We start from the raw sequence: 64,947 nt of genomic DNA, 5'->3' as shown, positions 1-64,947 counted from the left end.
CTTCTCCTGAAAATGCAAAATGATTATTACTCTACACACATAAGATAGGTTTAACATAAAATGTAAAGCTGAAATTTATGGTCTCTGTTATATAATAAAATAATCAATTGAATAATGCAATGCAATCAACTTTATAATAATTCATTCATATTTTCTTTCTTTAACATGTTACCTGGATTTTGCGATGTAATTTCATGCAATGCACTGACTGCATGCTGTCTCTTTAATTTGCTGATATCAGGAATGTCTTTATAAATATCTCCAAATCCATCGCTGCCATGAAATTTAAACTCCCTGGCAATTTTAGCATTCTCCACATCGAGAATAGGAGACGTAGTTCCTTTAAAGACAGGTATCTAGAAGAATACATTACGATGCCTTTAATACAATGAATACGCCGAATGCAAATAATTCATATAGTAGGAAAATGAGAGTTACATCGAGTGCATCGCATGCCTCCAGTGTTCTGAATACATTAATGACGACGTTATCAACCGATGTATTTCCAGACACACAAGTGATGGCCATGATTTTTATTTTCTTAGTTTTATGAGCGGCAATGAGTATAATTAAAGCCACTGCATCATCAGTCCCCGCATCACAATCAATGATTACTTTCCTTAGTTCCATATTTTCCTACTGACAAAACATCTATTAATGGTTTGTTTTCCTTTGAGGTAATTCACAATTGGTTTTCATATGCAAAACATTTCCTTCTCTGTCAATTATCAATTTTCATTATTTTCCTCAAAGAGACCTGTAATAAACTTTAAAGATTGAATTGCAATTCCTGGACCTGGATTTTAAAACCCTCATTGGTCCATTTGTAAAAGCCATTTTGATTGGTTATTTTTCTGCATAATTTTAATCAATTATATTATGTATTTGTTTTCAACAAAATTATTTTAGATATCTATGACAAGTTAATACATCATTTTTATATATGATTCTAAACGGTTCATTATAATATAACTAGGCCGAATAAATTAGCATATTTGGATTCCACAACTCGAGTTAACCGAAGTTTAACTGGCTTATATCACGGTTCAACCTGCGAAATCTAACTGCTTTATGCCCAGGTTTAACCTGCTGTAAACCAGCTAACCGAAGTTTAACTGGTTTATACGACGGTTCAGCTTGCTATAAACCAATTAAACTCCGGTTAACTTGAATTGTGGAACCGGGCTTAAATGGAAGGTCGATTAATTTGTTACGTTGGAACAGAAATACACAACTCTTGAAAATTCGCTAACCTCAGGTTAGACGTGAAAGTAGCTGCATGTGTCTACAGTCACGGATGTCCCCAAGTGACCGGACGGAGTACACAAATGTCAAGTCTTGAAGTGAAGAATATGATTTGAACGACTCGGAGTTTCCTCGTCGCCGAAACTGTTGAAACGACGCGATGGACGAGGCGAAGTTCCTGAAGAGGTTAGTTTCGTCCGCGGAGAAACGTTCGACTGGCGTGGTTTCCTTCTTCATGCCTTTCTTAAGTTTACCTCACCAACGGAGAGGGACAACCCGTTATTACCTACGAGTAGTGACGCATAACATTAAATCGATCGACTTACGTTCTTTTTTCGTTCTTATACATACAGGAAGGTGCGATCTGGAACCTTGGATGTCCATCCGACGGAAAAAGCTTTGGTCGTCAACTACGATGTCGAAGCTCTCATCTTGGGAGAATTGGGTGATCCGATGTTGGGCGATAGAAAGGTACATATATGTTGACTCATGTGCACCTCTTAATATTACTTTAAACTGGCAGAGCGATGACATGCTCTACAATAATAAGATATTTAAGATTTATTTTTTAAATATTATGTACATACATATATGTAAAAATATACGATCAATGAATTATTTTCTAGGAATGTCAGAAAATCATCCGATTGAAGAGTTTAAATGCAGATACAAATGTTGCTCTGTTGGCGAGGGAAGTTATGGAGAAGTGTAGTCTCATACACGAGTCAAAATTGCCAGAAGTGGAACAGCTGATCTATTACTTGCAGACTAGAAGAACACCGAATGAAAATGGTATGATTATCTTTGACAAACATGTTATTTTAAAAAGACAGCGGTTTCTTGAATGTGGTGATGTATTAAAAGTAATTTCCTGCTTTTATTTTTCTAGCTGGTGAGGGTAATTCTCAGCTACCAAGACCGATGTCCTCCTGCTGTGGAAACTCAGAAAACAGTGACACAGAGCGTGCCGTTATCAGTAATATCGATGGATATATTGAACTCCTATACGAAGAGATTTCTGATAAAATAAAAGGCTCTTCAATGATTTTACAACTAGCCCGAGTACCAGATAATCTGCTTGAATTGACAAAAAATGGTGAGAAGCAAATTGTTTTTACATAGTCGTATCACTGCAAACATTACGAATTAAAAAAAAAAAAAAAACTAGAATTTAAAAGTGTATTCTTAATGTGAAGGAAAACTGAATTGTACGTTTTTTTTCTCTTACCAAAATTTTTAACTGGTGAATTTTTACAGAATCACTGTTGAGTGCATTGGCAAGAGTTCTAAGAGAAGATTGGAGACGCAGCATCGAACTCTCCACAAATATAATTTACATTTTCTTCTGCTTTTCAACATATAGACAATTTCATAACATTGTGCTTGAATATCGAGTAAGTGCTCCTTACGTGTGGATATAATATTTGTTCTATATGTACACAGCTGTTAATGTGCTTTTTAAGGTATTTACTTTACTAAAAAAAATATTTTACCGTAGATTGGCTCTTTATGCATGGACATAATAGACTTCGAACTTCACCGTTATGACCAGTGGAAAGACGATATGGAAAAAAGAAAGCAGCATTACGAAGATATTACAGGATTCGCATTATCCCTAATCACGAATGGAAGCAAGTCTGATAAGAAAGTTAAAATTAACGAAGACGTCTGGTCCACGGAAAACCCTTTAGATCTGGAAATTAAAAGGAATTCTGTTGAGATGCCCATAAATCTCCCTGAAAGCGATTTAAAAAAAATTAAGGAAGAACTTGAAAAAATCAGAAAGAAGTTCAAAAGTTTAACTAAAAAGCAAGAACAATTGCTGAGAGGCAAGTTTTAATTTCAATATCGATCACTTATTCGTATTCTAATCTTATTTGAATGTATCTTACCTTGAAAGTGCAATAATGGCTTTATTATACGCTTTTTCAGTCGCATTCTATCTGCTACTAAATATCGCAGAAAATACAGAAGTGGAGCGTAAGATGCGAAAAAAAAATGTGATCGGTATGCTGATCAAGTCTTTAGACAGAACAAATAGTGATCTTCTGATTTTGGTGGTTACATTCCTGAAGAAACTCTCCATTTTCCGGGAAAATAAAGATGTAATGGTATGTTATAACATTAATAACTGTTTATATGAACTTGGTACTTTATGACATTAATAACTGTTTATATGAACTTAAAACTGCTATTGAATTACAGTTATTACGTTTTTTATATCACCGTGCTGCAAAGTGACCATTTATTCGAGTTCTTTAATTTATACATTTTTTAATGTTTTCTATTATAGGCTGAAGGAAACATTATCGAGAAGCTACCTCGGCTCCTTCAAAACAGTAACTCCGACCTGATTTTCAGCACTTTACGGCTACTTTTTAATCTCTCTTTTGATCCAAAACTCAGAGGGAAAATGATCAGAGTTGGATTGCTACCGAAATTGGTAAAATTACTCAGTCAAGGTAAAATGATATTTAATAACATAATAATTGTTCAAATAGTGACGATAATTAGCACGTAATTTGATCATATTTTGCAGGTGACAGCAAATATGAAACGACTATCTTAGGACTTTTGTATCACTTAAGTATAGATGACAAAGTGAAGCCTATGTTCGCGAATACTGATTGTATTCCCATGGTACGGTAAAAAAAAATATTAAATAAACTTAATGCTCACATTTTTTTGTACCGATCATATCTGGAGTAAAGTCCTGATGCCATTACCTAACTTCTAATTTTGATTTTTTCCAGTAGTTTACTAGAAATGTGATTACGTGATGTTGACTTATAAAATAGTAATTATACTTTTCCTTGGGTTAAATCAATTTTCTATTTTTTGTTCCCACGAAAAATTGTTTGACATAAAAATTATTCTGAAGGTAACTTTCCTTATTATATGGTGCCATTAATCGAGTTTAACTTCCTTTCAGGTGACCGATATGATTCTGGAGTCAAAAGATGACCAGCTAAAGCCGGAATTAATAGCGCTATGTATAAATCTAGCGGTAAACAGTAGAAACGCTCAGTCAATGGTGGAGAATAATCGTTTACAAGGTCTTGTACAAAAGGCATTTCAATGTCAGAATTCTCTTATCATGAAAATGATTAGGAACATCTCGCAGCACACTACCACCAGAGAAAATTTAGTGGTACTTAACAAAAGATCTTATTCGCTGCTTCATACTTCATTTGGAAAATGGTTATTTTCAATTGTTTGTTTATGTATACCATTTTGCCTTATTCTAGCACATAAACAAACATTAAATTGAAAGCTAATTTTAAACTGCTGTATAATATTCAGAATAGCCTACTAAGATGTGTTATACTTTTAATTCATTAGGAATTCGTGGGGGATTTTGCAAAAGCTCTCACTAAGTCAGATTCCGAAGACTTTGTCTTGGAGGTGGTCGGTGTACTAGGAAATTTGGTCATGCCTGATCTCGATTACTCTCAAATCCTCCAACGATGTAATCTTGTACCTTGGATCAGAAACAATTTGGTTCCTGGGAAAGCACAGGACGACTTAGTCTTGGAAGTTGTTATTTTTCTGGGAACCGCTGCTTGTGACGAAGACTGTGCAAGATTGTTGTGCAAAGCAGATATTCTCCTGTCTCTTATCGAATTATTGAAAGGTACGTTACAAATTGTATTGTAACCGAAGCAATAACGAGCAATTGTAATACAAACAAGTGAACATTTATTAGAACAATTTAATCTATCGGACAAGAATTTTATATTACTTTAATTGCATGTATTTCGAACATAAGGTTAGGTTGCATAATGTAAATTAATCCTTTAACGTTTAACCAGCAAAACAAGAAGATGACGAGATGGTGCTGCAAATAATCTACGTATTCTACCAAATTGCTAAACACGACTCAACGAGAGATTATCTGATTCGCGAGACTAGTAATGGTAAAAATCGAATTTGACTATAATACCTATTCCAACGGAACGTATCTGAATATTATTAATCAATTAAACAATTAATCAAGCAAAAAAAACTAGTAGAACAATGTCCTTTTGTTTTACTTACAGAGGCTCCTGGATATCTGATCGACCTGATGCACGACAAAAACCCAGCGATTAGAAGAGTATGCGATGCTTGCTTAGATATCATCGCAGTAAGTATAACGTATTTCCACATCGATCAAAATATTTACTCATTTTCATAAGCATGACAAATTCACTATGATTAAGTTAGATTACATGGCTCTAAAGATTTCTTATTTAAAAAGATACGCTGCACATAATTATAACGTCATTTAACACGAACTACAAGACTGCGTTATATAAATCTCAATGAGATTGCGAACTATTTTGAAAAAACTCATCCGTTCCAGCAAGGTACATATTATAAATAAGCTCGTAAACAATTTTCAGATGTGCGACGAAGATTGGGCTGCGAGAATTAAGGTAGAAAAATTCCGTTCGCATAATCAGCAGTGGCTCGAAATGGTCGAAACTGTGACCCTGGATCCTTCTACCCATTTAATTCCGGACGAAGACGACAGTCTGTCTCCATTTCTAAGCGGAGATCTACTGAAGCATACCATGCTTTTTCCGTCCAGTAAGGATATCATTTACATAATCAAACAGATATTATTATGCATTGGGTAACGTAACATCTTGTCATGTTTTTCGTTGTATAACCTTGCTTTGTTAAGGCATGACTGACCGTGCTCCAATAAAACTAATGTAATTAAAGGAACGAAAAACTCTTCCATACCTGTTTCAGGTAAGACCGACGATGGGGATCTTCTAGCCAGAAATTCCTCAGAATCTTCGGAAAATCCAAGCCGGCCAGTTAGTCGGTAAGAGCGTCAATATGTACTCCTGATATTTTATTTTTAACCTTAAAATTAACACCGTAAGATTAAGACACTATCTACGTTAGAAAAATTCATTGCATTATGTTCAAATTCTTTTGTTGGAAGTACATTTAAATAGAAAATTACTGAAATCATTTTATTAGCTTGTGCAATGATGCTTTATTTTTCATTTACCTCGTATAAAAGTCAGATTTATCACTGTCAATTACTTTTACATGTCTACGTTGTTTCAGGTACAGCAGAGATTTTGAAGATCTTGTCGATCCAATGGTACGCTCCAAGTCTCGCATGTCCCTGGGTTCAGGATTAGACGAATACTACAGGCAATCAGCAAAGGTAAAATTAACAGAATCGGATGGATCGCACGTGCTCATATAAACGGTTGTTGGACGGGATGCAACAGTTTCGTCAAAACGGGAATTTCGTGAGCAACGACGAGAAGCCTAGACCTTGTATTATTATTTATTCATCGCAGTAAACTGCTCTAGATTATTAACCGGAGCGTTTGCCTTTCGCATTACATCGTTGTGATTATCATTGAATCTATGCATTCCAAGCATTGAAAGAACATGCAACTAGTACACTGCGGATAGTCTCAAACATTCTAACGTATATTTTATTATGATCGTAGCTTGAGAAACGATTACACAGGATGTCTACTTAATTTTAGAACTTCTGTCGACTTGAAAACCTTTTTTGGATAAAAATTTGATGGTTCTTCCACTGTTACAGAAATTTTAGAGCAGATCTGTTCAAGGTCAACATCTGCTTTGGTGTAATTCACTTTTTTGTTTTTTGATTTTAAAGGGAAAAAAAAGAGATCCTCCATCATTTACTAACCTAAAATATTTTCTCAGCCGATGAATGATAAAGGAATCTCTTTGAGATCATTATATTAAGTAGTTCAACCTGCGTAAATAGGATTACGTGTGCACGTATTGCCGTAAGGCTAATTACACAGTTTAAGAAAATGCAGCACTCTTTATGCGTTTAATAAGTAGCTTTTTCAGAGGGTGTCGAGGGAACTCGACCCCTAGGCCTGATCTCATTTTACGACATAATTAAGTTACAAACAGCTTAGAAAATGAAGACGAAATGAGAGCAATACTATAGCCGGAATACCGTTAGGTCTTTTCTTTTAACGAATATTTCTAGTCAAGACGGCACGCATTTTTAACAAGAGGAGTATCATTTTATCGTAACATTTGTTATACTCTATGTAGATTCTGTTCAATTTGTCGATTACCACTGTTATTTTCTATTTTTAACGCTATGCAGATCTTATTAAAAAAAAAAAGTGTATTAAGTACATGAACCAGAACAATTATTTCAGTGCCTAATTTTATAATGATTAAGAGATGTCTTTAAAGGAAAATTCTTAACTTATTATTTGAGCTCAAGCTTCGTCGAAGTATGTGTTTCCCATCGACTCGGAGTACAAAGGTATAGCTATTATCTCCATCTGTAAAGAAACTGTGCTCCTTCAGATCCCAACTAATGGGAGCGTCTTCGAAGCCTTGGATGTGTAAACTAACCCAAAGTAAATCTTCTCGACTCTGAAGGAACTCCTTCAAAGCGATGTAAATCTTCTGAACTTGGGCACAAGTAAAAAGTCCTGTCCACTGCAAGTACTGCACTTGACCCACTAGAGTTGACGGAGTAGGACATTGGTATGAATTCACGTAGTCACAATTCTCAACGTTCTTCCTAAAAATTATTCCTTGATCAGGGCGTAAATCGTAATACAAACAACCCGTTAATAATCTTCTCATTAAACTAATGCAGCTGTTAAATGTAAGGTATATTCACAAATCTCCGCCAACGCTGAGGATTCCAAGCCATTCGAAGAATTTCTCATGATCTGTGTCGTCATCGATGAGTGGTATTGTTATGGAGTGTTCGGCTCGTCTAATAAAACTTTGAGAGCAGAGAGAAACTACGTATCCACGCTGATGGAACCATGCAGCTATGGATGAAGGACAAACCTTTGTCTCTAAAAATATATGTGCAGTAATTGTGAAAATATTTATTACATCTGTTAATAAGAATAGATAAATGGATTTAGGGTCGATTACCTGGCGGCTCCCATGCTAATATTACATTAAAGGTTTGTTTAAATCTCTCTTTGAAACAGCGTCGAACGTGCTCGTAAAATTTCCTCCCTGGAGTGAAGTTGTCATCCTTCAGATTAATGGTCACAACTGTCGATGAGCAAATTGTGTCAGTAAAAGAAAAATGCAAAGGTTCAAGATATAAAAATTGTATAGTAACTTATCAAAAGTATCGAATGCCTCGTCAGTCATTGATTAAGACAGATAATAATGCGGAATAGTTTTATAAATGCAAATTTATTGCTTCACTTTTACAAGGCCACTTGAATTGATAATTAGTAACGGGTGGTCCAACAAGTTACAGTTTATATAATGGTTATTCTGTAGCAGTAAATTGCATTAGGCGTTATCTCGTTCTTGCATACTCAGCCTTCTTGAATGTTATTATCCACAAATGGTTTCATCAGAAATGTATGTAATTTGCATTATTCATGTTGTTACCATTAACTTATAAATAGCATTTACATTACGACGATTTATACACTATGAGAAATGTTTTTAACTATACTTAATCATATGCAGTATTGGATGCCTCTTAAAAAGTGACCTCTTTTGACTTACCATAACGCGATTTTGTCTTTCTGACAAAAAACGATGGTTTTCCCTCCAGTCCAAGTGTTTGAAAGTCATCTCTCGTCAATGATAGTATCAAGCAACCAGATGGAGTAAGTGCAAGGCAATTGTGAAGATCAATTCTATTTTCTATTGTCAATAGAGTTAAACGACCTATTGGAAAGTATAACTCGATCAGTACTAAATTTAACTATTCGTTCATGATTTTGATAGAAACTTGTAATTCTTAAATCAAAAGTAAAATAAAATTAACTCCACGATAAGAACACGTTAAATGATTATCGCATCCATTTGTATAAAGCATATACTATTAAACAGGCATCTAAATAACTAATTTAACAGTATCGGCTGTATTATTAACTCGCCTTTTTTTACAAATGCCTCTATGAATTCTTTGCTGATTAGCTCGGAAGCACGTAACCCCTTCACTTTGTAGTAATCGCTGTCATTATTGATCGAATCCAAAAGATTTCCGGGAACACTTACTGTATCGGGTAGAATCACAGATACCTAATGTCATTTCACGTGTGGTAAAAAATTAAACAAAGCTTGAAGAGAGCTATTCATTAAGCAGATTCCATGTAGAGAGTGGATCGCTGACATAACCTCAACTTACCGAATGATTAAAATAGTGCTTTGTTATTACATTAGCTACAGCTTCTAGCCGATCGTTCTGATCTTCAATCTTCTCGTAATGTCGCGGAGGCTTGAAATTCCATACTTCCGGGCACAACATTTCATAAATGAAAAATTAATCAAGGGAAATAACACTTCCATAGAGTCAACAATGCGCTTATCAATGCTTTTGCAGAGTAGCTTTAAATTTCCCGGGAAGGGTGATGGTGAGGTTATGTAGTTCGTGATGAAATTCGCGAGGGGGCGCTGAAACTCAAACGGAAAATGCATTGTGGACTTATGGGACTCCTCTCTATCTAACCCTCTTTGGTTGGCAGGTTAACGCAAAGAGTATTGTTGCCACGTAATTATGGTAATAGAATCGTTTAGGTGTTCTTTATAGTGGTCCTCCGAGACTAGGTTGTTTTTAATGTTCACGAGTCGATTATACGAGGTAACTTGAACTATCCCGCTGTTAAAAATGGGGTCCTCCCACAGTGTTGAAATTCCTGGAGGAGGGACTGAAGGCTATCACGTACTGCGTGTAAGTTCAATCTGTCAAAATGTTTGTATAAATATTCCCTACACATTTTTTACAGAGTATAAAATAACCTCCCTTGGTGTAACAGATTCAAGACGGTTCTCCGGGACAGAAGGCTGGCCTCGAGACGTTCTTTGACTTCATCGTGGCAATTGGCAACACTCGTTTGGTAAGTTACTCGGAGAAAGATTATAATTCTAGGAAGAATGTTATACAGATACTAACTACGCGTGACTTTCGCAAGGGATAGAATGTATTGTAAAAACCTTTTCACCTTCTCTTAAATGGCGTACTTTAAATGTAATTGTCTAATTTATGTTGCAGGATCAAGATAACGATACTTTGAAAGAACTGTTGAGAGCCGGAGTGAATAAAGAACTACCTATGACTGTTTACAGTAGCAAAACTCAATCTGTCAGACAAACATCCATTGTTCCAAGTGTGACTTGGGGTGGACAAGGGTTGCTCGGCGTCAGTATTAGATTTTGTTCGTTCGAAGGTGCTAACGAGAATGTCTGGCATGTTCTTGTAAGTAATGAATTAGTAATTTAGTTTAAGGGTAAGAGAGGATATTTCATTGTTCCGCTTATTCGATCGTCCAGGAAGTTCATCCTTCATCGCCTGCTGAATTAGCTGGATTACAACCTTTTACGGATTACATTATCGGAGCTGATTCTATTTTGCATGAGAGCGAAGACTTGTTCACGTTAATCGAAGCACACGAGTCTCGCCCATTGAAACTGTATGTATATAACATCAATGAAGATTCGTGTCGGGAAGTAACTATTATACCTAATAACACGTGGGGAGGTGAAGGAAGGTAAGATGTCACCATTGAGGAATGGACTTTGATCAATTTAATAGTAGAAAATAAATATAGTTTTGTTCATTTTTCAGCCTGGGATGTGGCATTGGGTATGGTTACCTCCATCGAATACCTATCAGAAACGTACCTGAAAGCAAAAAAAGTAATCCCTCTCTTGTAAGTAGGCATCGATTGCTTAATATCATGTAAAGATATTCCGGTACCTATGGAGATATCGTTATTTGATTCACCAAGACAATATCATACAATTATTACAGTGGAACGTGAAACCGTTGGCACCTCCCGAGTCATCGGTAAACGTATCGATTGCAGCTAGCACAGGAAGTTGCGTAATTTCCAATATACCACCAGGCTTTACCATTCCATCAAATTACATTACTACATCAGCCGATGGGTCTAAAAGTAAAGAGACTTCTGTGATAGTACAGCCAGTACTGAGTCCTTTGCCATCAGCTACGTCTCAACCAGACCCCATAATTGCTGGTGCTTCGACGACAACTCATTCGATGGAGCATCTATTCTCTAGCCAAGTGAAAGTTAATTTTCCTCACGGTACTTAATATTAAATATATTTACATCTCGTCATGGACTTCTAGAAGTCATAGATTAAAGTATTAACCAATGTCCAAGTTAAAACATAACTTCTTGACTTTAGGTTCGGAGCAACCCACTGGATATCAAAACGACCCCCATATTCCTGGAATGCCGATAAGTCCACCTTTGTCAGCGTTTCCAATGAACGTCAGTACATCCAGCAGTATATTCCCTGTACCCACTGTGACGGTTCCGATGCAAGGATACAATTCTATGCCAAACTCAAACATTGTTGGTACATTGGACAACGTGCCACAATCACACGTCGTCACAACTCCAATTTCATTGCCAGGAATGCCACCGATCACAGTGAGCGCTGCTTTGCCACAGAATACTTCTTTCCCACCGATCCTCCAGCAGAATCAGCTGCTAGGTCCTACTACCATCTCTTCACCTACTTCGACATCGGTCCAATAACTGAGCTTTTTAGTTCGATTCTTTTCACGGTCCAATCACGTCCATGCATCACCGATACACATCAAACATTGTGATCGTTGATATCAAGCTAATGGTTATTTAACCCAAAAAATGACGTACTTCCGTTTGGCCGCCCTGAGTATACCGATTGCAAAGCTACGGTTCTTGTAATGAAGTAGTATGATGAGATATGACGTCAATGTTCAGTTCCACAGAAAGTGATCCCAGAATCTCAGGTTTTCACCGATCTAACGACGTAAGCGCTACTTGTGGAAAACGAGGAAGCTTCAATCCAACATGACTAAAACATTTCCTACCGACGTAAATTACCTAAAATGCTTTTAATTTTGCTATTGAGGTACGCAGAGCGAAAGGTTAATCCGCTCTTGATATACAAAATGTGACGTTTTTAACGCGATAAGGACTAGAGAAACCGCTAACAGACGATAACCTTTAATTGCAAGGTTTCCTCTAGGAGGCGCTCTCGGCACTAGATTTGGAAAAATTTGAAGATCTTGGACTCCTAAAGTGGAGACGATTTTAATACATGACGTTGTTTTTCCTTATATTACTTCGTGGTTCTCGTTTTACAAAGAGTCTGACTCGTAACTTCAGGTACTTCAGTTTCACTTCGGAGCATGAAGTGTCAACGCGTGATGATCTTAATCCATTCTAATACTGTATAGGAAAGTAAGTACCACGTATTGGGATCAGAGATGAACTTTCGATTGATCAAATGCTACGCTAGTATTTACTTGTAATATATTATTGTCATACGAATGTATCATTGCCTAAAGTATTTAAAACGTGATTTCGAGACTACTCCAAGGAGAATCTTATCGACAAAACAAACCGGAGACTTACAGGCGAAGATCTTTCTGAACCATCGTCTGGACACTGAATAAGAATCGAACGTGACACCCTTTTAAGTTCTCAAACATCGTCTGCGTTGCTGATAATGTGATCAAGACGTTTGTTCGACAATTAAATGGTTTCTAAGGAAATTAGTTTAATATTCTAGGTTCCACAAACGCCGCCCGTGGAAGAGATTAATTTATCGACGTGTAAAAATGAAATGTACATGAAAAAATCTTGGAAGATAAAGTGCTTTATAATATTACATCGTAAATATTATTTATTATTTAGACGGCGATAATCGTGATTCTCTGAAATGTCTACTCAATCGATGAACTAATGTCAAATGACTCGATGTCACAAAGCGAAGCCATTGTATTGTCTGTACAAAGTTTAATTTTCCTTTGGTAGAAGACGCTATCCTTACATTCTCTTACTTTGAATACACTTTATACTCGCCATTTTACAGGGAACTTAATCATTAAACGGAATGCCAGCATCGTTACAACTTACATTTCTATTTTAATTTTTAACAGTATTAAGAAAAAGAAAAAGAATCGACCTCCTTACAGTTTTTATTTCGCCTTGCTAATGTTTGTGTATTCCTTGAGTTTGGTTAGAAGGTAGTCGTTATACACTTTGTGATCCAATGGAGTGACGGATGCAACAGTAGTCTTTAGTCTTGCCTCGTCCTGCAGCAGAAATTAAACAATTGAGGTTATAAAGGGCACCGGTGAGTCTGAATTTTCATACGTTTAATAATTTTCAAACTTACGTTAAACGTTTCCAGTTTGGTTCGCAATTTGAATATGAAACTGTTGAAGGAGGCCTCACCGAATTTCTCCATGAAGGCATCGTTGTCACTTTCCTTCAGGTTTCCGAGTTCTTGAGCTGATACACCAATTAACTTCTCACCCTCTTCATTAAATGCCGTTACCCACTGATGGCCAGTAAAATCCACTAAGTTGGACTAAAGAAATATTTCACGTTAGATACTTTAACACTCATGATAAAATTCTTCGTCGTTAAATACTTACCACTACCAACAGCCGATACTTATAGTTTGGATATTCTCTGTTGCATTTTTCACAACGATACATTCCACTGTTTTGATCAACCAACTATAAGTCAAATATTTTGAAGACTGTCATATGGATTTACTAATGAATACCTTCAGTCTTTTAGTTTAGTTAGAAATGTTACCTTTTTCTTGCACCCTTCAGTTGGACAGGATTTATAAAGAACATTTTCCAACTTGAACAGATTGACCGTAGCTTTGACAACAAAGAAACCCGGGGCTTCATCTTGCCCAATGCGCAAATCTTTTGCTTCTTTGAAAGTTAGCCATTGACCACTGAGACCTCCACCGGCTCCAGTTTTAGACAAGGATTTTGCCTCCATTTTATGTCCGGTTGAGTTATACCAGCCACGTAATCTGCAACAGTCCATAAAGGAGCAAAATGTAACGTTTCATTTGATCATCTTTTCTATTCATGAAGTCATTCATTGTACATAAATTCTCCAACTAAATTGGAATGATACATGCAATAGAATGTATTGGAATGACATTATTGTTGTTACTTAACACTAGAACTACCAAGACCAGTCAAAATGACTGGCTTCAAATGGCCCATCCTATACAAAAAAAAATCCGCCGATAGTTCTAGTGTTAATTAGGTGTACCTAAGTTTAGACATATTTATAAAGAAAATATTCACCTATGGGCTTCAGGTATGTCAGGATCAATTTGAATAACGGATGAGTTTAGTGTAGACAAATTTTTATCGCCATTGAACTCTCCGATACGGGCCCCTTTGACAGCAACGACTACATTATTTGAGCCATCGAAAGTTTCAGCTTGCGTTCCCCACAATGTAAGGGAAATCTATGGATACATAAGGTTCTTTATGCCAACGTATCTATTTCAATGTAGCAATATATCTAAGGCTGGTATGATTGCAATTACTATACTTACCATGGTATTACTTTGATCGATCAGATTAATATCCCGTTTCTTCAGTTCGCGACCTGTAGATCTTGCCGTGAGGTTTTGAACGTCACTGGTTGATGTGCAAATTCCCAACACGTCTGTAATACAAAACGCCGATAATTACACAAAAATTATTTAGATACATGTGCCGTTCCATCTGTTTTAACGTGGATTTAATTAAATTAAAGGGTACCCATAACAGCATTTTTCTCTTTCTGTTCCACACTGCTAATAGGACAAAAGTCAAACTGGATTGTTGGAATCTCCGAGTTGTCTTCTTGACAGGGAATAATTTCTGATTCACCAGTGAGTGTCATCTCGTAATCATTCTTCAAAGTATTAAATTGTTTGTTAGCTGGCTTCAGAGAACATCGCGAAACGTAATAAATTTTACCGATCTGAAATAAAAGACATGGCTTGATAGATGTTACGGATGGAACTGGATCATTGTGTAAATGATAATACGGGAAATCAGACTTGGACAGCATACCTCAATCATGTCAAAAAATTTATCACACTGATCCCTGAAGGCTGTACATCTAATTTCTCCACTTTCGTCTACAAGGTCCATGGAGAATAATTTTCCTTCGCCACGAGAATTACTCCACACTCTAATGTCCGATTTACTGGTCACTCTAACCTTAATGACCCATCTACAAAATTAACGTTCAAAGCCTTCATGTTTTAAAAAGAATTAGATTCACACGCTGCTGTTCACTTATTACCTTTAATGTGGTTAAATGAATTTCTTAGTGAATAATTGATTCATACCTGTTTTGATAAGGGCTTAGGGCAGCTATTGGCGTTGTAGAGATACCATTTGATGATGATTCCTCCACTCGATTCTTCCGAGCATTACTGACTGCTAATAAATCGAACACAATATGAACTGGCATTTTTATAATAACCGAAACGAAGCGTATCGATCTAAGACATTTAATTACAAGGACAGGAAGTATTATGTACATCATAAGTTTAAAGAATCGTAGTGTACTCACTTGATGATGGTTGTGGTGGTCGGGCTGATGGACCCTTATCCGCTTCTTGTTCTTGCTGGTTCTCATGTTGACTTGGATTTCCTATCTTACCTCCAACTTCACTTCCCGGTTTTAGCACATCTATGGCAAGTATAACCATAATGCGCCTGAAATCAGCAAAGTGTGTTTCAAATTATTTGTGTCCTACCCATTAACAAATCAGAAGACAACACTCGACAAATAATTTGTAATAATTTACAGATACTATTATGTCGCCATAATATACTCTCAAGTATAAACTTAAAAATATTTGACAATTCTAATACATTAGATTATCACTTACTTCTGTTTTTCACTGTTGACTGTGCTGATCGCGTATCTCTCAACTCTGCATATTGAAAACTCGCTCAATTCATTGTTTAAAATCATTGGGTTCAACTGCGTAGCAAGCATGGTAAACGAGTTTACTCTAACTCCGTCAGACATCAATAATCGAAACCGTGGGCCAGCATTCGAGCTGCTCACCGCCTTATGACCCTGTATAAAAACAATTTTATTTTGATTCAACTCGTACACCTTAATTTTAGAACGCCACTCAACTGTCTAACGCAAAGATTCAAGATCTAAAAGCGATAAAGATTCATGTAAAACCAAGTGAAAATCCATGTACCAGTAGTTGCAGTATCGGCTTCTCAACGTCTTCACCATTCATGATTCTCTGAAACGTAAAAGTTCATTTAATAGCGGTGACGGATAATTGCGCGGAGAATTATATATGAAGGACAAATAATAAAACGTGACAACTTACGTCTAAAGCTCCTTCTGTCAACTGCATCATTTTTCTTCAGTTATGGCACGCTAGTTAAATGTAAATCTAGTGTAAATGAAGGTATACCTCGATGATTACAACTCTACCGGCAACTTTCGACGCACTTGCCCAAACTCGCATAAACTCGCACAAAGCCGCTCGCGAAGGCGAAAAAGGCGGGTAGATGCGAATACCACTGTGTTCAAACATTTGCTGGTCTAGAAATCTTACATACATTTTCACCGGATCTTAAACATCGGATTCATAAGTAAAGAATTAATAAATCTGGCATTTAGTGCCGTTTCCATATCACATATACTACATTTACAAATCCTTTAATCGTTTCCACCGTTGAAGCATGGCATTGACTACGTCTCCATCGCACTCCTAAATCCGGGATTTATCGGGTCCGGATCCAGTAAATCGCATGTTTCCATAGCATTAATAAATACGCATATCGATTCTGAGCATCTCGATCGACACTCAAAATCGAATTTATTGGATCCGGACTCGATATATCTCGAATTTCGAGTATGAATATACTATATGATTGCTATATGAGAACTGGGTACTTTCCGCGAGTAAAACAGGGTAAAAGGCGCACGCGTATCGAGATATCTGATAAGGAACTTTTAAAAGGTCAAGAGGTAATTGTCCAGATAAGATATCATTTTAAACTTGTATTATGCCGTGGACATATTTGTTATGCTTTTCGTTACTCAATTAGTTTGCTTCAATCAGTTAACATTGCTCTAAAAATTGTGCGAATATAAATCTATACAAGTTTAGCTAAAGTAATTAGCAGAATTATGGCTACGTTGGATGTAAAGAAGTTAAGTATCGTAGAGCGACAACTTTACACGCCACGGCTAGAAGAAATAGTAGAAGGTAATTGTTACGTGAAATCAATGATATTATATATTGTTGAATATTGTTTGTTATTATCTTTCTTGTTTAACGCAGTTCTGAGACAAGCCTTGGGTGCAAATTTTTCTGAGGTCGATGTTAGTGTCGTCGAATGCCCTGATCTGACACAAGAACCATTCACCCTTGCAGGAAAAGGTATGTTGTAACATTTGTAGTTGTAAGCATAATCTCAGAGGTTTCATTTATTTAATCTGTGAACATATGTAAATTTAATATGGATAAATGTTTTTTAGGTCTCAATGGGAATCCAAAGATATTGGAAATTGGTGGACCAGCTTTTTTACTTCCAAACGTTCAAAGAGAGAAGGTTTATGATATTCAGCCACTTTTGAAGACTATAAGTAAGAGCGAGAATGCTCTCATTATCGGAGCTGGTGCTGGACCATGGCCTTATTTAAACAAAAATTGTGAGGTATATAAATATATATAAAGGACATAAACCGTAAATTAAAATCAACTAAGCATTTCTAATTTTTTGTTCAGCTCATGATGAACTTGTCGATATCCTCGTCTATAGTCAAGAACCAAACTCGCCTTGCCTCTGTTAATACAGTCAATGACTGTTGTATTCTACAAACTGTAGACAATAAGGAGACTCGATTTGCTCTGTTAGCAAATCTCTTTGTTAGCGAGGGCATACCAGGCAAAGTACTCAAAGTACATGTAAAAAAACGTATCGGTGACAAAGATTTTGTTGCAAGTATCCGAACAGCCTTGGCAGATCACTACAAGGATAAGCTCATCGGTTAGTTAATATCAACGATATTGGTACCTAATTAAACAAGAATAAATTAACAAGTTTTATTTATAGGTTTGGGAGGAACATTTATTATTAAAGAAGGGAAAGCAAAGCAGCACGTTATGCAAGATTTTTCTAAAACCCCCTTGAACAATGAAGAGGAGTTAAATAATTGGTTACGGTTTTTTAATATGTCAGCACCTTTAATCGCTGTAGGAACTTTAGTAACTGCTGAAACGGTAAGTGACAGCAATGAGATACCCATTTCACATTCAGGTGTACAACTTCTAATATAATTAATTAATCGGTTGGATATTGAATATCATTTTCAGGATTTGGATTTAAGAGTGCAACATTTTCATAGCTTCTCTCATCATGGAGAAGGAGGGCATTATCATATCGATACTACTCCAGAAACAGTAGAATATTTAGGATACTTCAATACTGGCAATACTCTGTATCGAATAGATAAACCTATAATATCACACACATTTGGAAAAGATTAATTATTTTATGTGTACATACGTGTACTCATGAGAGTACTCGGATTTATATATTACGGTTCAACATAAAGTGCCTGGTGTACGTGATATTTGGTGATACATTGTATCGAGAGCTTTATTCATTTATTTTTTTACAAGTTTACCTAACGTAAACTACAAAAGGTTCTTATAAAGAATACTGTACTATCTCTAAGCTATACCTCTTAATAAACATTATTTTTCCATACATTTCATTTAAGTGAATGTTTCTTTTCCAAACCCTTGTTATACGTATTTCAGAAATTTAAATCCTGCTAAGGAAATCTCGAATCATGGAATGAAAATCTTTCAAACACATTGTACCACATTGTACATATTAAAAACCCTAACTGCAATGAACGAGACAATTTAGCTAACGATACTGGCGCCATCCATTAATTGGAGGAGCAACTGTTAACACATTTGAGGTTATAGTATAATCTTTCACGTTGTAATTTACCTTCATATAGAAATACTAATTCAATGGTGAGACGATTCAAAGAGTGTGAATCCCATAATTTGAATCTGATTCTGCAACTGTAAAATTCGAAAGGAATCGTATTTTGTCTTTACGTCTTTTTGTCCCAACGAAGATATCGTTGAGCCTAAAACATGATATCCATTTCAATACCCAATTTAAACGAATTGTACTGTGCAATTTGTGAATCGGATTGGCCAGAAGTTCGGGATTCCTCAGCGAAGTCGGATTTTCATTGGCAAACTATTAAATGCAGGTTTGCAGACATTGATATTCTGAATTTAACACAATTTGTTGTACCGATAACAATACATTATAGAAAAGTAAAATAATAATTATTGGACTAAATAAATTGCTACAGTAGTTGCAATATATTAATACTAATTAAATTTCTAGATTAATTCTTGCTGCCCTGCCGGAAGTAATTGCATCGCCAATCTTCGGATCCAAAGGATTCATAAATGTCTTAGCGAAGAAAGAAATGTTCGAGTGTGGAACATTGAAAAGCAATCTTCAGCAGTTACATGCAAAGGTAAGGCCAGGTAACGCAATTGTGTAACGATATAGCAGTTATCGTTAGTGTCATTCAAGCAATACTATGTTTAGATTTCAGATTATAGATCCGTTACGGTAGATATTTATCGTGATTGTCTACAATATAAGGCATTATTCTCATTAGCTCCAGAATGGAATAAAGTTGGTTCGGTTCTCGTTCAAGGGAGGCATTTTCTCTCAGCCCCGATGGGATTAAATGGAATAAAAATGAATGTCTCCTTGTCGGGTAAGTAATTGCGAAGAGCAAAGTCAATTGTTTCAACGATATATATGCATTAAATAGCTGTCTTAAAGCAGTCATTAATTTTCAGACAGCACTATGAATATTAAACTAGAAACTGTTATAGTAAAAATACCCACTTTCAAGCTCGACGACTTGTGCTTACCAGAAATACTCATGAAAGGATTCCTTGTGGATAAAGAAAGTGTCATTAACGTATCGCATTTTGGAAGTTACTGGGTTTATGTGTTACCAAGGTATTACTTTTCAGTTTTTAGAAATAAGTACTTATCGTACGTACCGTTTTAATTTGCATGATATTACCAGTATGAAAAAAGGAAAACTGATGTCTGTATCCAAAATATTTCCAAAGTGTTCATTCAAGTCTTACGATGAGATTCGTCGGCATTGGAAGAATATGGTAGGCAAAATTCTATTTTATTCAAATTGTTCGCTTTTAAACAACCACGTGAAAATAATGATTCTTATTTTTTTTTTGTTACAGTATGGTTACAGATTGCCAAAATCTGAAGAGAATATAATGTTTTGCGAAGTATACTTTCCTTGGGGAAGTCACTGTTACTTTACATATCCTCATATTTGTCTAGCTAGTAGGCCTTTGAATTTCTACTGCAAGGCAAATAATGAAAACGTTATGAGGAAATTTCAAACTGACTTGAGAAACTCAATGCCCACGGTGTGTGGCCATGAAATAAAAGTGTCCTGTAATTTTGAAAAGCTTAATACTCAATTACAAGCACCGACAGTAAGATATATATATTTATTTTTCAAGAAATTCCAGACAAAGTGCGTCAAGTTTCATAAGCTATGTTTACTTATTTTAGATTGCTCCTGAATTTTCGAATAAACCAGAAGCATCAGTACCAACAAAATCTGCAATTCCATTCACACCATACACTAGTTCGATCCCAGATGTCAAATTGACCTTTTCAGAGACATATCTGAAACACCAACATAATGACTCCAACATCCCAAAACTTTTGAATTTTTATGCCAAAGGGAATAACGATGCTACGACTTCTAGTTTCAATGGCTTATCAGAGATTGAGGAAATACATGATCTAGGCTCTTCGATGCAATCACAATCTTTGATAGCATCGGTGGAGACAAAATATCCAACGAACAGTAACTTAAAACGATACCTTCAACAATTTTTGTCTAAAGAAGTGTCAAAGCCTCTATTGTCAAACAAAACGGACCTAAACCCAGCTTCAGAAACACAGGGTGGATCCTCGGAAAACACGGAGTATTCACTTGCATCGAAAATTCCCAAACTTGCTTCATCAAAACGATCCACAAAAATTGCAAGGCCAAAGTCTTGTGAAAGTGTATCGAGCTTTTTCAAACATCAAAAGCGGCGTGCTGACAACGTTAACTTGAAAAATTAAACCGAGTATATTCCGTTAGGTACTCTGATACGACAAACTGGAAACATTAATCTTAATTTTAAAACACTTCCAAGTGATAATAATGAAAATTTGTATTATACGCACTTTTAATATTGTGTTTCGCTGTTACACATTCATAATTTCTATAAAGTAAATTCAAATTTCGTGCCTTCTGAAATATGAAATCTAGTGACGTTAGTGATTTTTAGTGTTTTCTGGCGTCTTGTTGTGATATCTTCGGTGAAAGGGTTGGCCATTCTGCTTTTTGGTGATAGAGGTTTGTATATAATAATAAAAGGATGTCACTGTGTTTCTTCACCAACCTAACTCCATTACCTGAGTTTTTTTAGCCGAATTGCACCTCTGTTGTGCCTGGAACAACAGTAGGTGCATATATTTTATTGTTGTGGTTATCCAAATTATTATTAAAAGATGGAGATAATTGACTATACGCGTGTTTTTCTGGCTTTAAGTGCGTAATGTAATTGTACGGTGTGTCCCCATTATTCAGTGGTTTGCATTCAGTTTACGATAGCTTTGAAGGCTTCATAACCTTAAAAACGTCGAAAATGTCGATGTGCTGGTTGTAAAGTTACACCTGGTGTTATGCTACTGTAATTTGTCGATATTTATGCTCAGCAATGTTTAATTCCGTACTACACATGTAGCAACGGCAGTTTACACCTTTTTTCTGAAAACCTGCTGTTCGCTTCGACTTGTTTATTGCAAGCATTTTTCAGTGAGTTGATATTTCCTGAAAGACGGCGGTTAAGTATTTTCATGTAAACATAATGGATAACACCGGCGAGAAGTATGTGCCCGAAATAAATGTGCAATCTGTAATGGAAAGCTCAACGACGATACAAGGAATCCAGAGCATGCCTGCGGTACACAATGTCTCACAAGCCGTTACCAAAACTATCCAATCTGCCCAGACTATCATCGGTCAAATCGGAACACCTGCTGGACTTGTCGGAAAGTCCGTTTCGTTGGAATTGAATCCAAAATTGTCACTGATGAAACCATTAATCCCATCCGGTATGACAACATCTGTTGAAACTAGCAAGATCACCACGACGGTAATCAGAAATTTACTTCTGTTTATATAAACATATTATCCTTAAGAGTGTGAACGCTATATCTAATGGCAGATTTTTTGTCTTTGGTGGGTCAACAAATCCATCATTTCGACGGGTTTGATTGTCCTAGTGTTAAATAATGTTGAGTTTAACATTTCTTAATTTTTTACAGCTTTGTTCGGTGGGATCGGCAGTTAAAATTTTATCCCCTGGGGTATTAAATACTCTGGAACGACAGGGCCAGGTACAAGTTTCGCAACAGTCTCAACAAAACCAGCAAGTCAGTATTCCTTCTACGTACCACGTACCTCGTGGGCCAGCAGCCGTTGCTAACATTTCTGCTCCGCGATCGACAGTTGCCACTCCAATCGTTAAAGCCAGTGGCGGTCAATCTATATCCGCTTCAAGGTTTGAATACAGTTACTTCATCAGAAATATGATATTTTATTCTCATTTACTAAAATGTAGTAATCTATTTTCCAGGCCGAACACCACTGTTTCTAATCCACAATGGCAGCAATCTAAAACAGCGTCGGTCGTGTATGCCCAACCGCAAAGACACCTAGTTTCACCGGTTAGTCGAATAGCGACGAAAACTCCAAGTACAGTGTATAGTGGCCAGCAACCCCGATTAGTAAATGCAACTCAGGGAAGATCCATCCAAGGAACCATGGTTACCGGTATTTCAGGTGCTCCTTCTAGGTTGATCGCCCCAGTTCTCCAACCGAATACTAGTGCAACGCGACTTCCAGTCGTACAAAGTAAAATCCCCACCTGTCAAACAATGACCGTTACCCAAACTAATATATCTCAAACTGGAAGGCCAGCAGTGCAAACTTTACAGGTATTCGATAAGTACTTTTAAGTGTGCTGATTATATACAAGGTGTTGCAAAAATGATGGACACTGCTTACGTAGCGTTATCCTTATGGAAAATGGAGTCAAAAGGTCCAGTACAGTTCTTTCTGCAGTGCTCGGTTTGCCTGAATTAATTAAAGAAATAACCAACCAGGTTACACCCTGTATATTTATATTCAGTAATAATACTCCATCGAGTTTCTAGATGTTACGATTAATATATTAATATATCGTTGCAGTCTAACCAAGCAAGTAGGCCTTTGAATGCTACAAGTACTGCGAGTCGTATGACTGTCCCTACTGTTATGGCGGCTACTAATAGAATGGCAGCTGCACCATCGGTTTCTGTACAGCCAACGACAGGGAGGCAGTTAACATTGAATTCAACGAATGTTCCAGCTACTGGTAGTGTCAATCGTATTGTCATTCCACCACAACAGGTACATTTAAGGTGTTACACGATAAAAGTTTCAAAAGACTAGGTTTTTATTCATAAGATTAACTGTTAATCTTTAGTTCTAATTGGTCCAATAATTACAAAATATGAATCATGTAATGAATATAATGAATGCGACAGTGACTTATCCGTATGCTCTTTTCAGATACCACAAGGACAACAGCAACAACAACAATCGACACCACGCGTTGTTCAGGCTGTCACGACTCTGTCGAATCTGGGAACGATATCTCGTGTAATCGCGACAACAGCCACGGTGTCACATGCTGCAAGAGTAACTCAACCGACTCCTTCGTCGGTTGCAAGGATAACTGGAATGTCCTTGCATCCTATGCCACTTGTCCCGACAAGAACTGCTGCACCTCCTGTTAAAACAACTCATGCGAGTTCTTTGACTCAGCCTGCTCAATTGAAGTCTCCTACGCCGATACAACAGTCCAGTTTCCGCGTGACGACGAGCAGCAACAGCAACGCCATCACTTCTAATTCCAATATCATTCAGCAGGTCCAGGGTCCTTGTCTACATCCGCCTCAGACAACGACTTACTACTCGTTCGAGACTTCGAGTAAGACGTTCGTCCTTATGCCTCTATGTCTTAAATGATACGGATAAATGATACTTGAGTAATTATAAATCTTTGATTCCTATTAAGATTCCTTTGCTCAATATCGGCCAGGCTCGTCACAACCCGTCAGACTTCTTGTCGACTCCAACTACGAGGAGGCCCATAATAAACCAAACGCGTCCCCTAGGCCGAGCATTCTGAGGAAGAGGGATCACGACAGTTCACCGGCGAAAGGTAATTGCAATTAAGGTATTAGGAAGGGGTCATTCTATATATATATATATAATGAATATAAAAGAATGATCCTTTCATATCACATTAAGGTAACGTGAACCTTCAGGTACTAGGTGCGTAAAAAATCCACGTGAATTCTCATATCGATTTCTATCAGTCCATACGACTTTCCAGGAGCTGTCAAGAATTTGTTCCCTGTCCTCGCGTCCTTATCAACGGCAGCGCCGACGTCTACTCCGCCCTTGTCCCCGAGGGGTGATCAAGACGGTGGTGGCTGTCATAGTTCTGGATCGACGACTGTCTCGGCTACGTCTTCTCCAGGACTCGACGATGAGCCTAATCAGTCCAGGATCGGTAGCAACTCGATCGTTGAAATGTCGCCACGGAAGAAACCTCGCAAACAACAGCTGATAGGAGTGGAACTTATGGAACCTAGGTGTACCGAGGAGGAGATGCAATTCATAACGGAAGAGAAGATCAAGTTGGAGATCAAGGAAGAGCCAATGGACAAGTTGACCAGCGACAAGAAACAGAATTCGAATGTCCAGTCCGTACGGCCCTCTTCCGTAGCCGTGAGAACAAGACCTGCGTTGAGTCTTCTGGGTAAGAGAATCGGTTCCCTGCGTAGCCAGAATAGAGTAATTTCACGTATATTACCTGGACCATCTGGTTTACCGTGTAAAATCGTACAAAACCAGAATATGGATGTGCGGTATACGGTATCTGTAAAGTTACAAACGCACTTTAGCGCATATGTAAATATGGAAATATCACGTGATTTTAATGGTATGTTTTATAAGGGTATAACACGGTTCTTTTCCTTTCAATTAGGTACGTCGTGGAAGAATAAATGGGGTGGTCGTCTCCACCATTATCGACGACCAAGTGACGTCAGACCTCGAGAGGAGAGGAGGCCAACGGTAGCCGAGTTGGCTCAGCAGAAACACGTACTACAGAAACTCAATGGCTGGAAGGTTTACCATCTGACGACGCAGATGGAAGACCTCGCCGAGCTGGAGAAACAGGTGCGATGAGATAATAACTCTAATAAAGTAATTTACGGAGGGAAAAGAAATCTACCAGAGTCACTAAAACCTTTTGATGAATGGACGACTTGAATTGTCACCGTTATCGCCTCTCCATGGTGGACGTCGATGGCAGCGCCGCTTGCGGGCTTCGATTGAAGCTTCCAGCTGTAATGCACCGAAACTCCCAACTAAAACTGGAAAAAATAGACGCTACACGACTTATTGACAACTTAGGACCTTACTTATCATTTCCTATTTAGAAACGGAAAGGCATAATGTACTTTGCGCTCGCGTAGATAACTAGGGACGTATTATACGCCGTAATGTACGCGTAGAAAACCATGTATATTACATGACGTGTACGTTATACGTACTCAGCCTTAATTCTTTGACAAGACAAGGCGTAGAGAACTTGCATAACGATTCTCGTTTAGCCATTGTCTAATCTTGATTTCTGATACACGAATTAATCCTCATTCCAGGTACACGAAAAGCTGAAGGCCACGCTGTCGATGCTGGAGTCCCAACAAACTGCGAAAGGCCGGATAGACGATGGCTTGGAACAGGCGAACGAGCTGATTAAGGGAAACATGCAGCGTAGCAGTTTGATATGCGAGGGCATGAACGAGGCGCGAGCACAGCTCGTCGCCATTTTCCAGCATAAAGGACACGTTACCGAAATCCTACAGCGGTGCGGCAACAAACGGGCCCAAAAGAAACGTGACAAATAAGCGAAGAACTTTATTAGGATTTTATTAGAAGTAAGGCAGGCAAGCTAAATGATATACCGACGTCAAGCGTAATCGTCGATAACATGCCACGAACCTTGGATTCGGGGTGGGAATAAAACACGTTGTTTTTATCTGTTTTAAATAAGGATCTTTCTGTAGAGAAGAAGAATAAATGGAATTGATAAGAGTGCCCAGTGGAGGTTCTCCGATAATTGCGGAAATTCTTGGCGATCGGCGGTCGTTTAGATCGAGGTGGCGTGAAAGAGAGACCCAAGGGGTCAATTGTTAACGAGACTTTTCTGCACACATTCACGTGGTAAAATTTATAACTATTCGGTACACCCGGTACGGAGGATAGTTATGAGACTCCTAAGGCGTCGCTTTCACATCACCTTAAAATCTGTACAAATTTCGGGACTCGTACTAACTTTAATATTCGATTGACGGTGACATTCCGTCAGTTTTATCGGCTCCACACGGTAGGGGGAGGGAAAGAACGAAAGTGGAAGATCTTTCGTGTTTTACACGTTTATAAGTTTACAGACACCGGTATGTACATCAGCGCGACCTCGAATAAGCACATCCAGATATCTCCGGTAACCGTTAGGGTTGCATTGCAATGAACATTGTAAAAAAATGTTGCATCCAATGCGGTATTTTATCCCGAGCTACCGCTCTGTCTGTAATGTAAAGTTCAAATGGAAAACACATTTTGTAAAGGCGATCGAAACTAGGTAGACGATTCCATTCGACCGCTTCGGGTCAGCTGATCCCTAAATCCGCGCGAAATTGCGATTAAATTGTACACAGCTGCCAATTCTATTAATACATACGTATAAAGTTTCCTCAGTCTAAGGATTATTAATATAAAATTCCCAGAATTTCTTTTTCCCTTCCACTCCGCACAGGATGGTTAATAATCTCTCGTACCTAGTTAAATGGTACAGTGGAAGACATCAATGCCCTCCTATCCTGCACAGGCGATGCCGTATCTGCAGGGGAGGCATTCATGTCCACCATTGTACATATGTGCCCATAATTATGAAAGAGGTCTAAGTCAAAATTAAAAAAAAAAATGAGTTTATCAGTTATTTCACGCCATATTATTTGAAACGAAATTAATTCAATGTAATTTCGAAACAAAAAATATATGACAGGCCACTTTCATAATTATGAGCACATACCTCCGATGCGAGCTGGGACAGTTTTCACGTAACAACTATGTTTAAGCTACTTTTAGCAATACCGTTCTTCAATTTTACAGTCTTGGCAAACGTCTTTCGCGCTCGTTTGCGAACTATTAGTTACTTAAAATAACACGGATCGGAGTGAGCTGCGTATAATTAGAAATGCATTATAAAAAAGGTACAAATCGATAGGCAGAGCAAAAGACGATTGCAGTAGGCAGTGTTACGTACTTTTATACTGTCTGAAGACATAGTACTTGGTGGATTAAGGTGTCACGAAAGTGTCATAATATGTCTGTTGGTGTATAAAACGTCAAAACGTTTACAAATCTTTTCTCCAAACAGTCACCCAAATCAATTGAAACTTCAGCACGTGATTATGAACACCCCAAGGAAAATCGTGACGCTCATGAAATATAATTTTTTAATAAACATTTTTTCATTTATCCCAGACTAGAATCAAGGACGCATTTTATTTATTTATTTTTTTTTAATGAAATCTCATGAGCACCGCGTTCTTTCATAGGGCCTCCATAATCACGTGTTGAAATGTCAAATGATTCGGTATGGGCCGTCTGGAAAAAAGTTTTATAAATATTTTGACGTTTCCATATACATACATATACTAGCACCGCGACTTCCCTCGCGATATGTGCAAGTAGGAATTTGTAAAAACACATTTTGTCCCTTTTCCACCCTCTTAGGGGTTGAATTTGGGAAAACTCCTTCTTAAGGAGCATCTGTGTTACAACAGGAATGTACCCCCTAAATTTCATGTTTCTATGCCCAGCAGTTTGGGCTTCTATATATATATAAAAGCCATATACATATAATGACCCTTTCATACACCTTATAGCTTCGGCTCTCTAATGGACGGGACTGCCAAAAATAAATACTATTTTCTATTAAAAAAACGAAAAGAAGAAAATAAGTGAAGCTACCAATGAAGAGCGAGGTAACGGCAAACGGTAAAATCAGTGACCAATAAGTACATCGATATGCAACCGATTGAGATTATTTTCCAAAGTCAATCGGCTGACTTGGAAGGCAGAGAAAGATCTGCGTCGAATCAGATCTCGTACGGCCAAAGTAGAGAAGCCTTGAGGAACGTACGCGCATTGCGAATTCCTTGCGAAAGTGATCCACCTTCGTATATAAGTACTTAACCGAGATATTAGAGCTTAAGATTAACTTTGCGCTTTCGTAAGGCTCTTATATATATGCATTCAGTGCTTAAACAAAGCCTCATTTTCTGGGATATCGTCCCTATGCTTCTCAAGGTTCCCAGAAAGGGTTGGATCTGGTCTTCGTCTCTTGAAGAAGCCCAACTTCCATAGCACCAGGGTAAGTAGTATCAGCAACAGCAAACCGGCCACTATCGCAACTATAATTATCCAGATTGGCACGGGCTCTGCTTCCTGCTGATCCAACAGGTCAGGGTATGCGATTGTTTCGGCCTGTCGTGAAGAAAAAAAAAGGAAATTATTATAACATATTACGTAACGAGGGAGGTAAAGCGTGACGTAGTCGGAGGGTGGAAATATAATTGACCTACGTAGCTATGAAATAGCAATTAATTTTACGTTCTAGAGAGAAATACTGACTATTGCGAAATCATCTTTCAGATTCTCCTGCTGGATCACCACGTTCGGCGGGATAACAATTCTTGCGTTCGACCCGACCTTAACCATGTCCACTTTGGGATAATCTTCTACTAACGTTGAATTCCAGAGTCTGAAAAAGGAGAATAATTATCATCGCATTGTTTCATACGACGCGAGATGAGTACACTGACAGAAATGCCCATGTAAATTAACATACTCAAACATTGGCTATTTCAATGTCAAAATAAATTGCAGGACAAAATACATTCTCTCTGTGATATCACATTTGGCATCTAAGTTAAGTTAAAGAAACATAATGTAACATTATTGTTACGTAGTACATTATATTACAATAAAATTGTAATGTAATAATGTATTAAGGGAAATTGTAACGTAACGTTTAATTCAAGTAAAAATTCCCTAACACGATTCCCATCGATTGTATAATAATAAATAATTAATAAACGAAGTGTTCCTTTCTCACTTTACCTTGCCTTCACTACGATAACAGCCTCCTGCTTCCTCTGGAGATTGTAAATGACACAGGTGATATCGAAGCACTTGGCAGTCCCAGCTTTGCAATTCTGTAAACGGTTATCGAAGAGTTGTAAAATGGTTCAGTCTCGATCAAGCTACAGAAAAAGAAGCTGTTTTAGGATCTAATTTCCAATCACCGACCATAGACACAACTTGATGTCTGCGACCCTTCTTGTCGATGATCGTCCGCGTGTTGACGACCTTCTCCGTATCGCGTCTTCTTCTGGTGAAGTCGGTGTGATTGTAGAAATTGGAAGAGGTGGACGTCGAAAGAGAAGCCAGAGGGTCCAGATCATCGTAACTCAAGCTGCCTTGCAACTTCAATGGGTTGGCCACGTGGCCTGGAGGAAGGGAACACTCGCCATGACCTATGACAGAGTATCGACAAAAGGTGTAACAAATCTTTATACAAAATTAAATTTCACGAATGCAAGGACCTTCCTAAGAGTCTCCATATTCACGTGGTCAAGTTTGAAACGATTCGATACACCCAGTTCAAAAACTTAAACAGTCAATCGATACCTTGTATCGTAGGAAGTTCTTCTAGATACAGCAACCACTTGCCATGAGGCTTATCGTTGGCAACCTCGTAGGGCCATGAGATGCGAACTTTCAGATTGCTGACTTTCCACGGGCCTTCGTTGAAAATCTCATAAATGTGAGAGACTCTCGGTCCGATGTCATTAAGATGTTTAATTCCAGACTCGCCGATGACAGGGCCACCGTAGAATGCCCACTGGGTTTTTGCGCTCCTGCAGTATTAAATAATACATTAACAATAGATCAACATTAAAAATGCAAATTAAGATCTCGTGCTCTTGCTAACCCTTTGATGGATAATTCCGCTCGTTTCAAGACGGTTGCTTCTAGACGAACTGGTTTCTTCTCGGCCACCTCTGTAGACGTAGAATTAGCAAAGACAACGAACTCCAGTTGGGATTCATTGTCTTCCAGACCTTTCGGATCGAACCTCACTTGGATATTAACGGTCTTGTCCTTTTTGAACGGGTTGCCGATGGAACACACCGCTAATGTCGTGTTATGTAGGTTGCAAATCACCGAATCATTACTCTTACTCGCTATATAGTTCAAGTTCGCCGAGTGAGTTATGAACAGCTGGGCTTCGTAGGCGGATTCTCCGACGTTCACAGCACTCACATCGACCACTATCTCTTCCCTCTCGCCCAAAAGAAGCTCGTAGAAATTAGGTTTGACGGAAGACGCTGAAACAACGAGTGTCATGTTAAAGGGTTATGGTGCCATGCAGCAAACTTCGAGTTGATTGTGCTGTCACGTAACGGCAAGTAGTGGAAAAACGGGACATTCAATGCCATTGTCATGACGTGCCGTGATAATTAAGGGGATGTTAAAGTGGCATCTGAATAATCGTTCGTGAAACTTCTCTCCGAACTGGGTGAGATATGTTTCGAGACAGTTTTTATCGTACCTGATAAATCTAGTTTGGCATTTATTCGTAAGTCACTTTCGCATATATCGTTGTTTCCACAGTCTTTCTGGAATGTCGCCTCGAAAACCCGAGCAGCTTCTTGTTGATTCAGTATCGGGAACTTCTTTATGTCAGGAAGTGGATCACCTTCGGCTGGCATTACGGGTTCATCTTGTATTAAGGTGTAATTCAAGCGAAACTTGATAGGCGATTGAATGTCTCGAGTACTCTCCTAGAATTCACAGGATACAATTACACATTTTTCGCGTACTCCCTTACATTCGTTCATTAATAATTAATGGCATTACCTTTAAGTAAACTATCTCACGTTGACAATATACGAGTTTCACGGGACTCAAGGTTATCGTGCGGTTAACGTAATGAGGTCGTGAATTTCCAGTGCCAAACCAGACACGGGAGAATTTCTTCATTCCCGAGTACGTCTCGGCCTCGATATAATAATTCAGTCTTAAGTTTTGCATGTCTTCTGCCTTCATTAAAGACTCAGTTTTGCAGCAGGCTTCGAATGAGAAGCTGAAAAAGAGGGTAAAACTTCACAAACTCGTACTTACTCAGAAATGATTAATAACAACATGCAAACCATGTATGATTAGACGTGGGATCCTCCGCACATCCAACTTTATTCGGATCGATAGGTTCGATTTTGTCTTGATAGGTCTCGTTCGGTTTAGCATAACGTATGTACGTAGTGATGTCAATTATTTTCCTTGAACGAAGCAAAACAACAGCATCGCTGTCATATGCTCCAACCAATACATCTGGGTATCCATTGTGATCCATATCAATACCACCACTCAACGAATACCCAAATGTTTGAAGAGAAGTCGCAGGCAATTCAGCAGCATGAATTACCTGCAAACGAAACATGTAAACGATGATAATAAATCCCAATTGTATTTTATCAAGCCAAACAAAAATCAGGTGAAAACAAGATCGAAGCTGTTGACTGTCAGATAATTATATTGAATCGAACACTTACTTGTGACGGCAGGGTAATTATACCATTTCTTGACCCAAGGTATATATAGACTGCCCCATCACCTTCATAGGGAGCACCGATGGCAATGTCTTCGTAGCCATCCTTATTAATGTCACCTATATTTGCTAACGCAAATCCGAATCTACGTTAAAACAAAAGGAGAAATTTTAAGAACATTGCCGGACTTTTACCTATGATTTTTATTAGTCTCACAAACCTTGACTCTTCTCGACCAACAAGTTTAACTGGTTTGCACTTCTCATTTTCTCTAATAGTTTTACACAGAGTTGTATATATGTACACAGCCCCTCCTTCTCCCTTGCCAAAATAAAATGGCGCTGCTACTATCAGATCTGTAATTCTGAAAACAAACGACTAATATATATCGAGTTGCTATTACATCATCGTTATCTATTTACGACTTATTAACACAAGAGTTAATTATTATTTATTAAATTACTTGTCTCCGTTGACGTCTGCTGACGTAATTTCATAACCAAAATTGGAAGCAAACTGTTCGCCGTCCAGAATCAAAGAGACATCCATGTCAGGTTTATAATCCTGTCGGGTAAGAAGTATAACTTGTCCGGTGCCATTGGAGCGAGGAGCTCCAGCTGCATAGGCCAAACGACTGTCAAAAAAGTTTCCGACTGTCACGGACATGCCTGTTGACAAGTCAAGTAGGAAGCAGAATTATTAGTATATCTAACAATAAATATAGAGTACTCTTGATTGTGACCGGAAGTAGGTGTTAACAGGTTAATGGAGAATATCGTATATGTAAGCTCCAAGGAAGACCAGACCACATTTGAAAAATTGTCTACATATGCTGAAAGTATGTTTACCTAAATAGCTATATTTGCTGACAGGTGAAGAATCCTGCATGGGAGCATTGTATACCGTGTTATCCCTTGATAAGAACTCGTCGGATACAGTGAAGAGATACAATGTTCCTCTCCATGTATGAGGACCTGGAGTACCAATTACAACTCGATCTTCCGATGTTAATATACCACTCGTACCAGCTTGACAGTATCCAAATTGCTCGTGAGCTCTTTACAGAAAAGAGATGTTTTCATTAAAATATTTTATATCCATAAAACAGTTAAACTCTTGAAATACTTGAAAATATTTACATACTTGTTAGTTGGTTTCCCGGAACAGGGTTTCTTAATATCTTGAAACTTTAAGTCCTGCGTTAATATATAACATTGCCCTTGGCCCCATTGAGAATCTGCCGTTTTGACGATGTGACGATGAGCACAAACCTACAGCAATATACGTGCATAAAGACCATGCTAGACTCTGATAAAGTTTCTGGCAAAATCCAAAAATTCATATCTTATTGTACAACATCTCACCATAACTTTTCCGCCAATACCTTGACTGCGAACAGTAACTCCCAGCCATTGATTCTCTTTAATTTCATCATTTCCCGGCGGCACTAATTCATCGGACTCAAAACCTAAAGAGAAGAGAATCAATTACTATAAGAGAATAGTTTGCAGCCATTCTTCGCGTCTTGAATCCAATCTAAAATGTTTGCACCAACCCCATCTCCAAATTGCACGTCCCTTTCACAATTCGCTCCTCTGTCCAATGCACACTTTTATTATTGCTTGCACCCGAAAGAACCATGTAAGAAGTTAGGAGTCATAGAAAAAAAAAAAATTGACTGAAACAGGAAACTTACTTAAGCGTCCATCGGTAATGACTTGATCACAGTCCATGGATAGTGTCGTAAGAGGGCATTGCCACAAAGCACCCGATCTATTTGTCTCCGGTTGTCGGTTTTGATCTAGCGGTGCACCGACCAGCATCCTGCAAATCAAGTGCATATTTGTAGACAAGGGACACACCCCGACTAGCAATTTTCAAGTGGTTTAGACCCATATCGGTCTGTGTCTCGATCGTTCGCTCACCAACTCTGCGATTTCACTGTTCCAGCCTCAATGACCTCCTGATGTTCCGCTACCGAATATCCAAAATAAGAGCCTTCCCGTCCCCGTTTAACGAGAGGTACACGTGTTTCCAAATTAAAGCCATTTGCTCCAAAAGTAAACAGGCTGAGTGATAAGAGCAACAAGTTACTCATGTCCGACTAGTGCTCGCCACTTTGAGCCGCATGAAATTCCTAACCCACAAAACCGTCAAATCGCACCTTCTAAACCCTGTTCTTAAAACTGCCTACAGGTAGTCAACTAATGCTACTACATTCGCCGAATTATTATTTTTACAGCCATTCACGACAACCAAGATACGCGTTGTCAGTTCTATCCAGTTCTACCATAGACTACGACAATATTAGAGTTAAAACAGGAATAAATTAAAAGATTACTCACGCTCTTTATACATCAGAGATGCAGTATGTTATCCTTCCGCTAGAGTACGATCATTGGCTCTAACGGAAAGTAACTGAGCCGCAGTAATCAACCAATGAGAAGCCAGCATCGTTGCGCGCGCCAGTTTGAAAATACAAAGAAGAAGACTACGTCTTCGTCATACTCGAAATCCGGGATTTATCGGGTTCGGATTCAGTAAATCGCTTTAATAATTATGCAGATTCGATCCTGAGCGTCTCAATCGACACTTAAATTCGGATTTACTGGGTTAGGACCTGATAAATCCCGGATTTCGAGTACGATAGAGACGTCAAGATGATCGAAGTAGATTGAAAAAGATGCAAATGGCTACAAAGAGCGCCTGTTTGAAATAAGATGTCTAAACGGCAAATTTTCATCAACGAAGGGAGATGTACGAAATGTTATCGGTTTTAACTCCAAACCAAGAATCATCTTCGTCCACAATGTCATTTGGTGTGGCGTCGTTCAGCATCGAGGAAAAGCCTATGTACTTTTATAGGTTAGTAGAAAGTGGTCTCTTGGTTTACTAACTGGATTAGTTATTTCCGATCTCCCGAGTAGAGAATTTGAAATAATTCTTATACAGAACTCATGCAATTTAATTGACCATATGCATTAAATTACATCGATATAAATTTGCATCCTATCGCAATAGCATTATACAAAGTGTACTATGATTTTAAATCTAATTTAAGGAATAAAATCACAACATCTATAAATTTGTCGTTCGAATCCCATGCATAAAACAGAGAATAAAATAAGCATAGCCCCTAACGTATTACTATAACTAGGAAATTCATGGAATAGACATATCTGAACTATATATGCTAGCACTATATCGAGAGACCTCGTAACGGCAACCTTTCCTGCACTTTCAATCTTCAGCGACTTTGCAACTAGTACTTGCCCTGTAAGTCCAGTTATCGCTACAAGTACAACTTTGATCCAAGTATAGTAGTCTGCTAACAATTGAATGTTGAATCTATGCTTCTCCGATACAGTGAAATAGAACAACACTGCTGTGACAAATGTCCACATTGATAAATTCAATACGATCACTGCATAGTCCACATGTAGGCACCTTCTCATTGCAACAATATTTACAGCTGTAAACAACGTTGCCAAGATTGCGCACACATAGCCCATAACATCGTAAGATTCTGCTTTATGTATCTGAAAAAGAGGTAATGATGGTTTTAAATATCGTAAGCAATACCAACTGTAAACAATCTCACCTGCAGTAGAAATGGTGGCTCCGATACAAATATGACTCCTGCAAGGAGAGTGCAGATTACGAGGACACGCAATATGCCACACGGTTCTCGCAGGAATAAAAAAGAAAGAATGATGACGACAACAGGAGAGCTGAATATTATGGCGGTGGCATCTCCTAAGGGTAATTTTCTAAAGCTATAGTAAAGCAACGCTAACGTCATACCACCGACTAGACCCTAAAAGAAGCAAAATCCCCCGCAAGAAGGCAGTTGATCCATTTTTTGCGTACCTTAAAAAATCGGTAATTATAGTACATTAACTTACTTGAAAGTGAATTAACATTCTATGCTCCTTTAACCCAAATACATGTTCAGACCGTTTACAAACTACAATGAGCATTACTACCATTTGAAGTAACGCTCTAATTGCCAGCAATATCATCGGATCCACATTTTTGATTGCCTTCACTAGTGCTGAGCTTAGTGTAAAAAATGTGCCCGAGAGAAATGCTAAGAATATACCAAACCAATTTGTTTTATCCCGGTACACTTCGCTATTATTGTCAAACCTTTCGACATAGCGATACGTAGAAGGAATGCTACCATACGACAAAGATGCTAGAATCTCGGACTCCATGTCTCTCAGCGTAATTGTAACAGACTAACTGTCGATTTGCATCTACTTTAGAGAAAAGCCATCATTGTCTTCACCAACAGCTGACTACTTGTTATTCGTTGCATATGACAGGACACCGACGAAGGGCTTAGAAAGGATTATGTAGATCTAATGCAAAGTATACCACATTTTTAAGGTACTACGAACATGTCCTCCGGGGCGTCAAATTATGTACAAAATGTATCGCTGAACTGAGTGCACCGAATCGTTTGAAACATTGCCAAGTGAATGTAAAAACCCTTACTCAAGTCCTAACAATCATGAAAATCCATTTTTTCTTATTTAAACGAAGACTCAGAACCTAGGCATAAGAATCCAAAACACTATAGTAATCAAGAAACTCGCATTCGACCGGAATAAAGACAAAAAAGTGTCTTACGCGCCGTTCCGCTAAAAGGACGGTAATCCGAGGTCTCGGAGTGAAAATTTAGTTGCTACGGAAATCACAGATGGCACAGGGGGTCCCTCTACAGTGAATTAGGGCCTCAGAAACCACGAATCCAGGGGATTTCTTGAGTTTTATCTCGATTTCTTAACAATTATTACACGAAAACGCCATACGGAGCATGCCATTTAGTATGTACAATACTGAATACAATTCTACGCAGCTGTAAATGTATAAACGAACGTCGGCAGCGTAGGTATTTATAAGGAACTTCTTTACCGACGTCGATCAAGTTCCCCTGCGTGTTTCACTTCACCTTAAGAACGTACGCGGGGAATCGATCCGCGGATAGGAGGCAAGGACGAGCATTTGTGTGAGTGGAGTGCGGGCGCGCGTTTCGAAGGGCGGATCGGGCTGCGCCGGCGCCGGCGTCGACGTCGAGACGCCGCTGCAAGAGTCAGCTCCCGTGGCCCAGTATCCTTCAGTATCCTCGTGCCTGATGCTCCGAGCTAACCGTCCCGGAATAACCGACCCCCTTCCTGGTCCCACGGCCGGGAGGTCGCGTTCCCACGAATGCCCTGATCTCTCAAACAAGTGCTGTACCCTTGCCGTGCACATTTACCCCGTTAATTGAAATAACGCCTGGTGGGACTTCTTGTTTCTAGAGCGCGAGGACTCTGTCATGTGGCTTTGTATGCTGCGCGCCAAGTTATGCCTGGAGACGAGGGTCGGCAGGATTTAACCAGGTTGCGTTTCGACGTCCCGAGGTTAAGGCTGCGGGGAAACGACGAACCCAGGATGCCGAAAATATCCTCTGTGCTTCTAGAGTGATATAGGGGTCGCGTCGACGCGATAAGGTAGGACACCCTTTTCGTTATCGTCCGTTAAGGTGATATGAAAGAGTCAGCCTTTATATATATATATATGTGTATCTGAGGGGTCAAATCTGTGGAGAAAGTATTCCTGAACGTTTTCGATGTTTTACGCTTCTTGGAGGCTTGGAATTTAAAATTAAGAGTTTCAGGAGTTAGCTCGAACAATTTAGAATACCGTAGAAATGGAATATTACCGAGGCAGATGGGAAAATGCGGGAAATACTTTCAACGATTGAAAGAGGCTGGCTTGTTCCGTGGATATGTTTTTGGAGCAAAAATTTAGTTGCAGCTAAATGCCACAGATGGCGCCGCTGGCCTGTTTGAATTAAAAAGTCATGAATTCGCGGGATTTTGACAGTTCTACGTCGATCTCTTTATTGTTACTTTACCGAAATGACATTTCGAACGATTCGTTTCATATAATTCTCGACGTAGACTGTAAAATAATTCAATATAAATATAAATGTGGATAACGTGACGTGCCAGCTTATGTTACCGTGTAAGTAATCAGATGCTATGTTCAATTTTGTCAGAAAAATCAAATAAGTTGAATATCGGATGGTAGTCACGTAGCATTATACAGGATTAAATGACTCAGAACTTATTTCAGAACATCTAAAATATTTAAATTTTGTATTGTTCAGTAGAAATCAGAATGGGAAAGGGATCAACAATCGAAGAGGATTGTCTGATTTCTTCTATTTATTTTCCAGCATAATTTCAATTGCAGAGTATATTTATAGACAACATGTACTACGTAGTAGGTTGTTGCTGTGATCCTTCGACGATAAGTAATTCAAGAAAGCGTCTATGCGATTGGAATTCTTTATGGAAAGTTTCCATTGGAATAATGTTAACGAATGCATAATGTTTGCACGAAAAATGCTATTTACATACCGTCACATATTGCAACAACAGCCAATAACCTTGTAGGTATATAAACAGAAATTCGTTGGTTCTTACGGTCACTAATGGTTTGTTAGAAGGGCGTGGTACTAATTTGTCCTTAACTGATAGTCTCCGTTCTGTGTGATGTACCTCACCCAAGGCAAAGCTTGATAACCACTTTTTTCAATAATCTTCAAATATCGTACCTGAATACCGGATGTGGTAAAATATGGAATTTCAAACTTGACTTGAATAGGTGGCTTGCCTTCAATATCCTCTCCTACAACTGACGGAAGACCAAAGTGAGCTCGCATTAGATATTCTTTACCTCCCGGGAAGGATTTAATTGACCAGGTGATGGCACTTTGTTCGGGAGAATACTTGACATTGCCGATGGTGGTCTTAAATTTGGGGGAATCCGCATCGTTAGGTACGGGTATTACAATTTCCACATTATTTGCAGTCGAGCGACGTTTAAATTGCGACCTTGCTTTTATCATGTACTCTACTCGGCTATGGATGTGGCGTTCGATTACAGACTCTATCCATATGAGAGGTTTCACATGAGTATTCAGCCGGTATGACATGAGTTCGAATTCACCGTCAGGAGGAATGAAAGATATGGTTCTGTCGTTCTCGAATCGAGACAACCGTACGCACTGGTGAAATTTGACATCTTCCAGTTCAACGGACTTGGACTTGCCTCGGCCGGTAGATTCGAACAGCACTTTGTCGTTGAGTCCTAATCGTAGCTCGGGCATTCCAGACAAGTACACTCTCATTTTTATTGCACCAACGATCTCGGAACTCAGCACGTTTCCATTGGCATTGGCTAACAGATTAACCGATTCGATGACATCGAGAAATACTTCGTTCTTTCTGTACTTGATTCCTTCCGATCGCCATGAAACGGCATTCGTCACTGCCAGAGGGATCCTTGGTTGGATTTCAAGCTTGTGACCCTCCTGTGTAATGTATTCCTGCAAGATCTTACTGTCCGTGGTTTGTGGATATCCAAAATCCAAGAGCTCGTCGAGTAGTTCGTATATTACTACAAAGTTATCTCGGATGCTTTCTTCTTCCAGCTCCTTAAAATATTCCTGCATAACCTGCACGACTTTGTGAAGGAATACAAACACCAGGGAGATATTTGCATTCTTCTTCGTGGTGGACACAATGTACAAGTTGTTGTACTTTATGTACGCAAACGTGCACTCGGACGTCTGAATCAACGGTGTCAGATTACCTTCTTCCTCTCGTTCCATCACGACTGGCATGAATCTTTCTATCACACTCGTCTCGACATCCCCTCTGTAATTTCGAGAAATTAAAACCTTCCCCTTCACGTCCAAGATGTAAATTGCTGAGATTGACATCTTGCTTCCAAAGTGGAACTGAAAAGAGTAATCGCAATCATTACTACAAACCGCAACTTTGTGTCAATTTAATAGTAGGTTGTACGTCAGAAATTCCGCGTACATGCGGGACATTACGTACGTTCTCGAGATCCTCCAGAAATATTTAATTACAACGTGTAATACTGTACAGTTTACTTTTACTTGCTCGACAGATCGGGACAAACTTTCCTAACCTTAAATCAAGCCATACCGAGGAGCTTACACGACGACAAATCAGGTCATTATCAGTCATAACACATACCGAGTGACACCTGTTCATCGATCTGTTCCATAGACGTAGAATTTAGAAGATACGCCCCCATCTATCGAGCTGCAGTTAACCTTCGAACGCAGCGCCCCCTCCTGGCCGAAGCCCGGACTAAGGACGAACTTTCGACGGCTGTTTGAATCAAGACACTTATATTAAAATGAAGGTTAGTCTTTTATACATTTTTTCTCCGCCTTCATATCACCTTAATGTGTGTAGATAAGAAGTCAGAAGCACCCCGTATAGTCAAAGAATTATGTATATCAGCTGGCACGTTTCTAAAGACTTATTTTTGAGTTATAATATGAATTACCAAATGAATTGTTGCTTCATGGTATCTTGATGAAATTCTAAGAGTGCTGTATCGTTACTTGACAGATCGGCGTGTGATTAAAAGATCTCAAGGGAAGGAGCGAATGGCTATCAACGGAGAGTACAAGGAGACGATGACTCTGAGGATCGGAAGATGGGAAATCAATGTCGTCCAGTATTTGCAACGATGTAATTGGAAGACTGGTATACCGTCACATTTGCACTGTACGGGAGAGATCCATTAAGCGCTAACAAATGCCGTCATGTCCTCATCTCGGCAGCTGGCGGTCTGGATGTGGCCGCTGGCCTCGAGAATGGTGGTCTCTAAGTTCCTCGTAATTCCTGCAAAGCGGATCATCGTTCCAATCCTTTTGGCAATTGTCATGACTAATTCTCCATGTGCCACTCGGTACGCCTCACGGATCGTCGAGACGAAAAGTGGACAGATCCGAGGAATACTTCAGGTACTAGGTCATTAAGGTGGCGTGAAAGTGGCGTAAAAGCGTTCTCTTCTAGTTCATGAAACTTTCCTCCTAGCTGGGTGTATCGAATCGTTTGAAATTTGACAACGTAAACATGGAGGCTATAAGAAGGTCCCGACACCCATAAAATTCCATTTTTTATTAAAAAAATTCAAAACAGCTATAAATAAATTGTCTTTAAATTGAAATCTCACTAGGAGGGACATTTCAGGACTTTCCTTGTAGCCTGTATATTCAGATTGTAAGGTCTAACACGATTCGGTACACCCGATTGGGAGATAAATTTCATAAACGAGGCCACTTTAACAGCACTTTGACATCACCTTAACGAAAATAAATGCGATTTCAATATGAATAAATGATACAGCGTATTTTCCTTTGTTCGACAGGATCTGAACAGCCATCACCTAGATCCGGTGGAAGTGTTTCGAGGTATACCCTATGCTGCACCACCCACACAAAATTTACGGCTTAAACCTCCGGCAGCTCCTAAATCCTGGTCAGGTGTAAAGCTTGCGGACACTTTCGGTGCCGTTTGTCCCCAAAAGTATCCAGATATCAGCAATGCTTCGTCAGCAATGGGACAAATGCCGCGTGGCCGATATCTCCAGCTCCTCCGTCTGCTGACCCACCTGCGCAATCAGAGCGAGGATTGCTTGTATTTGAATCTGTACATTCCAGGAAGTGGTAATAGTCTCGCTTGTCGTATACTCAATTGTTTCCTTTAGGGTTCGATCTGCGACTCGATATGGCATGACCCCACTTTGACATCCCCTTAAGGTGATTCTTAAAAGGATATTCTTTTTCAGGGTCACGAGGCTTGGAAGCTCCATATGCAGTAATGGTGTACATCCATGGGGAAAGCTTCGAATGGGGATGTGGAAACATTTATGATGGCTCTGTGCTGGCCAGCGCTGGACACGTAATCGTCATCACCGTTAATTATCGTCTAGGAATCCTAGGTACATCAATTTCGCGAACCATCGTACATAATTTTACGGTAACACGCCCACGTGCCTTCGCATGCTTCAATTTGACGTGAGTGCCAATGAAATATTTGTAGGGTTCCTTAAGACCCGCCCTGGTCCCGACGCGTCATCCGATTCAGGAGGCAATTTGGCTTTGAAAGATATCGCTATGTCGTTACAGTGGGTCCACCAAAACATAGCGGCATTTGGTGGCGATCCAAGCAGAATCACATTGTTGGGCCACGATACTGGAGCGGTATTGGTGAACCTCCTCTTACTTGCTCCTTACGGAAAAGGTTAGTACCCTTGTTGAAGGGATAGCTACATCCGAGTGCACTTATCACAGATCTATATATTAACTGGATAGCTAATACCCATGAAGTAGTATAAGGAGACATAACGCCACCAGTTCCACAGAAAGTGACCCCAGAATCGGGACCCAAGATCTCAGAGTTTCGCTGAGCCAACGATGTTAGCGCTACTTGCGGAAAATGAGGGAACTCCTATCCTACGTGACCAAAACCACCTTCCTACCGACGTAAATGACTTGAAATGCTATTAATCTTGCAATTAAGGTACGCAAAGCGAAACGATAATCCTCGCGTGACATACAGAATGTGATTAACGCGATAAAGATTAGCGGATCCACTAGCAGGCGATAATGTTTAATTGTAAAATTTCGAGGAGGCGCTCCCGGCACTAAATCAGAAAGAAGTCTGAATGAAGGAAATCCTTCGTGGGTTAAAGCTATCCAATTGGTACAGAGATCGGTGGGATTCACTGAACACTAAACAACAAATGAAAGATTACAGCGAATAGAAGAGGTTAATAATAGTTTTCCCTCCTTGGGTTGTAAATATAGCAGATTTTCGAGTGCCTCTAGTCATCTGCTTCGGAGGATCCTAGAGGAGTATATCGGAACGATTCGATAACACAATAAGACATATATCGACAGAACAATAAGTCCAATCGCTACTAGTACTTGTTCCACAGATTCGTACCCTCAGGGGGCAAGAGTCTAATTGCTGTCCCCCTCGTTTTTATTTTTTTCAGATATTCATTAGCCTACTCCCATAAAGTTCCACCCGGAGCTAGGGTCTCCCCTTGCTCTCGAAGAATTTGGTTACTTATGAGTCACGAATAACTTTGCGCTACTCTGAAGCTGGACATTTATTTCTTCCATGCAGATCTGTTTCACCGTGTTGTCTTGTTAAGCGGCTCGGCATTAAGCCCTTGGGCTTCTGTCCTGGACCCTATGAGTCTCCGTGTTATCGTCGCCGAACAATTGGGATGTTCCGTTAACGTTAACGACGATATCGCCGATTGCCTTCGCCAAGTACCCCTCCAGACGATTCAAGCGGTCGAGCTTCCGGAAATAAGGTATACGATCCATTTATTACCCTTAAGGGGATGTGAAAGTGCCATCTGAGGAGTCAATCGTACAAATGATTATAATTCATCAACGTCGATTAAATTCCTCGGCGTCTTTGATGTCACCTTAACTGTTTATACGTAGTTTCTTAGCGGATTTCTTTGAAGAGAAATTCTAACTACCAATCGATGTGCAGGTTCATGCCCAGGATTGGACCGAGTTTGCCTGTTGATGAAAATAATCCAGACCCAGGCCTTGACATGGAAAGAGCTAGCGATGCTTTCATCAAAGTCCCCATGATCCTAAGTGTTGCTACGGCAGAGTCTTACTTAGACTTTAACGAAGACGACATTCAGTACGGCTTCGAGGAGGAACAACGCAATCGGATTCTAAGAACGTTCATTAGGAACGCCTACGTCTATCACCTGAACGAAATTTTTTCAGCTATTCGAAATGAATACACGGATTGGGATAAGCCAGTACTCCATCCTATCAACATTCGCGATGCGACTATGGAAGCCCTGAGCGATGGCCACACCGCAGCTCCTATAACCCGAATTGCTTTTTACCATGCTCGAAGAGGAGCTAAAACGTACTTCTGCCACTTCAGTTATCAAACGAAAGACAGCGACTACGTTCAAGTAAGAGCCTAAGAACAGATACGTGTTTAAACCGCGTTTAAACCAATTAAACTTCGGTTAACTCGAGTTGTGAAACCTGGCGTTAGAGTTAATCGTTCGACCTCAGATGGTTACCACACAATGGAGACTAATCTTTGATTAGCTTAATTTTTGCCGGAGCAACGCAACAGTTGCACCAACTCAAGATTAATTAATAACAACTAATTGTAGTTGATTTCGCATAATATTTATTCTTATGTTTATTTTTTTTTATATTTCAGAGACTGGGCAGCGTGCGTGGCGAAGACATACCGTATCTCTTTGGGTTGCCCCTTAATGCCGGCGGATCGTTCTTCCCCCAAAACTACTCTAAGCACGATCAAAGCGTGGCGGAGGTAGTGCTCACATTCTTCACGAATTTCGCGAAAACTGGAAATCCCAATGAGCCGCACAATATTGAATCAGTTGATTACGGGGCCGTGAAAGAGAAGACTCGCTTTCGCGGCCTGATATGGGAGCAATACGAGACTGGCACGCAGCAATATTTAATGATCGGTAAATTGAAGCTTCTGCTTGTTAAATTATTAACTTAATGGCAGTTTAAGGTGATATGAAAGATATGAAAGATATGATAAGAAGTAATCAATAATTTATGAAGCTTCTCTCTGAACCTAATCCATCGAAACTGTCTGCAATTTTACCATCTAAATATGAAAGCCATAAGGAAGATCTCGGCACTCGTGAAATTTCATTTCACTTATAAAGGATGACAAAAATTGTTTATAATAAAATTTGAAGAGAAGAAATAAATGTCACGGGTGTCGGGACATTCCCTAGGGTCTGTTTTAAGGTGGTAAAATTTCAAACGATTTGGTACACCTGGCATGGACCTTCAGAAACTGATGTCTCCTTAGGTGCCGCTTTCATATCACCTTAAACGGATGAAAAAAATTCATGTAATGACAGTAATGCTTTCAGCTGCTAGGCCAAAAATGAGGAGTCATTATCGCGGGCACAAAATGGCTGTATGGTCGAATTTGATACCTCAACTCCATCACCCAGGAGATGAAGATGTCTCGATGAAACATCATCATTTCCGCGAGAGGGAAGAACACTTCTATGCCGGTACGAAATTGTATTCACTGTATGCTAACTCGTATAACGTAATCTCGTATGAATTTATCTGCATTGTTTAGTTGTACTTCTTGTCCGGGATAAATACATTTTTTTTTTTCTTTTCAAAAATTAAATTCCGCGAGTTTCAAGACCTTTATTAGGACCTATTTAACCACGTGTTAAAGTTTCGAATGAGTCGGTGCACCCAGTTTGGAGAAAAGTTTCATAAATATATTTTTACGTTTCATCCATTTAGAATGACCCTTTCATATCACTTTAAACTCAGGAATTAGCAGGTATAAAATCGTACGAGTCTCTCATTCAAGGTATCAATGGGATACTTTCCTAATTAGCATATATTTTCAGGACCTGTGCGAGACGAGTGGTATACGCCTGTTTCCTTATCCAGAACTTCAAGAACGGGTGAAGTCACAACGATTGCCTGCACCACGCCTATTAGTCAGGAAGTAATAACCGAAAACATTACCGCGAGGCTGAACGACATGGAGGACAAGGTGGAACAGCTTCACAGATTGACGTCCCGACCGTATTACAGTACCACGACAGCACTGACAATTACAGTCGGCGTTGGGTGCATTCTGCTGGCCCTCAATATGATAGTATTTGCTGGCATCTATTACCAGCGATACCGAGACAAGAAGAAGACCGCAGCCGAGCAACCGAGGCACCAAGAATCGCTGACCAGTGCCAAGGATTCGGTGAAGCCAGCAGAAAACCCTGAAGAGCCTCCACCTTCATACACGATTCTGGCCACCAATCCTGACGTTACAAAAGGACAGGAACCCGTTCAACAACACTGCTCAGGGAACACGGGAGAAGCGAAGACTGCACACTCGATTTCTCAGTTGGATTCCGAACAAAAGGACCCGAAAACGTCCGCCGATACGCCAAATCCATTAACCGCCACGATCGGAACTATTAAGAAGCGCGTGCAAATACAGGAGATATCAGTGTAGACCTGCGGATTCTTTTTCATTCTGCCCCGTTAAACAACACAATTTTGTAATACCAGCTGAGTTTCTGTTTCGAAGAAACTATACCAAGTATCACCATGTCGAACTCTGTAATGAACACTGGAAATGGGAATCTGATAAAAGCGGGCACTTTAATGGAACTAGTGCTTATTGAGATTGACGTCAGCGTAACCCATTCCCTGATTTGGAACCGTAAAGGGAAGCTGGACTTGTGAAATATCTTTTAAAGTTTAAAAAAAGTAATTACCTTTAAAACGTCAGAAAATGTGATAATAAACATCCTTTAACATCTTTTCACATCTTTTACCAGCAAGTCCAGCAAGCTCTACGGCGATAAACTACTCATGATGACTTGAAAAAGAAATGGCTCCTGTTAAATGATCCATCTAAACCTGGAAAGGGCCACAAAAAGACAGGCAAAAGAGAACATTAAAAAAGCATCCAGGAAGTTTGAGATTAGACAGCGAATAAGTTACTAAAAGTTAAGAATATTAATGGTACATCGATCTCGTTAAATTTACTGAACTGGTATTTTTCATATCACTGAGCATGCAAAAAGGATGCGCAGTCCGGGCGTATTGCATATTTATCCGGATTCCCAAACGCGGTCTAATTAATTTCATTCTAGAAAACATACAACCAGGCCCCGTGCCGGTACGGACCTTTTGTCCTGCGAAATGAGGAGACCGGAGGAACGAAATGTAAAAACTCCGGAGGAGCAGAAATAGGAATCCCTGAGTTGGGCCGCTACTGGGATCAAGTGGCAAATGCACGAGCCGCCCGTATTCTCCACCGAGGGCAGCACAGAGAGTGATCGCGCCACGAGGTGGCAGTTATAGAAAATAGAAATAATACTAGCGAGCGATTATGCCCCACCACGAAAAATTGGCGGAGTTTCAAGTCCATCAAGATCGTGGCCAATCGTTGCTTAATGCGAACAAGAGTGAACAAGAGCGAGTGCGACCAAGTTCGACTACGACGCGCTTCCAATCATTCCAATGTTGACGTTTGGGAAAACGTAGAACAACGAGAGATTAGAATAAATTGAAGGAAGGAGATCTAGCGACAACATGGAAGTTCTAGATCCGACCGTCACCAGAGATGATCAGCCTCTTTTTATCAACGATACCTTAGAAAGAGGTCAGGTTATGACAGGTGGCGTATCGTTCCGCTTTCTCTATTCGCAGCTTCTGAGAATTAATTTTGTTTCTGCGAATTCCTTGGGACTCTCCAGCAAATATTTCTGATTTATCGGCTGGCAATGACAGCCCTTTGGCAGTCTCTTCGATTCGCGCGCCTTTCCATGACAGGAGTGAGCAATGAGATAACAAAGGGGTATGATGGCAGTGATATGCGGTGACGTCATGCTATCATATGCCCAACTGTGTATCCGGGACACAATAGTCCCATAATTGGTATGGACAGTTCATGACAGTTTAATTACAGACTGCTGCATCCAAGAATTTGATTCCAGAATGGTGGAATCGTGGACGAATGAATGATTCATTTTTGTTCCATTTAGTAGTAGGTTTTAAGATGTCTTCTTTGTAATTCCTGAATGTTAAATGCTGAAGAGTACCGAGTGGGTGTAAATTATTACCACTGTGACGAGTAATATAAAGTGGCAGAATGTCCTTTCTCCTTCTTTTCTCTCTCCTTGCGACACGTGTTTTAGATTATAAGGGAATTTCTAACTAGTAGAAATTTGAAACGTTCTTTGATAAGTAATTATCTGTTTTCAGTTGAGAAACAGGCGGCATCGCCAGCTGATACGCCGTCATGTATCAAAGCACGTTATGTATTGGGCTTCCTCGGATTTTTGGGATTTGCTTTGGTATACGCCATGAGAGTCAATTTATCGGTGGCTATTGTCTCCATGGTTAATCAAACTGCGATACCGCACGTGGATAATAATGACACCACTGACGTTTGTGACAATAAGGATATCATCAACGGAACCTTCATTCCTGTAAGAATTATTAATGCGTCAGTTGATATGAAATCACCCTTCACCTAGTATTTAATTTTTGATGATATGGACCAAGAGTCATATTCTTGTGTAATATCATACATTATTGACGTGATTATATTATCATGTGTGTTACTCATGCAAACTATCACTTTACGCACGAGTGACCTCCATAGCTTATCTACATAGTGGTAAAGAAGAATGCAGTTGGAATTAAATTAAATTTTAAACTGATTCTTGATATCTCTAGAGTGCTGGAGAATTTGATTGGGATGACAGAACGCAGGGTCTCATTCTTGGCGCCTTCTTCATCGGATACGTAGCAACGAATGTCCCTGGTGGGAGAATGGCAGAGAAAGTTGGCGGAAAGTTAGTCTGCGGTCTTGGGGTATTTTTAACAGCGGTATTGACAGTGATCAGTCCTTTTGCTGCTTATTGGGGACTGACACCTTTCTTGGCAGTTCGTATCGCCGAAGGTTTTACCGAAGTATGTCAATAATTTTGTTGCACTGTATTTTGATACTCCAGTACTTGATTAACGTAACTTTCTCCTTCGATCACCTTCCAGGGTGTGACATTCCCAGCGATGCACAATATGTTAGCTCACTGGGTGCCCCCACTGGAAAGAGGCAAATTTGCCGCCATTGTTTATGCCGGTAATTATTTGTGGAATTCCTTTCAAGTAGGTTAACCATTGACATGTATACACCGAGACGACATTTCTTCAGGTTCGAATTTCGGAACGGTGATTTCTCTGCCCGTGAGTGGGTGGCTTTGTTCTCTGGAATTCTGGGGTGGTTGGCCTCTGGCATTCTATCTGTTCGGTGGCCTTGGTATCGTCTGGTACATCTTCTGGTTGCTCTTCGTCTACGACACGCCGTCTGAACACCCTCGGATCGACCCCCAGGAAAGAGCATACATCGAGGCCTGCGTCGAGTCGAAAGACGAGGTCAGATATATCAGGAATTATTTTATACAATTGGAATGAAAGAGTTAACGCTTTCTTATAACAGGACGATGATCTTGGGGTACCCTGGCTGGCGATTTTCACGTCTCTACCTATGTGGGCCATCACGATAACGCAGTGCGGACAAGCGTGGGCCTTTTACACCCTGCTGACCGAGCTGCCGACTTACATGGACCGCATCTTGCACTACAACGTACAACAAGACGCATTCCTCTCGGCACTGCCGTACTTAAGCGCCTGGATAATGGGCCTGGTAATATCGAGCATTGCCGATGCCCTCCTGGCTCGTCAAATGATCTCACCGTTGATTTCCATCAAATTGTGGAATACCGTTGCCTCCCTGGGTCCGAGTCTCAGCTTTATAGGAGCAATCTGGGCAGGCTGCGACCGCTTTACCGTCATGATGATGCTCGCTGGTTTGGGCTCTCTCCAAGGCGCCGTTTATGCCGGAAACCAGATGAACCACATCGCTCTTGCTCCACGATACGCCGGAACTCTCTACGGCCTGAGCAATGCTGCCGCCAATGTCTGCGGCTTCCTGGCGCCTTACATCATCGGCAGGATAGTGCAGGATCACGTAAGTCTCGGCCCTTGAAATTCCTTCTTGCGGTATATAAATACTTGTAACGTCGTCTCGTCGTTCGATTGCAGGAAACGCTGGCGCGCTGGCACCTGGTATTTTGGATGGCTGCTGGTATAAACATGCTGACCAATTGTTTTTACCTGATGTTCGCCTCGGCGACGGAACAGTCGTGGAGCAAAGGACGCAGTTGATGACGGAATCATCCTAGGTGCAGATTTAAGCTCGGCGCGGCGAACGTTCTGCCGATCAATCGCGTCGCCTTAAGTTCATTCTGATCGGACTCCTGACTGCTGCTTCGCACACGTCGCCTCTTTTTATTAGTTCGTACTAACTTTTCAAGTTTAGACTCATTTTCCTTTTCTCACCAAGTAAGATAAGGCTGCGTCAGTATTTCACTTTACTTATGACGAGGTTTCGTACTTTGTGTCAGCTTTGGGTTCGGTGGTCTGCAAATTGACTCGTGCACTGTTCACGCAACATTGTCACTTTATTTTCGATTGTTATTGCCTTAACTATAATTTGACGAATTTAAGGTACCTTTGTACCTGATAAACCTCTCGAGAAACAAAGCAGTGCAGGATTTTCTCTACTTACGGTGGTCTTGTCTCCTTCAAGTGTTACGATACTTAGTTCCGCTGGACTGTGTAAGTATCATTCTCGATGGCTTCATTGAAATGATGAAATTACACGAGGGCTACCTCCTATATTTGAAGGAACTAACGAAATCATCGTGGATGTTAATTTTAGAGATGTCAGTATTTTTTTTTAACGGTTTCAAAACCGTTCAATTAATCTGCACCGTTGTCTTGTTAAGGTGATATGAGAGGTCATTCTTTGAGTATTGATAAGATCTCTGAAACGAACTCTGTGTTCGGACAGGGAAATTTAATGATATTTAAAAATGCTCAAATTGACTAGTAAGATTCATGAAACCGCTGGTGATGAAGTGAATTACCTGAAACCTTGGCGCAGGAAACCCCGTTATTTTTAATGTCCTAAGAGAAAATGAACTTTCACGTCGGCTGCAATTAACTTTTAATCGTAGTCGGTGATTCATCGGAACCGCCAATTGGTTTTGGCGAAATGTACCGAAGATATCGAAGCCCTGTGAAATATTTTATGTCAAGATACCGAGGATCATGTAACTTCGTACATGTACAGTAGGACGGTACTTTTAGAAGAACGATAGGTAATGGAGTAGCGTGTAGCTATATAAATTAGCTATATTGAGTAAAATGGTATAGATAGTGGGAAAGTAGATTTTCACATACGTAGACCAAAAAGACAAAAATTACGGCGATTTTTATAAAGAAAGATCGTAGTAGGACCTTAGTCGACAGTATATTCTCAATATCAATGGGTGCTGTTCAACAAACATCACTTTAGCAATGGCTCTCTCATACTGGACTATCCTTTCCTGTAATTTTTCATTAAAAAAAAAAAAAGCTTGTATATAAAATACATAAAATGCATTTCTTTTAAGGCACTGTCCGTTTCAATTTATTCTCGATCCCCTTTCTCAAACGATAGTTTATGTTTCTTTAACTCGTATTTAAATTGACCTTTTGTATTGTGGTAAATTGAAAATGATTGGATTACGCTTGCGAACAAGGTTTGTTAATTCATCCTGCAATTTTATAATGGTCTTTTCTCTTTCAGCTACGACTTTTTGATACATGTCGCCTTGCTTTGTTAATTGTTCTATTGCCCGACGTAGATCGGAAACGTTTTCATGGCAGGTCACCTGTTTATTTTCTAGATTTTCGATCTCGTATAAAAAATCATTCATATTAAATATAAGTTAATACTTGATAAACATTTATACGATTTGTCAAGTAGAAAATAAAGATACCAACTTATATAGTACCTGAACATAGTGCATCAAAGAAATACCTATTAACGTAGTTCTAGAGTCGGGAATTAACCATGTTTATGTAGACTAACATAAAATTCTGCAACAATACGTTAGCCAGGTTCAAATATGCTCAGATCCAGGGATGTGCTTATCACCTGTTGGACAAACATGCAATTTTATTATCAAATGTTTGTAGATGCGAGTTGATTCTAAGACTAATAATGAAAAGTAAAGTTAATGGACTTCGAGATCTCTCTCCGACACGGTACCTAAATTGGTATGCATGGTATATCAATAAGCTGGCGAAATGAACTTCCCCGTTATCAAAATTAATTTGATATCTTAGAATGTACCTTGATAAACACTGAAGCATGTACAAAATTTTCCTTCGAGCCGAAGACCAGTGTTAAATAATAAATATCTTCTGAAGTTACGGCACTTCTGTAATGTTCAACCTTTTGAGGACTCAAAGTGTCACGCGTTTCACTAATGACTGACAAATGTCTCGTAATACATCACCAGTAACCCATTCTAACATCTATCATAACTTCAATACATTTTAACTTCCAGAAATATGTTAAACCTCAACGAAAATTCAAAACGTCAGGAAATATCGAAACTCTCGATACTCGGGAAATCGATACTCGGCGCCATTTTCCAAGATGGCGGACGAAAGCGCGGTCCGCTTAGATTCAAACTAATGACCGGTTAACGCGTTAAAGTGCACTTCGGGCATTGTTTTGAAACGAGTAATTTAATAGTTGGTGAAATCATCGCCGTTCAACAGCGATCGCATATGCGTAGTGTCTTTATAATCCCGGATATCGCGTTATCTCGACATGTTTCGGTGAGTAATACCCTTGGGGTGAGTCGGTAAGATCGACACCTCGGATAAGCCATCACCTCGGCGAAATCTACCGGCTTGTCGTAAAAGTAATGACGCACTTTCCTGTGACCATCTGTTACGAGAATGCGTCAATACTATTCCGGCCAGCCAATACTAATTTCATCCGAATTCTATTAATTCCGTACAGAAGGGGCCGCAAGTTCATTGAATCGTCGATTCTGATATACGACCGATCCATGTGTAAGTATCAGATAGGAAGCCTATTTCGAGAGACATTCGCGAGAAGTGAATACACCCGACGGTATCGATAATTTTATTTTTATCCGTCGTAGTCGCAGAGACCCGTTCAAGGTACAGCTCCGAAAGGCCGGATTATCTCAAGGAAGTGGCAAAACTTTATTGCGGCTCGCTACAACATCGACTACTTACAAACGAGGGCTTGTATAAAAGTATAAAAAATAAACGGCGAGAGGACGCCGGCGAGTTTCCGAATGAAACAGGACGAGTTAATCAACGACCGTACCGAGGACGATGGGGTGAACTTTAACTCCTCGCCGAGGGACTATTCACTCGGAAATCAGGGAAAACGATTTCCCTCCTTTGAGAATCTACCGCCTGATTTAACATGATAAACAACCACGAGATTCGAGAACAATTGACGTTCTAATTGAATATTGTAAGAATGCGTCGGTGATTCCCAGTGTTTACCGCTTGCGATTTCCACGTGATTACCATCACTAAGGCGATATTAGCACTAGAACTACCGGCGGATTTTTTTTGTATAGGATGGGCCATTTGAAACCAGTCATTTTGACTGGTTTTGGTCATTCTAGCGTTAAAGGGTCATTCTACATAAATTAAACGGCAATATATTTATAAAACTTCTCCGAACTGGGTGCACCGAATTATCTGAAACATTAACACGTGATTATAGAGGCCCTAAGTAAGAACGCGATGTTCGTGAAACATCATTTTTTCTGTGAAAAATGAAATCTCACGAGTATAGCGTTCTTCCTAAGGGCTAGCATAATAAGGGGCCGAAGATTCAAATGACTCTGTGCGCCCAGTTTGGATAAAAGTTACATAAATATTTGGACGTCTTGATATAATAGAGCGACCTGTTTGTATCACCTTAAAATCCATAATTTCCTGAGTGAACAATCCCTCGCTCCTCGAGTTGGACTCGAGCGGGATTTTACGACCGGAAAGTACGTCGCAAGGACGGTCCGGAAGTTGGCAGTGTATTTGGCACGGTGTCCTGGCTCTTTTTAGGTAGTTTCCATGGCAGTGGAGGAATCCTCACATTCGGGAGCAATTGGTGCCCTTGAAACCAAAGGCGGTCCGGGTCAACCGATGTGGCCTCTTTGCCAACGACGTCACCGCTAATTCCACGCCCGCAATTTCGCCCCGGGCGATTACACGGTACTCTTAAGATTTCTCGTTATCAGCCCCTTTATTCCTGGTAGTCCGTAACCCGATTCCCGGAAGGACTTACAGTTTTCCAGCCCTTCGAGCCGATACGGATGCGTGCAAGCCCAGTAGAGTTATGACAAGAGAGGAACTGGATCAATAGCTTCTTAAGGGGATGTGAAAGTGGCACCTTAGGAGTGAGTAGTTCATGAAACTTTCCTCCGAATTGGGTGCACCAATGTGTCTCAAATCTTCCCATAGGAATAAGGTAAGACCCTAAGGTAAGTCCCGAAACTCGCGAGATATCATTTGTTATTAAAATTGTTGAAAATAGCTATAAAGAAATTATCTTAAGATGGAGATTTCATGGATTTCAGGACCTTATAGCCTCCGTATTCACATTGTCAAGTCTGAGACGATCCCGTACACCAAGTTCGAAGAAAAGTTTCATAAACGATGCCTCTTCGACGCCACTTGGACGTCACCTTGATCTGGGATTTCAAGGAAGTTACAGGACTCCGATGGCCATAAAGAGTGATCTCGTTTCCTTCGGGGAAGTCCCGATCATCAGATCTTGATGACCGGTCACCTTGGAGTTATTTTCACAGGCTTTCACAATCCGGGCCGCGTATTGAGGTATCGATTTAATCACCAAGCGTAAATTATTATCAGCCGATCCGCTTCCTTCTGATTCCAGAGCCCATTTCGATTCGTCGCAGTTCCCGGCTGATTAAACGCTCCGCGTTTAATCGAAAAGCGCGATTTCTCATCCTCGCTCGCCTGCAGGATATGATAACGTAGCTACTTTCAGATTGATTCCGAGAGAATCGAAGTCGGATCCAGCCATCCAAGAAATCGGCCGATAAGGGCCTCGTTATCTCGCGAGGGCTCGTTACCCCATTGCAAAACTGCGCCTTCAAACTGTTCAATTTCCATGGTTAAGAACAATTTGTCAATATACCGGCAGCGATTAAAGCTCGGTAGGATCTCCAATTAACGCCTAGGTAAGCCTAAGCGGACGGTCGTTTGTTTCCCCCGAGATTGCGGAATCCTTTTCGCCTCTCGCGGGGTCTGGTCGCAAAAGGGGCCGGCTCTAACGATCCTCGGAACGACTTTAACGATCCTGTGACTCATTGCAGCCGATCGCTAACGAGCGCAATTGCGACCGGACTTTCCCGAGAGACCGTCGAGCACTCGCACGAGGAGTCATCGAGCCTCTGGGATGAGACGCGGAAATGCAATCCCGGCGCGAAATGACGTTCCTATCGGGGACAATGGGCACGGTCGTTCGAAAACGCATCGAGTCATTCAGAAAGCCCGGATCTTCCCGGTATACACCTATGTCTCTGTACGTGAATCTACGTATACTTCCGCGCATTACATCACCAGTCATTGAGCACAGTCTCGAGGACTTCAATCATCCACAGATAACCGGAGTCGATAGTCGGATTTCCTCGACACGCGGTAGGCGGTACTTTGGGCGCCGCTTTCCATAACCAGAACTAAAATCCCACTTCAACACGACGAGGTTTCAAGTTCTCCGGTGGAACGAGTCAACGTGCACCCTTAATTCCCCCCCGAAAGTGTCCCAGGACACTGAATCGCTCCTCTAAGACGCAGCAAGTCGAGCGCAGACCTACCGCGGGAGTTTATTTCGGTGTTTGGCTTCTAAACCTTCACCGAAACTCGGCTCGAGTTGCAGATTTGCCAACGTTAACGCGTCTCCTTGTAAATATCCTTCTAGATGTGCCCGGTCGGAGCGACTCCCGAGGACTCTCTCCAGTCTAGGAAGGCCTCATCCTAGAGACGACGACGCGGAGCCCTGGACCAGGACTCGCCTGGCACCAACGTCTGGACTTCATCGTCCATTTCTTGGTATGGACGTCCTTGGGCGTCGTCCAAGAGTCTCACTAGGACCCTAGGGACCCAGACTCGGGTTTCCTGGCGAGCAGGAGCAGTTCGGACGATCAGTTCCCGAATCCCCTGGAGGATCCCGGGCGTCGAAGGGCCTTAGGAGGGCTGCCTAGCCGGTCCCCGAAGAGGCACGGAGATGACGAATATGTCCACCTTGTCGGCGCCCGTCTTGTCAGCTATCACCCCGTAGTTTACGGAGTCGTACGGCGGGGGTGCGAACAGGTGATAAGGCGGCGGAGGGGTGTCGGTTACACCCGGGGAGGGCCCTATCACTTCTCCCCTCTGGGTGTAGGGTACCGAGAGGGGGCGAGCGCCTCGACGACAGCACCACTCCGAGCAGCTCACTATCAGGAAGAACGCCACCAGTCCCCCGAAGGAGCCGATGTACCAGACTATGGACCACGGGTCCAGAGGACTCTGAGTGTTGCCACTCGCTGTAAAAGAGAAGAGATGTAAGTCAATGACTTTCTCGTCATACGAAGACACTTGTATAGGTACTTTCAATCATTTCTTTTCTCTTTTCTTTCTTATTTCTACACACCGTTCGGCTTCGTTTCAGGTTTTCAGGCGTCCGGGTTACATCAGCCAGGTTTCGTCACTTAGAAGATGAATCTCTGGATTGACTCACCGGTAGTGTTATCACTCCTCGCGCTGCCGTCCCTGTCGTTCGTCTCGGTCTCGAACTCTATCACGTAGACGGTCTGCTCGTCCTCCTTCTGGCGATGCATCCTGGGCTCGTCCTCCCGGCTCTCCCTGGGGATGTCTTTCCTCTCCGAGTGCTTGACGCTCCCGGCGCCGTCGAAGGCCGATAACCCATGGGCATAAGCTGCGAACAAGGGTCCTCTCTTATCGTCCACTCCAATTTTTATCCTCCTTTCATTCGTTCATTTTTTTTACGTTTCTTTTTTTACTCTTTACCGACCTCGGTATACGAGACCTCCTTCGGGGCACTCCTTCGCCCCGAAGAGGGATTATTCCTTTCCGTCAATTTCCGCCATTGACCCTTTAAGCGTTATTAACTCATGACTTATAGGATTTTACTTAGCAGATAGCCGCGAGCTCGTTATCTGAATTATTGAAGAACAACCGGTCTTACGCAGAGATACCTCCCGTTAAGGTGATGTGAAAGTGCCGTCGAAGAGGTTTTGTTTACAAAACTTTTCTCTCAATTAGGTTTACCGAATAGCTTGAAACTTTACAACGTGAACAGGGAGGCTATAAGGAAGGTCCTGAAACTCATGAAATTTCAATTCTTTTCAAATTTGTTTATAGGTATTTTAAAAATAGTTTATAAAAAATGAAATTTCGCGAGTGTCAGGACCTACCTTAGGGTCTCCATATTCCCGTTTTAAAGTATGTAACGATTTGAGACACACAGTTTGTAGAAAAGTTTTATGAACCATTGAGCTTTCACATCCCCTTAAATATCCTCCGCGGGCTTTCTCTAGCGCTGAAACTCTAAAACGTCGGACAAGGTGTACCAAGTATATCGAATATATTTATAAAATCTTTTATACCCTCCGATAAATTCATTTCTCTCGGTGATTCTCCCAAGGTCGGAGGAAACGGCACGAAAGTCCTCGCCGAGCTCTCTCATGGCACGATATTCACGACTTCGGGTTAAAAATACCCCGAAAATAAAGCCCTGCCACACCTTCCGAGACGCTTAAGACGTGTTCTAATAATTCAGAGGCGAATGCCCGGTCGACGAGGAATGTTTCGTTTATTAAATTTAATTATTCTCTATTAATTAAAACTATTAAAAAAAAGGAAGAATTTTTTTTCCCCATAGTGAATTCATGTCTCGCGAATTTTAAATATCCTTTATATGCATTAAGTAAAGTAGGGGAATGAACGACTTTGTAGGATAATTGTAAATTTTCCGGCAATTGCCAGACCTCGGTATCGATTAGCTATTTTTACCATCGGCGACATAACGTATTTTAATAATTCAGAGGCGAATGCCCGGTTGACGAGAAAGGTTCCGTCGAAAACTATTAAAAGAAAAGAAAAGAAAAATAAAAGAAGGGAATAACGAAAGAATTTTTTTTTTCTACGGTGAATTCATGTCTCGCGATTTTTGAATACCCTTTGTATGCATTAAGAATAGTAGGGGAACGAACGACCCGTAGGATAATTGCAAATTTTCCGGCAGCTCGGTATCGATTCTCTATTTTTACCATCGACGACATAACGTATTTTAATAATTCAGAGGCGAATGCCCGGTCGACCAGGAAAAATCCGTCGTAATCTATTAAAAAAAAAAAAGGGAAGAAAGAATTTCTTTTTCTACGGTGAATTCATACCTCGCGATTTTTAAATATCCTTTTTATGCATTAAGAATAGTAGGGGAACGAACGACCTCCTAGGATAATTGCAAATTTTCCGGCAATTGCCAGACCTCGGTATCGATTCTCTATTTTTACCATCGGCGACATAACCTCTCCGCCGTGAAAAGTGCATTTCTGCACGCAACGCGTGTAAGCCTGAATAATGCATAAATAGGAAAAGTGCGCAGTACTTTCTTAGCCGATGGTAAATTATCCTGGGACTATCCTTCCCCGCTTATTCTTAGCTCGATTACGAATCGGAGATGCGCAGTTGACGATCGATCGTCCTCGCAGTACCCGAATAATATATTCCGTAATTTTTAATCCTACCCCTCGAGGAAATTCCAGGGAGAAAAGGGAAACTAGAGGAAGGAGGCGAGCTTAATTGCCGTGAAACCGTTTTTACGGCACATGGTCCATCGGGCCGAGAAGTGTCGCAATGTCTAACGACCCCGGATAACGAAGACAATTCTCTGCAAATGACGAAAAAGAAAAAAAATAATAATAAAAAAAGCGAATTATCTCGGAAGAAAATTATGGCTGCGGGGATGAGGAAAATGGCTAATCGAAGGGCTCGAAGAAGAGTTAGGCGGAGTTGGGGGATGGGGACTTAAAAAAAAATAATAAAAGAAAAAAGGAACCAGGGAAAGGAAACCGGCGACATTGTCCCTTTGTCCTCGAGGAAGATGTCGACAATGAGCCTAATTGCCGGATAATCGTTTTCACGTTACGTGCTCGAGCTGGTCCCAAAGTGTCGTAAAGCCTAACGACCTGGTGCAGAGCCTCGTCACGGTGATGGCCAAATCCGCCATTAACGCCCCATCCTGGCGCGAATTCTTGGACCCAACAATGGCAACGAGTTTATTGTCAAGGAAGACAGGACTCGAGAAGGCCCTTTTCCGATTATCCCGACATTTCCCCCAACATCCAGCGAAGGGAACATGTACATATTCGATGGTAATCTACCTTGAATGAAAAAAAAAAAAAAGAAAAGGAAGAAAAACCCGAAGATGCGATCCCCCAGACCGCTTCGATAGCTCGCATAATCAGCAATTAATTCCAATCCACGGAAAACAAGTGACGCAGCCTCCGGAGGTGGACAAGAAAGTCCACCGAAGAATACATAGGAGGATCCTAGACAAGTTTTTCCAGGATTGACGTAGACGAAATTGAATTCTGACACGTTCCACAGGTGCGACGAGTGGACACCTATTAGCATTGACAACGCAAAAGACGGGTGTAGAAAGGGTGGGGCCTCCACTCTCGGTCTTGACTTCCTGCCATTATCAGCCACGTGGATGATAGGGTAAGCCAAGACGCTCGTCAGGCGTATCGAACTACCGAACGCGATATTGGAGTCATAAATGAGGCATCGTAACCGAGAGCTAATCGACTCGTCGAAGATGCCCTACGCCATATCGTGGATTTATAACCCGGTATCTATGAAAAACTTTCGACAAATGGTTCACGAATCCATTAAGGTGTTTTTCTTATTTTCTTCTCTTTAACGCTCTCCGCGCGCGTATCGACCACGTGGCGATCAGCTGATCGTCCGATCAGCTGACGTCCCTCGGTAGAACACGTGGACAGACCGATCTGTGTACTTAGCTGTCGAAATTTGCATAGGTGTCGATCGTTGGCTTTTCGAGAACGAACTCCACCTCCACTTCGTATCTTTTACTTTCTTCTTTCTTTTCTCCTTTTTTAGGGAAGGCCGTCGCGACGAACGTCAAATCCGTCACCTAGGAGGCGATTTTTCTCCCCCCCAAAGTCGGATCCATCGACTCTCCGTCACGCTCCGGTTTCGCAACGGCAATTAATCAACGTTAAAGGTCAAGGCGAAGCGTTGCGATACATTTGAGAAAAACCCGCCTTAAGCCGTAGTTATATCCCCGCCGAGGGCCGAGTACCTCCTCGTCATCTCGTTTATCATAATCTCCACGACGTCGGTAAATCTGCCCTTCCCTGTCGCCCCACATCCCTGCCGTTTAATTTAACAACAAACAGTACGCCTCCCTTCGGTCCTCGATTAATTTAACAACAAACTGTACCTATCCCCCCGATCCTAGATTAATTTACAACAAATTGTACCCATCCCTTCGACCCCCGATTAATTTATAACAAACCTCGCATCCCGAGTCTCGACTTTTAATAACCGAAAAGAGTCGTCACAAGTGCGCTCCGATTACAGATAGTGCACACGTAGGTGCGCGAGTAAAGGAGCAAATATTAGCATACGTCCACCTGACCGAGAGGCGTTATTATTATTCGCAAAACAGTTGCAAAATCATTCGGCAAAGTGGCGCGTTCCAACATCCACGAAACGGATGGCGGGATTTCGCAGTTTCGGCAGAATTTCAAGATAAAAGGAGAAAGAGAGAAAGAGATAAAAAGAGTCTCGCCGAGGGTTAAGAGCTCCATACACATCCTCTTTGCCCTCGACTTTTTTTTTTATTTCTCCGCCCTCCAAGTCAATGACAAAACGAGTTGTCCTCGGTGCACTCGGCTCGAGGCGTAGCTCAATTAATTGCAGGGAATGCTCGCTAATATTCGCTAATATTCGCCAATATTCGCCCACATACTCCAACACTGATAAGGAAATGCCCCCGTGAATTTACATACCCAACCATCGGTCACCCCAATACAACAATAAATTGCAATAAAAAAATAAATACACATCGTCTCCCTGGCATCTAAATGGAATAAAAATAACAATGCGATGATCAGTTCAAGTGAAGAAAAAAAAAATCCATAAATATGACAAATCCACATTGTAATGCGTATTTATAAATCCCCAAGCCCGTGATACTGTCCATCTTACTTGTTTATTTTTATTCCTATGTGAAACCTCCTGTGTAAAAATGTGGATAAATTTCGATGGATAGTTATCAGTGAAGGGCATGATTACGGTACGTTAGGAGATATAATTCCGTTTAATCCTCACCGTTAAGACAAATTATTTCCGTTTCAAATACTGAGTACCGGGGAAAATAATGAAATTCTGAAACTGGTTGGCGCAAACTAGTATCGCTAAAGCAAGAATAAAAATGACAAAACTTGTGCGCCGTGCCGGCTAACAATTGGTGAGACAACTAAGCAGGACGTGATTCACGTCAGCGGCAATCGGGAATAGAATTTAAAATGACGTGAATTCACGTAAGCGGCAACCAGGAATAGAGGTTGAAAAGACGTGAATTCACGTCAGCGGTCGCGAATGTGTTAAGACAATTCCGAGGACTTATTGCGGGACCGCTCGTGTGCAACCCCATTGGGAAAGGTCGGAAACCGTGAGGTTGGCTATTTCTATCCCGTCGTCGGTTAAAAATCGCACTTTCTACCTCCTCCGTAGGTGAGGTGCGGTCTCGACACGTGGGAAATAGTGCGAAAGCTATATACTCGAGAAAGACCAGAGAGGTCCAGGCTCGGGTCTTCGGCGAAGCTGGAGGAAAGCATTTAATTAATGCGAGACGATTGGACCTGGCGAATCGATCAGGGCCATGGTCTATTTCGGCTGCGGAAAACGCCTTTATGCCTCGAGTACATAAGGCTCGACTGGTACTCGAGCTCCTAGAAAGTGCTGGCCTGCAAGCGAGCTCGGCCGAATTGTTAAGCTCACGTTTCTCGATAAGGCCGACCATTTTTTCTTTCCTTTTTTTTTTCGTGCCTTGTCGGTAACGAGTTGGCACGATCAAGGGATCTCCCAGGAGCGGATGTACTTGTAGACTTACAAGGAAGGTATCCCAGGTCGATCTCTCCGATTTTATTTCTCTTATAATTTGTTATAGCGGACTAAAAACTAAGCGACACGTATTTCTTTTTTATCTGCCATTAAACACTTTAAGGGGGTGAAACCACCATCCAAAGTAAGGCCTGTGAGGGGTGGCTCACCCTTTAATTTTTTTTTTATTTCAATTGAGACAATGATATTTTTCGTTTCTCGTTATGAGAAAGCTTTTCCAGGTGGATTGGTTAAAAAGTTTTTCTTTTTTTTTCCCTCAGGGTGGTGAAAATATTAAACTCGTGGATTTATCGAATCGTCATGGCGAACGATTAAATATCGTCCTGAGACAGTAGGCTCGAAAAGTGCGTATCAAATCCCGTTGGAGGACCTTAATCTCATTCCGTATTAATTACCTCGAAAGTTCAGATAACGTAGGGTGCATAGCACCGATAACATGGATTATGAAAAAGTGCCGGGAATTGTGCTCCCACCGATGTGACGAGTTTCATGATTTCCCTTCTAATTACGTGCCTCCGAAGGGAACTGATTCACGTGGACAAGCACCGAGTCTTCCCTCGAACGAGGGGGGAATCGGGAAGAGGTCGATGAAAGGAAAGAGGTCGAGGTGGGAATCGCTCCAAACGAATGCCACATCTATTCTCGGCGTGGCGACCAAGTTTCATGAGAATCGATCAAGGTTTCAAGATCGCGAGAGGTCTTAAGTCGCCTTACCATCCCAATCCAGTAAAAGGTCGATGCATGACTGGCCCAATTGACGGATTCGAAGTTTCAATTAAGGAATAAAAAGGAAAAAAAGAGGAGAAAAAAAAAGAATATCTCGGAGCGGCGGTCCACGCTCGAACCAATCGGGATAATTCGGCGGGGCCGAAGTTACCCGAGTTCCACTCGCGAATTATTCCGGTTATTTTAAGTAGAATCTCGCTGTTACCTGGTAGAGGCGCGGTGAGGAACGCTTGGGCGAGGTCCAAGACGAGGATCGTCCACAGGATCAAAATCATCCTTGCCGGTTCTGCGCGATCGGCGTCGTTCGACTTCGACTGGAGGGCCACTGAGAGAGAGCACGAGTTAGCCGGCTTGGCGGACGAGAGGTTGCCTGTGATTGGTCCGCACCTGGCAGCGCTCGTCTGTGATTGGTCCGCGCCTCGCAGCGCTCGTCTCTGATTGGTCGGCCGCCAGGCGACGCTCGCTCCCGATTGGTCGAGCCGAGTGGCGGTGACCGTTACGCGTTCGGTCGGGTGAAAATGTGAGATCGCGCGCGTCTTAGCTCGCGGCTAACTTTGCGCCGGCTTTGCGGGGAACTGCTCGCGCTCCCGGGCCGACATCGTAATATACGCGAAGAGGCGAGATAAGCCGAGACGAGACCCCACCTAAGCGCCGGCCGAGTTGGAAACTCCGAGCGGAATCGAGTCCCACGACAAATGCGAGACAGAGCCGACGCCGGCGCCATGGCGCGCCGGCGCAGCAGCCCCCGCCGTTCTTAACCCTTTATTACCCGAAACCGGTGAAACAGTTTGGGGGCACAGTTTTTCAAATCTAACCACGTGATCAGACCTGCAATCAAAACTTGCGTATATTTTCAGGAAATAATATCCTCGTTCACGTCGCCCCAGGTAGCCGAAAAAACTCGAAAACTGGAAAGGACGTCCTGTGGAGGCAGGTCGCCGAAAAGCGTTCGAATTCACGTGGAGAGTTATTTACGATCAATAAGCGAAGTGGCGCGCTTTGTATTATTTAAACGGTCAGCGAGGGAAAACCGTCGAAAAATAAAAAAAGAAAGGGAAATATGAATTTCATATAGTTCTATTACATTTTTATGGATCTATGTGTGGCTGTAATGTTGCCGGTTTTCAGGTTCCTTGGGTCTCACGGATGGTCGTCTTCTGGGTCGGCGGACTCTCTCAAGGTCTCTCGCACTTCATTCTCTTTAGTTTAAGACCCGAGTGACTCGTAGAGAGACTTAAGCAGTCCTTTAACGATTAACCTCTCCTTGGGTTCTTTTAGGGCCCTACGATTCAAGACTTCTGTAGAGTCTCGCAAGTGCGTGGCGAGTAAACAGGTTAATTGGCGGCGCTGGTCGCGAACACCTGGATGGAGATCACCTTGAAGACGATGATTCGCCGAGGTGATTTACGGGCATTTAAGGCAAACCGTTATGCTAACTCTTTCTTCTCTTTTTTTTCTCTCCCGGCGAGGGAGTCGTACGTGTCTTCGGCCACGTTCGGCGCCTTCTAATTTCGCGCTTGCTCAACATCTTTTTCCCCTTTAGCGGCGATAACGGAGAAAAATGAGGTACTTGAAATCAAATAAATGTGCCTATTTTAAAAATCGGATAGTTGGCTCTAGTGAAATCTTCAATGGTTGAGATAATTATTTCCTTATGGGAATTAAAAGTGAAATACTTTCAACTGGACGAAAAATGTAGAAGTAAGTAAAAGTGTACTAGGTTCATGTATGACTAAAATTTATTCGCCTCCAGTTGCACATTTCTCTCAGTGCGATCGGGTCCAGTGACGTCAGTTCACGGGGACGTAAAATGGTATCCGAGACTCGTGAAAAGGCAACCGAGCCCCCAACGTCATTTGCAAGCTGGCCTTCATCTGGAAGAGGATTTACAGGGCGAATGAGGTATTCCGGTATGACCATCCGATATGCCCAAAATTAGGCAAAGTCGAGTCGTAAATTAATATCCGATCCATTAAGAGCGCGACAGGTCTTCGGGTCTCCTTGAGACTCGGGGGCGATTTATTGCCGGTTATCATTTTGACTGAATACTTCGTTTCAGGCTAAGTTGCGATCGACCCGACCGATAGATTTCTCCACGAGGAGTAATCCGTTCAAGAAAACACATTTCAGAGCATCGGCCCGTTTCCCTGGATTATCGACGCCACCCCGACCTGCCGCAACCTCTGTAATTACTCTCCACCCCGTGGACAACTCGCAATCGACACGCTACGAGACGACGAAGATCCGCTCTTCTTCCTAGTAGACGATCCCCTACGAGCAGGGTCCTCGAAAACTGGTCAATCGCAAATGGCGATACACCTAAGTCGTTACGCAATTCATGGCGAATGCGCGCGTCTTTTAATTAGCATAAGAGACGTCGGAAGGCACGATTTCCGGGCGTAAATCCTCGGAGACGATCCCGAAGAGAAACCGGTCCGGAGGAGTCGCGAGGAGGAAGAAGAGACAGAATATAATGTACCATTTTGCCCGAAACCGCCGTTGAAGGGCCCGAGGTAGATCTAGAGCCTTGACTCGTCGATGTCGATTCTCGGGGACACGTGTGCTTCTTTCCTGGATTTGATTTAAGTTCTTCGAGCGGCTTCGAGGAGTCCCCGAAGTCCCTTCGATTCGGGCTCGGGACTACTCGCGGCGTCCCTAGGGACGGAATGACGGAACGCAGGGGACGAAACGGGAGATGCTCGTTAGTCTCGTT

At 40.9% G+C, this 64,947-nt stretch overlaps 13 protein-coding genes and 1 long non-coding RNA gene across 21 annotated transcripts in view; 6 read left to right on the top strand and 8 right to left on the bottom strand.

Annotated features, from left to right (window-relative positions):
* The window catches only part of LOC105696875 (inosine-uridine preferring nucleoside hydrolase), a 2,386-nt gene extending 994 nt beyond the window's left edge, over window positions 1-1,392 (bottom strand). The window contains exons 1-4 of one of the 2 annotated variants that reach the window (XM_012419676.2): window positions 1,254-1,392; window positions 439-639; window positions 173-356; window positions 1-6 (exon numbers count right to left, since the gene is read on the bottom strand). The exon at window positions 1-6 is cut by the window's left edge and continues 111 nt beyond it. In XM_012419676.2, the coding sequence (XP_012275099.1) occupies window positions 1-6; window positions 173-356; window positions 439-630 (382 nt within the window). In that variant the 5' untranslated portion in view covers window positions 631-639; window positions 1,254-1,392. The remainder of the gene's footprint in view (window positions 7-172; window positions 357-438; window positions 640-1,253) is intronic. The other variant, XM_023434818.1, reaches the window with a different exon arrangement.
* On the top strand, window positions 1,292-7,349 carry LOC105696871 (kinesin-associated protein 3). Its single transcript, XM_012419669.2, has 16 exons — window positions 1,292-1,431; window positions 1,599-1,716; window positions 1,872-2,037; window positions 2,135-2,341; window positions 2,503-2,639; window positions 2,744-3,074; window positions 3,178-3,356; window positions 3,539-3,707; window positions 3,785-3,885; window positions 4,178-4,396; window positions 4,588-4,879; window positions 5,058-5,162; window positions 5,286-5,371; window positions 5,631-5,817; window positions 5,986-6,061; window positions 6,313-7,349. Exons 1-16 carry the CDS (start codon window positions 1,406-1,408, stop codon window positions 6,455-6,457), a joined length of 2,544 nt encoding a protein of 847 aa, XP_012275092.1. The 5' UTR covers window positions 1,292-1,405; the 3' UTR covers window positions 6,458-7,349.
* Window positions 7,041-9,629, bottom strand: LOC105696874 (ribonuclease P protein subunit p40-like). The gene is made up of 6 exons (XM_012419675.2): window positions 9,380-9,629; window positions 9,129-9,273; window positions 8,752-8,916; window positions 8,155-8,280; window positions 7,889-8,072; window positions 7,041-7,786 (listed from the first exon to the last, which is right to left on the bottom strand). The coding sequence occupies exons 1-6, from the start codon at window positions 9,497-9,499 to the stop codon at window positions 7,444-7,446; spliced, it is 1,083 nt and encodes a 360-aa protein (XP_012275098.1). The 5' UTR covers window positions 9,500-9,629; the 3' UTR covers window positions 7,041-7,443.
* An 84-nt stretch (window positions 9,630-9,713) lies between these two features.
* Window positions 9,714-12,876, top strand: LOC105696873 (Golgi reassembly-stacking protein 2). Of its 2 annotated transcripts, none has more exons than XM_012419673.2 (7): window positions 9,714-9,922; window positions 10,008-10,088; window positions 10,244-10,447; window positions 10,522-10,739; window positions 10,817-10,901; window positions 11,003-11,297; window positions 11,401-12,876. In XM_012419673.2, exons 1-7 carry the CDS (start codon window positions 9,860-9,862, stop codon window positions 11,754-11,756), a joined length of 1,302 nt encoding a protein of 433 aa, XP_012275096.1. In that variant the 5' UTR covers window positions 9,714-9,859; the 3' UTR covers window positions 11,757-12,876. The 2 variants fall into 2 exon arrangements, with proteins under 2 accessions (XP_012275096.1, XP_012275097.1); XM_012419674.2 differs by having other exon boundaries at window positions 9,717-9,922; window positions 9,978-10,088.
* A 111-nt stretch (window positions 12,877-12,987) lies between these two features.
* LOC105696872 (replication protein A 70 kDa DNA-binding subunit) lies at window positions 12,988-17,196 on the bottom strand. Of its 2 annotated transcripts, none has more exons than XM_012419670.2 (14): window positions 16,709-17,196; window positions 16,387-16,634; window positions 16,249-16,296; window positions 15,922-16,115; window positions 15,600-15,745; window positions 15,373-15,466; window positions 15,092-15,254; window positions 14,795-14,999; window positions 14,587-14,699; window positions 14,330-14,496; window positions 13,815-14,046; window positions 13,649-13,732; window positions 13,387-13,581; window positions 12,988-13,303 (listed from the first exon to the last, which is right to left on the bottom strand). In XM_012419670.2, the coding sequence occupies exons 2-14, from the start codon at window positions 16,414-16,416 to the stop codon at window positions 13,187-13,189; spliced, it is 1,788 nt and encodes a 595-aa protein (XP_012275093.1). In that variant the 5' UTR covers window positions 16,417-16,634; window positions 16,709-17,196; the 3' UTR covers window positions 12,988-13,186. The 2 variants fall into 2 exon arrangements, with proteins under 2 accessions (XP_012275093.1, XP_012275094.1); XM_012419671.2 differs by having other exon boundaries at window positions 16,387-16,436; window positions 16,715-17,196.
* On the top strand, window positions 17,196-18,783 carry LOC105696876 (ester hydrolase C11orf54 homolog). Its single transcript, XM_012419677.2, has 6 exons — window positions 17,196-17,274; window positions 17,350-17,448; window positions 17,547-17,725; window positions 17,797-18,058; window positions 18,125-18,291; window positions 18,385-18,783. The coding sequence occupies exons 1-6, from the start codon at window positions 17,196-17,198 to the stop codon at window positions 18,556-18,558; spliced, it is 960 nt and encodes a 319-aa protein (XP_012275100.1). The 3' UTR covers window positions 18,559-18,783.
* A 2,759-nt stretch (window positions 18,784-21,542) lies between these two features.
* Window positions 21,543-26,378, top strand: LOC105696947 (histone deacetylase complex subunit SAP130). 3 transcript variants are annotated; one of them, XM_012419830.2, is made up of 10 exons: window positions 21,562-21,618; window positions 21,976-22,314; window positions 22,487-22,722; window positions 22,798-23,158; window positions 23,412-23,612; window positions 23,775-24,195; window positions 24,283-24,429; window positions 24,604-25,032; window positions 25,261-25,454; window positions 25,940-26,378. In XM_012419830.2, the coding sequence occupies exons 2-10, from the start codon at window positions 22,027-22,029 to the stop codon at window positions 26,186-26,188; spliced, it is 2,526 nt and encodes an 841-aa protein (XP_012275253.1). In that variant the 5' UTR covers window positions 21,562-21,618; window positions 21,976-22,026; the 3' UTR covers window positions 26,189-26,378. The 3 variants fall into 3 exon arrangements, with proteins under 3 accessions (XP_012275254.1, XP_012275252.1, XP_012275253.1); XM_012419831.2 differs by having other exon boundaries at window positions 21,543-22,314; window positions 24,307-24,429; XM_012419829.2 differs by having other exon boundaries at window positions 21,543-22,314.
* Window positions 26,379-27,891: 1,513 nt separating this feature from the next.
* Window positions 27,892-34,244, bottom strand: LOC105696946 (integrin alpha-PS1). Its single transcript, XM_012419826.1, has 17 exons — window positions 33,886-34,244; window positions 33,657-33,784; window positions 33,325-33,428; window positions 33,104-33,231; window positions 32,809-33,017; window positions 32,424-32,628; window positions 32,181-32,324; window positions 31,964-32,105; window positions 31,565-31,836; window positions 31,272-31,497; window positions 30,964-31,195; window positions 30,343-30,739; window positions 30,039-30,268; window positions 29,658-29,884; window positions 29,469-29,563; window positions 28,980-29,109; window positions 27,892-28,832 (listed from the first exon to the last, which is right to left on the bottom strand). Exons 1-17 carry the CDS (start codon window positions 34,056-34,058, stop codon window positions 28,602-28,604), a joined length of 3,273 nt encoding a protein of 1,090 aa, XP_012275249.1. The 5' UTR covers window positions 34,059-34,244; the 3' UTR covers window positions 27,892-28,601.
* A 396-nt stretch (window positions 34,245-34,640) lies between these two features.
* On the top strand, window positions 34,641-46,017 carry LOC105696961 (neuroligin-4, X-linked). 2 transcript variants are annotated; one of them, XM_012419853.1, is made up of 12 exons: window positions 34,641-34,825; window positions 37,267-37,458; window positions 40,057-40,195; window positions 40,408-40,805; window positions 41,213-41,510; window positions 41,633-41,785; window positions 41,887-42,087; window positions 42,979-43,171; window positions 43,360-43,804; window positions 44,065-44,338; window positions 44,762-44,908; window positions 45,266-46,017. In XM_012419853.1, the coding sequence occupies exons 4-12, from the start codon at window positions 40,605-40,607 to the stop codon at window positions 45,874-45,876; spliced, it is 2,523 nt and encodes an 840-aa protein (XP_012275276.1). In that variant the 5' UTR covers window positions 34,641-34,825; window positions 37,267-37,458; window positions 40,057-40,195; window positions 40,408-40,604; the 3' UTR covers window positions 45,877-46,017. The 2 variants fall into 2 exon arrangements, with proteins under 2 accessions (XP_012275276.1, XP_023290587.1); XM_023434819.1 differs by having other exon boundaries at window positions 40,057-40,805; window positions 41,633-41,823; window positions 41,973-42,087.
* On the bottom strand, window positions 34,808-36,465 carry LOC105696963 (solute carrier family 35 member G1). Its single transcript, XM_012419858.1, has 3 exons — window positions 35,866-36,465; window positions 35,562-35,777; window positions 34,808-35,499 (listed from the first exon to the last, which is right to left on the bottom strand). Exons 1-3 carry the CDS (start codon window positions 36,175-36,177, stop codon window positions 35,017-35,019), a joined length of 1,011 nt encoding a protein of 336 aa, XP_012275281.1. The 5' UTR covers window positions 36,178-36,465; the 3' UTR covers window positions 34,808-35,016.
* On the bottom strand, window positions 38,151-40,080 carry LOC105696962 (AP-1 complex subunit mu-1). The gene is made up of 2 exons (XM_012419857.2): window positions 39,862-40,080; window positions 38,151-39,758 (listed from the first exon to the last, which is right to left on the bottom strand). Exon 2 carries the CDS (start codon window positions 39,738-39,740, stop codon window positions 38,472-38,474), a length of 1,269 nt encoding a protein of 422 aa, XP_012275280.1. The 5' UTR covers window positions 39,741-39,758; window positions 39,862-40,080; the 3' UTR covers window positions 38,151-38,471.
* An 805-nt stretch (window positions 46,018-46,822) lies between the features above and the next one.
* LOC105696813 (sialin) lies at window positions 46,823-50,899 on the top strand. 2 transcript variants are annotated; one of them, XM_012419550.2, is made up of 7 exons: window positions 46,823-47,034; window positions 47,637-47,863; window positions 48,114-48,350; window positions 48,432-48,519; window positions 48,592-48,812; window positions 48,877-49,407; window positions 49,482-50,899. In XM_012419550.2, exons 1-7 carry the CDS (start codon window positions 46,965-46,967, stop codon window positions 49,602-49,604), a joined length of 1,497 nt encoding a protein of 498 aa, XP_012274973.1. In that variant the 5' UTR covers window positions 46,823-46,964; the 3' UTR covers window positions 49,605-50,899. The 2 variants fall into 2 exon arrangements, with proteins under 2 accessions (XP_012274973.1, XP_012274972.1); XM_012419549.2 differs by having other exon boundaries at window positions 46,823-47,049.
* Window positions 50,900-51,140: 241 nt separating this feature from the next.
* LOC111674418 lies at window positions 51,141-52,966 on the bottom strand. The gene is made up of 2 exons (XR_002762435.1): window positions 51,622-52,966; window positions 51,141-51,423 (listed from the first exon to the last, which is right to left on the bottom strand). It is a non-coding gene; the product is annotated as an uncharacterized LOC111674418 (long non-coding RNA).
* Window positions 52,967-53,002: 36 nt separating this feature from the next.
* Window positions 53,003-62,882, bottom strand: LOC105696812. The gene is made up of 3 exons (XM_012419548.2): window positions 62,440-62,882; window positions 56,068-56,265; window positions 53,003-55,873 (listed from the first exon to the last, which is right to left on the bottom strand). The coding sequence occupies exons 1-3, from the start codon at window positions 62,507-62,509 to the stop codon at window positions 55,536-55,538; spliced, it is 606 nt and encodes a 201-aa protein (XP_012274971.1). The 5' UTR covers window positions 62,510-62,882; the 3' UTR covers window positions 53,003-55,535.
* Window positions 62,883-64,947: the final 2,065 nt, after the last annotated feature.

This window comes from Orussus abietinus, unplaced genomic scaffold, assembly GCF_000612105.2.
Source record: "Orussus abietinus isolate OABI.00-Male unplaced genomic scaffold, Oabi_2.0 scaffold75, whole genome shotgun sequence".
NCBI classification, from domain to species: Eukaryota; Metazoa; Arthropoda; class Insecta; order Hymenoptera; family Orussidae; genus Orussus; species Orussus abietinus.
This window is presented reverse-complemented; position numbering and strand designations above follow the sequence as displayed.

What these genes read in the sequence shown, in the direction of transcription:
- LOC105696871 (XM_012419669.2), top strand. Translation starts at nt 1,406, where the DNA reads ATGGACGAGGCGAAGTTCCTGAAGAG. An exon ending in AAGAACACCGAATGAAAATG is followed by an intron (nt 2,038 to 2,134) that starts GTATGATTATCT and finishes TTATTTTTCTAG; the next exon opens with CTGGTGAGGGTAATTCTCAG. An exon ending in CTTGCTTAGATATCATCGCA is followed by an intron (nt 5,372 to 5,630) that starts GTAAGTATAACG and finishes AACAATTTTCAG; the next exon opens with ATGTGCGACGAAGATTGGGC.
- LOC105696874 (XM_012419675.2), bottom strand. Translation starts at nt 9,499, where the DNA reads ATGTTGTGCCCGGAAGTATGGAATTTCAAGCCTCCGCGACATTACGAG. An exon ending in AGCACTATTTTAATCATTCG is followed by an intron (nt 9,274 to 9,379) that starts GTAAGTTGAGGT and finishes AAATGACATTAG; the next exon opens with GTATCTGTGATTCTACCCGA. An exon ending in AAAGACAAAATCGCGTTATG is followed by an intron (nt 8,281 to 8,751) that starts GTAAGTCAAAAG and finishes GCTCATCGACAG; the next exon opens with TTGTGACCATTAATCTGAAG.
- LOC105696873 (XM_012419673.2), top strand. Translation starts at nt 9,860, where the DNA reads ATGGGGTCCTCCCACAGTGTTGAAATTCCTGGAGGAGGGACTGAAGGC. An exon ending in CAATTGGCAACACTCGTTTG is followed by an intron (nt 10,089 to 10,243) that starts GTAAGTTACTCG and finishes TTTATGTTGCAG; the next exon opens with GATCAAGATAACGATACTTT. An exon ending in AAAAAAGTAATCCCTCTCTT is followed by an intron (nt 10,902 to 11,002) that starts GTAAGTAGGCAT and finishes CAATTATTACAG; the next exon opens with TGGAACGTGAAACCGTTGGC.
- LOC105696872 (XM_012419670.2), bottom strand. Translation starts at nt 16,416, where the DNA reads ATGATGCAGTTGACAGAAGGAGCTTTAGAC. An exon ending in AGCCGATACTGCAACTACTG is followed by an intron (nt 16,116 to 16,248) that starts GTACATGGATTT and finishes GTTTTTATACAG; the next exon opens with GGTCATAAGGCGGTGAGCAG. An exon ending in GACATACCTGAAGCCCATAG is followed by an intron (nt 14,047 to 14,329) that starts GTGAATATTTTC and finishes GGACTGTTGCAG; the next exon opens with ATTACGTGGCTGGTATAACT.
- LOC105696876 (XM_012419677.2), top strand. Translation starts at nt 17,196, where the DNA reads ATGGCTACGTTGGATGTAAAGAAGTTAAGTATCGTAGAGCGACAACTT. An exon ending in ATTTAAACAAAAATTGTGAG is followed by an intron (nt 17,726 to 17,796) that starts GTATATAAATAT and finishes TTTTTTGTTCAG; the next exon opens with CTCATGATGAACTTGTCGAT. An exon ending in CTTTAGTAACTGCTGAAACG is followed by an intron (nt 18,292 to 18,384) that starts GTAAGTGACAGC and finishes TATCATTTTCAG; the next exon opens with GATTTGGATTTAAGAGTGCA.
- LOC105696947 (XM_012419829.2), top strand. Translation starts at nt 22,027, where the DNA reads ATGGATAACACCGGCGAGAAGTATGTGCCCGAAATAAATGTGCAATCT. An exon ending in CGACAGTTCACCGGCGAAAG is followed by an intron (nt 24,430 to 24,603) that starts GTAATTGCAATT and finishes ACGACTTTCCAG; the next exon opens with GAGCTGTCAAGAATTTGTTC. An exon ending in TCGCCGAGCTGGAGAAACAG is followed by an intron (nt 25,455 to 25,939) that starts GTGCGATGAGAT and finishes TCCTCATTCCAG; the next exon opens with GTACACGAAAAGCTGAAGGC.
- LOC105696946 (XM_012419826.1), bottom strand. Translation starts at nt 34,058, where the DNA reads ATGAGTAACTTGTTGCTCTTATCACTCAGCCTGTTTACTTTTGGAGCA. An exon ending in ACAGTGAAATCGCAGAGTTG is followed by an intron (nt 33,785 to 33,885) that starts GTGAGCGAACGA and finishes CTTGATTTGCAG; the next exon opens with GATGCTGGTCGGTGCACCGC. An exon ending in TGCCAAACTAGATTTATCAG is followed by an intron (nt 30,740 to 30,963) that starts GTACGATAAAAA and finishes TCGTTGTTTCAG; the next exon opens with CGTCTTCCGTCAAACCTAAT.
- LOC105696963 (XM_012419858.1), bottom strand. Translation starts at nt 36,177, where the DNA reads ATGGAGTCCGAGATTCTAGCATCTTTGTCGTATGGTAGCATTCCTTCT. An exon ending in GAATGTTAATTCACTTTCAA is followed by an intron (nt 35,778 to 35,865) that starts GTAAGTTAATGT and finishes TGCTTCTTTTAG; the next exon opens with GGTCTAGTCGGTGGTATGAC. An exon ending in AGCCACCATTTCTACTGCAG is followed by an intron (nt 35,500 to 35,561) that starts GTGAGATTGTTT and finishes CCTCTTTTTCAG; the next exon opens with ATACATAAAGCAGAATCTTA.
- LOC105696962 (XM_012419857.2), bottom strand. Translation starts at nt 39,740, where the DNA reads ATGTCAATCTCAGCAATTTACATCTTGGACGTGAAGGGGAAGGTTTTA.
- LOC105696961 (XM_012419853.1), top strand. Translation starts at nt 40,605, where the DNA reads ATGTCCTCATCTCGGCAGCTGGCGGTCTGGATGTGGCCGCTGGCCTCG. An exon ending in AGATCCGAGGAATACTTCAG is followed by an intron (nt 40,806 to 41,212) that starts GTACTAGGTCAT and finishes TTTGTTCGACAG; the next exon opens with GATCTGAACAGCCATCACCT. An exon ending in GTCGAGCTTCCGGAAATAAG is followed by an intron (nt 43,172 to 43,359) that starts GTATACGATCCA and finishes ATCGATGTGCAG; the next exon opens with GTTCATGCCCAGGATTGGAC.
- LOC105696813 (XM_012419549.2), top strand. Translation starts at nt 46,965, where the DNA reads ATGGAAGTTCTAGATCCGACCGTCACCAGAGATGATCAGCCTCTTTTT. An exon ending in AAGAGGTCAGGTTATGACAG is followed by an intron (nt 47,050 to 47,636) that starts GTGGCGTATCGT and finishes ATCTGTTTTCAG; the next exon opens with TTGAGAAACAGGCGGCATCG. An exon ending in TCGCCGAAGGTTTTACCGAA is followed by an intron (nt 48,351 to 48,431) that starts GTATGTCAATAA and finishes ATCACCTTCCAG; the next exon opens with GGTGTGACATTCCCAGCGAT.
- LOC105696812 (XM_012419548.2), bottom strand. Translation starts at nt 62,509, where the DNA reads ATGATTTTGATCCTGTGGACGATCCTCGTCTTGGACCTCGCCCAAGCG. An exon ending in CCTCACCGCGCCTCTACCAG is followed by an intron (nt 56,266 to 62,439) that starts GTAACAGCGAGA and finishes CCTTGTTCGCAG; the next exon opens with CTTATGCCCATGGGTTATCG. An exon ending in GAGGAGTGATAACACTACCG is followed by an intron (nt 55,874 to 56,067) that starts GTGAGTCAATCC and finishes TCTCTTTTACAG; the next exon opens with CGAGTGGCAACACTCAGAGT.